This window comes from Oncorhynchus nerka, linkage group LG26 (assembly GCF_034236695.1).
Source record: "Oncorhynchus nerka isolate Pitt River linkage group LG26, Oner_Uvic_2.0, whole genome shotgun sequence".
In the NCBI taxonomy this organism is placed as follows: Eukaryota; Metazoa; Chordata; class Actinopteri; order Salmoniformes; family Salmonidae; genus Oncorhynchus; species Oncorhynchus nerka.
This window is the reverse complement of record NC_088421.1, coordinates 3,824,896-3,895,624: the sequence shown is the minus strand read 5'-3', so window position 1 is coordinate 3,895,624 and position 70,729 is coordinate 3,824,896. Positions and strand designations below refer to the sequence as shown.

At 40.3% G+C, this 70,729-nt stretch overlaps 7 protein-coding genes across 7 annotated transcripts; 5 read left to right on the top strand and 2 right to left on the bottom strand.

Moving 5' to 3' along the window:
- Positions 1–763: 763 nt before the first annotated feature.
- Positions 764–3,112, top strand: LOC135564632 (ferritin, middle subunit). Its single transcript, XM_065010000.1, has 4 exons — positions 764–1,602; positions 1,983–2,129; positions 2,352–2,477; positions 2,869–3,112. The coding sequence occupies exons 1-4, from the start codon at positions 1,501–1,503 to the stop codon at positions 3,022–3,024; spliced, it is 531 nt and encodes a 176-aa protein (XP_064866072.1). The 5' UTR covers positions 764–1,500; the 3' UTR covers positions 3,025–3,112.
- Positions 3,113–13,759: 10,647 nt separating this feature from the next.
- LOC135564976 (ferritin, middle subunit-like) lies at positions 13,760–16,568 on the top strand. Its single transcript, XM_065011053.1, has 4 exons — positions 13,760–13,861; positions 14,192–14,305; positions 14,542–14,667; positions 16,074–16,568. The coding sequence occupies exons 1-4, from the start codon at positions 13,760–13,762 to the stop codon at positions 16,227–16,229; spliced, it is 498 nt and encodes a 165-aa protein (XP_064867125.1). The 3' UTR covers positions 16,230–16,568.
- A 10,397-nt stretch (positions 16,569–26,965) lies between these two features.
- Positions 26,966–29,131, top strand: LOC115115363 (ferritin, middle subunit-like). Its single transcript, XM_065009997.1, has 4 exons — positions 26,966–27,273; positions 27,608–27,754; positions 27,981–28,106; positions 28,568–29,131. Exons 1-4 carry the CDS (start codon positions 27,172–27,174, stop codon positions 28,721–28,723), a joined length of 531 nt encoding a protein of 176 aa, XP_064866069.1. The 5' UTR covers positions 26,966–27,171; the 3' UTR covers positions 28,724–29,131.
- A 4,249-nt stretch (positions 29,132–33,380) lies between these two features.
- On the top strand, positions 33,381–35,381 carry LOC115123565 (ferritin, middle subunit-like). The gene is made up of 4 exons (XM_065009998.1): positions 33,381–33,704; positions 34,078–34,224; positions 34,452–34,577; positions 35,043–35,381. The coding sequence occupies exons 1-4, from the start codon at positions 33,603–33,605 to the stop codon at positions 35,196–35,198; spliced, it is 531 nt and encodes a 176-aa protein (XP_064866070.1). The 5' UTR covers positions 33,381–33,602; the 3' UTR covers positions 35,199–35,381.
- Positions 35,382–41,933: 6,552 nt separating this feature from the next.
- Positions 41,934–43,972, top strand: LOC115121534 (ferritin, middle subunit-like). The gene is made up of 4 exons (XM_065009996.1): positions 41,934–42,269; positions 42,669–42,815; positions 43,052–43,177; positions 43,640–43,972. The coding sequence occupies exons 1-4, from the start codon at positions 42,168–42,170 to the stop codon at positions 43,793–43,795; spliced, it is 531 nt and encodes a 176-aa protein (XP_064866068.1). The 5' UTR covers positions 41,934–42,167; the 3' UTR covers positions 43,796–43,972.
- Positions 43,973–46,882: 2,910 nt separating this feature from the next.
- On the bottom strand, positions 46,883–48,884 carry LOC135564631 (ferritin, middle subunit-like). Its single transcript, XM_065009995.1, has 4 exons — positions 48,556–48,884; positions 48,036–48,182; positions 47,686–47,811; positions 46,883–47,221 (listed from the first exon to the last, which is right to left on the bottom strand). Exons 1-4 carry the CDS (start codon positions 48,655–48,657, stop codon positions 47,066–47,068), a joined length of 531 nt encoding a protein of 176 aa, XP_064866067.1. The 5' UTR covers positions 48,658–48,884; the 3' UTR covers positions 46,883–47,065.
- Positions 48,885–53,420: 4,536 nt separating this feature from the next.
- LOC135564630 (ferritin, middle subunit-like) lies at positions 53,421–55,313 on the bottom strand. Its single transcript, XM_065009994.1, has 4 exons — positions 55,005–55,313; positions 54,496–54,642; positions 54,139–54,264; positions 53,421–53,674 (listed from the first exon to the last, which is right to left on the bottom strand). The coding sequence occupies exons 1-4, from the start codon at positions 55,104–55,106 to the stop codon at positions 53,519–53,521; spliced, it is 531 nt and encodes a 176-aa protein (XP_064866066.1). The 5' UTR covers positions 55,107–55,313; the 3' UTR covers positions 53,421–53,518.
- Between the last annotated feature and the right edge of the window lie 15,416 nt (positions 55,314–70,729).

Genomic DNA, 70,729 nt, shown 5'->3' with positions numbered 1-70,729 from the left:
CAATGACTATACCGCTTAGCTAAGCCTGATGTATTAATAGCCAACTAAATATGTGTTTGGTAGCTAGCTAACATAACGGTACATACTGCTGCAATGATATGCTACGCGTTTCGTAAGGATAGCGTAGCAAAGAAACTTAACTTATTTGTCATAATTAGTTATAGCACTGAAATTGTATCCGCTCTCGTCTCACTTCGGGACACCATATTTTCTGCAATTTTCTTAAAATGTTATGAGGCCACGCCTGTTGTCTGAAGAATTGCATTATGGGCCCTGAAAGCACGGAAATAATGTCCACTGCTTGAAAACTTCGTATTTTGGCTAATCTGGCATACTAACTATATCCATACTATGACCAGTAAACATACTATATACTATATACACTTATATACACTTACTATATACACTATATACACTTACATCACAAGTAGTATGGTTAGATGTATGTAGCTACTGATTTTGTGTAGTTATTTCTAGGCTATTGTAATCAACTTTGATATACCATTTGACAACAACAATATGTCATTTGAAACCGAAAGGTGTATCATCAAATAGCCTTTCTACAAAAGCCAGCCTTTCTTTCTCTGTCCACTACTGTATTCCCATACCTCATACTGAAAATTGAATTTATGTTTTTTTTTAAATGTGATAAACCCTAAGTTTTTCTTTTGACTGCATTCTGGAAAAGGTCAATAATTAAGCTTCATGTGTTATTGAAACATGTGCTCTTAGAGAATGAAACAGAAGTTTACAGACCTGTGTCTCAAAGTTCAATTCCTTATATATCCTAAATCAAATATAGACACAGACTATTTCTCAATTAGCCTAACATTAGAATGGATTTTCCAAGTCTTCCAATTGTATTCTAAGGATATAACAAACACACACATTTTTCAACAATAACCGCTGTTGTTAGACCTGCACTGTAGCATTGCTTTTGGCTGATACTACTGCTTTAGATGTGGATGCATGTGGCATTCCGGAAACTTTGAGAAAGAATATGTTTAGTTGTGCGTGTTGTTCATACGAATACCTGCCCTCTCATTGGCTAGAATGGTCCCACCTGATCTTGCCTGTCTTCATTCGTTGAGCACATGTATTTCCATTGTTAGAGTGGTCACTCGGCTCTCTTGTCAATATAAAAAGTAATCTTTGCTTTAGGGGATGTGTATGAGTGGGCTCGTCTTTAAATGACACGCCTAGTTCCTGTTGAAATTCTAAAGTTGATTGGCTACGCTCTGTGAGGGTGGATTCCACTGACGCATTCCGTTTGGAACAATAAATAGAGCGAACAAGGCTCCTTCCAGTTCACAAGTCTGAGAAGACGCATGAAGAAGTTCTTGCTTCAACAGTGATTGAACGGAACTCATCTGCCTTCGTCCCGCATCATAGAACATTCCTGGTTGTTGACATAGTACTTACTTGAACTGTAATAGCAAAATAGTCGAATAAACTCTATTTTTGTACCGTTCATTTGGATATTAAAGAAAATCTGCCAAAATGGAGTCTCAGATCCGCCAGAACTATCACCACGATTGCGAAGCTGCCATCAACCGGATGATCAATTTGGAGATGTTTGCCTCCTACACCTACACTTCAATGGTAAGGAGTCTACCAAGATGACCGTTTTGTTGATCTACCTGTTTATTATTATGCCTGCGCCTAAATTCCACTTTTCACATGACTTTTCTGTAGCCAATAACTTCTTTAACTCCGTTAAGTACACATTTGAGTTATACTTGGCTTGGTTATTAATTGCCTCCAGGTAGGTATAACATCCAAATGAAGCCGAGAATCTATCCTACCTTGGACAGAGCGCGTAACAACTCCTTGACAGGTTAATTGTCAGGTTACCAAGTAGACTACAGACTAGATTTATTCATGCCTATATCATCAAGTTTAGTTGCCACAACACGAACAGAATGCCGAGTCATGTTTGGCATTTTTTTCTTCTAACCACACTGTTTTGTTTATCCACCCAGGCTTTCTATTTCTCCCGTGACGATGTGGCTCTGCCTGGCTTCGCGCATTTCTTCAAGGAGAACAGCGACGAGGAGCGGGAGCACGCCGACAAGCTACTCTCCTTCCAGAACAAGAGAGGTGGACGCATTTTACTCCAGGACATCAAGGTGAAACTTTGAGCATAGGAAACACATTTTAGATCGTAGATAAATGTTTTTACTCCATGGAGGAAAGTGTCTCCAGCGTTAAGTTGAGATCCTGTAGTCCTGAACATACTGCCTCTAACCACTGAACTGAAACTGTGAGGGATGTAACTCTGTTCACTTTATCCTGACCTCAATGTCTGCTAGTAGTCCTCAACACTTCTGTGTTCACTCTGTCCTGTGTAGAAGCCAGAACGTGATGAGTGGGGCAATGGGCTGGAGGCCATGCAGTGTGCTCTGCAGCTGGAGAAGAATGTGAACCAGGCCCTGCTGGACCTGCACAAGATTGCCTCTGACAAGGTTGACCCCCATGTAAGTTATGGTTAAACCACATGTATGTATCACATAAAATACAGGTACTGTCCCAGGAGACCTGTGTGACCTCCTGCTTTGCAAGTACACGATAGTCCAGATGCATACTAATGCATAAGGGGCGGCAGGTTGCCTCGCGGTTAGAGCGTTGCTCCAGTAACCAAAAGGTTGCTGGATCGAATCATCTAGCTGACGAGCTAAAATTCTGTTCTGCCCCTGAACAAGGTAGTTAACCCACTGTTCCACGTTAGGATGTTCTTGTAAATTTGTTTTTAACTGACTTGCTTAGTTATATCTGCACTTATGCCATTACCACCAGGCTCTTGTGTGTTACTGTATCTGCAATGGTCTGTAGTCATTCTCTTGTCTGACCTGTGTTTTCCCTCTTTAGCTGTGTGACTTTCTGGAGACCCATTACCTGAATGAGCAGGTGGAGGCCATTAAGAAGCTGGGAGACCACATCACCAACCTCACCAAGATGGATGCTGTCAAAAACAAGATGGCAGAGTACCTGTTTGACAAGCACACCCTGGGAGGCCAGAGCTAAACCACTTCCATCCCCAGGCTATGTTCTCCAGCCTCAGACCAGGACTCCTGGCTTCTTTGATAGATCCTACTTGCTTTACATTTATAGGGAGGGGAGTGTTAAACTGGTGCAGTGCAACACAGCTATAACATTGAGGTGTTTCTGTTGACAACACTACTGTATTTTGGAGGCAAGGCATCTTGTAAAACAATTAAAAAGATCACAAATGTTTTTGTTGCTTATTTCTAAGTGTTGACCTGTAGTAATGATTCAGTCTATTCAGGTTCTTTGCTCTGTCTTACTGAGCATCTTCATACCAGTGATAAATACGGACAATTGTAGACCTACTAGTGGCTGAGGGTCATAACAATAGAAGTTTAATAAAGCATGTTACGTCTGACCACAGAGGGTGTCCTTTACCGCATCTTGTAGTAGTGCCATGTCAATGAAGGACCCAACTGTCAACTCTAGGTCCATAGGAGTGAAATGGGTACCTACAGTTGTTGTAGACCTTCACTCTGCATATCCCAAGTTTATAAAATGGCCCACAGGTTAATCAAACCCTTGCGTCCTGCTGGGTAAATCCGTTAGCCAGCTGTTATGGTGTATTTCTCTAATAATAACGTTCAGCTCTTACTGACACACTCCATCTTCACTAATTTTGTTAATTTCAGTTGGTAATGCACACTAGTTCCCCTACAGCAAACTCTGAACTGACTACTCAATAGTAAATCTACAAGCATCTCGTTCATCATACGGGTCTTATTGGAGCTGTCACATGGTTGCAAAGATACTGATAATTTACCAAAATTACTGAAGTCTAACCTTTTGGTAATTAACAGGCAAGTGTAACTTTAATACTTTACACTGAGAAAATATTGCTACATATGTTGGTGTCCAAATAGTAACAGTTTCTAGTGGGTAGACCATTTGGTCAAAGGGGAAAATGGCTTAATGAGAACGGTGTCAAATCAACAATGGCATTTTTGAAAACTGCAACTATTCTCTTTTCACAACTGCCACCAACATTTACAACAAAGAAGTATTGACATGGTAAAATAATTGAGTACATTTAATAAAATATGGTGATAGTGTTAACGGAGTTGGCTGATATTTAGGGTAATGTTTTGCAGGTAAGTCTATTTCAAAATCTATTTTACCTGTGCCAAGGCCACACAGAGGGCCAGAGATTTGTGATAACCTGACACTCCCAAAAAAAGCCACTAGATGGCATCTGATTAAATAGCATATTCCTTAATTGACCAATATTGGTATTAGTTATGGATCCCATTTAGCTGTTTTCAAGGCAGCATTTACTCTAAATTGGGTCCAGCAAAATAAAGGCAGTTCGATACATTACAAAACAGATTTCAGGCCTCTACCACACAAAATCCATTGTGTCTATATTGCATATGTTATAGTGTCTGTGCCGATGTGTCTCTTCTCAGTCCCTGCTGTCCCATAAGTTGTATTTTGATCTATTTTTAAAGTCTTATTTTACTGCTTGCATGAGCTACTTGATGTGGAATAGTAGACATGTCATGGCTCTATGTGGTACTGTGCACCTCCCATAGTCTGTTCTGGATGTGGGGACTGTGAAGAGACCTGGTGGCATGTCTTGTGGGGTATGCATTGGTGTCTGAGTTGTGTGCTAGTAGTTTAAACTGACAGCTCGGTGCATTCAACATGTCAATACTTCTCACAAATACAAGTAGTGATGAAGTAAATCTCTCCTCTACTTTGAGCCATGAGAGATTGACATGCATAATATTGTTAGCTCTCTGTGTACATTTCTGGGCCAATTGTAATTTTCCTAAGTCCTTTTTTGTGGCACCTGACCACACGACTGGACAGTAGTCCAGGTGCGAAAAAACAAGGGCCTGTAGAACCTACCCTGTTGATAGTGTTAAGGCAGAGCAGTGCTTTATTATGGACAGACCTATCCCCATCTTAGCTACCGTTGTATCAATATGTTTTGACCATGACAAAAGTTTAGTCTCAACTTGTTACATTTCCACATTATTCATTACAAGATTTAGTTGAGGTTTAGGGTTTAGTGCACATATGTCAGAGTCAAGGCCCGCGGGCCACATCCGGCCCGCAAGAAGGTTTTTTACGGCCCCTGGGATGATCTTGATTTATTATTAGAACCGGCCCGCAGCAAGCCGGCAGCCCGCAGATCTTTTACACGCACCAATACTACATTTCCCACAATGCAAAGGTGACGCACCGAGCAGTAGGCTGCTTCATTTCAATATTTATTGGCACAGCAGTCGTCAGCATCACAGTAAAATTAACTTTCAGATACCCATCAAAAATGGCAAAACGGAAGGTGGATACTGAGAACCGGGGGTTTCAAACAAGGTGGGAGTCGGAGTATATGTTCACGAAGGTAGCTGGAAAACCTGTGTGTCTTCTGTGTGGAGAAAGTGTGGCGGTACTGAAAGAGTATAATCTGAGACGACATTATGAAACGAAACACGCGGACAAAAACAAGAATATGGACATGGAACAAAGGCTACAAAAGGCAGAGGAATTAAAACGAGGCCTCAAATCTCGACAGGCTCTGTTCAAAAAAGCCAAATCACAAGGCCAGGCTGCTGTCAAGGCCAGTTTTATTTTGGCAGAAGAGATCGCTAAATCAGCCCGGCCATTTACGGAGGGGGATTTCATCAAAAACTGCATGATTAAAGTTTGTGGTTTGCCCAGAAAAAAGGCAACTCTTTTTAAATGTGAGTCTGAGCAGAAACACCATTGCCGAGAGAGTAGACCAGTTGTCCATCAATCTAAAAGAGCAGCTTGTGAAAAAGGGAAAAGATTTTGTTGCATATTCCTTGGCTGTGGATGAGAGCACCGACATTTCTGACATTGCCCAGTTGTCAATTTTCATCCGCGGAGTGGACTCCAACCTAAGCGTGACAGAGGAGTTTTTGGCTTTACGTCCTATGCATGGCACAACTACGGGGCATGATTTGTATGAAGAGGTGTCAAGATGTGTAAATGAGATGGAGCTGCCTTGGGAAAAACTCGTGGGTTTGACAACCGGACGGAGCACCTGCGATGTGTGGACACAGGAGCGGACTGGTGGCGAAGATACGGGAAAAGATGCAAGAGGAAAACGCGACAGGTGAGCTGACAGCTTATCATTGTATCATACACCAGGAAGCGTTGTGCGGTAAAGCCTTGAAAATGGAGCATGTAATGAGCATCATCACGCGCACAGTTAACTTTATCAGAGCCAAAGGTTTGAATCACCGCCAGTTCAAGGCATTTCTGACGGAGTTAGAAACGGAGCATGGTGATTTGCCTTATCACACAGAGGTGCGATGGCTAAGCCAGGGAAAGGTGCTTCAAAGATGTTTCGAGCTTCGTGAGGAGATTTGTCTGTTCTTGGACAGCAAGGGAAAGACACAACACAACTCCGAGACGAAATGTTTCTGTGTGAAATGGCTTTTCTGTGTGACATTACGAGTCATCTGAATGCAATAAACTTGCAGCTGCAGGGTCGGGATCGTGTCATCTCTGATATGTACAGTACAGTGAAGGCATTTAAAACCAAACTGACTCTGTGGGAGACGCAGATGCGGAAAGAAAATTTGAGCCACTTTCCCAGCTGCCAGACCATGAAAGAGAAGCTCTCTACCAGTGCGTTCCCGAGCACACAGTTGGCTGATAAAATAGGTATGCTTGCCGCTGACTTTCGACGCCGATTTGCTGACTTTGAAGCACAAAAAGCAGGTTGGAACTGCTCGGTAACCCATTTGCTGTTGACGTGGAAAGCTCACCACCAAACCTCCAAATGGAGTTGATTGACCTCCAATGCAATGATGCACTGAGGGCAAAATATGCGGCAGTGGGTGCTGCGGAGTTCGCCCGTTCCTCCCCGGCACAATGCCCCAGCTGCGCATCCAGGCTGCTCAAACGTTGTCTATGTTTGGCAGCACATACCTGTGTGAACAACTGTTTTCTTTGATGAACCTGAACAAAACATCACACAGAAGTCGACTTACTGCTGAACACCTCCACTCAATTCTGAGGATTTCTTCAGCTCAGAGCCTTACCCCGAACATTGATGAACTTGTGGAAAAGATGGGACACCACCAAGTATCACCCTCAACCTCAAACAAGTGAACATTACTGTGCAATCACATATTTAGAGTTTTTACTCAGTTCAAGTTTAAAAGTTAAAATTTAATATTTGTTTTCACTGCATGTTACTTCTCCTTAAACAAAGTGTTGTTTTTGATTAATAGATTTTTGCACTTTATTTTTTTGTATTTCAATCCAATTATATTTTAAAAATATTTCAGTTGAGTGGATGATAGAAAATTGCTATTATTGTTTTTCTTTGAAGTAAATTTAGCCCACTTTTGCTAAAATAGAAAATATAGTCTACTGATGGTGCCTTGAATACCGGTTTCTTTCATTTAATGTTCATGTTATGGGGATATTTATATAAAGGAAATTTGTCTTTTGTGTCTGTTGAAAATTAAAGATTACTGACAGAGCCATAAGAAAATATTGCTTTATTTATCTGATCATATTGTAATATATTTGTTAGGTTTTCAGTAGGTTCAATTAGGTTCACTAGACTATATGCGTCATTTAAAAAAATTTCAATGAACATTCGAACAGTCCGGCCCTCGTCTTGTAGCTGATTTTTTTATTTGGCCCTCCGTCCATTTGACTTTGACACCCCTGGTTTAGTGTTTTAGTTCATCAACATACATAGACACACAGGCTTCACTCAATGCCAGTGGCAAGTCATTAGTAAAGATTGAAAAAGTAAGGGACCTAGACAGCTGCTCTGGGGAATGCCTGACTCTACCTAGATTATGTTGGAGGCTTCCATTAAAGAACACCCTCTGTGTTCTGTTAGACCAGATCCAGATCCACAATATAGCAGGGGACGTAAAGCCATAACACATACACTTTTTACAGCAGCAGATTATGATCAATATTGTGAAAAGATGAAGTGTTTTATTTTATGTTTCTGTATTTTTAATCTTTATTTAACTAGGCAAGTCAGTTAAGAACAAATTCTTATTGACAATGACGGACTACCCCGGACGACGATGTGCCAATTGTGCGCCGGCTGGATGTAATACAGCCTGGACTTGAATCAGGGACTGTAGTGACACCTATTGTACTGAGATGCAGTGCCTTAGACTGCTGCGCCACTCGGGAGCCCTAACAAAACATCTCCCACAATCTTTTATTTATCAATTTCTCTCAGCCAATCATCAGTAATTTGTGTAAGTGCGTACATGTTGAATGCCCTTCCCTGTAAGCGTACTGAAAATATGTTGTTAATTAATTTACTGTGAAATAGCATTGTATCTGGTCAATCACCATTTTTTTCAAAAGTTTACTAAGGGTTGGTAACAGCCTGATTGGTCAGCTGTTTGAGCCAGTAAAGGGTGCTTTGCTATTCTTGGGTAATGGAATGACTTTTGCTTCCCTTCAGGGCTGAGGGTGCACACTTTCCTGTAGGCTTAGGTTGAAGAGAGGGCAAATAGGAGTTGCAATATCGTCCGTCCGCTGTCAGCCTCAGTCATTTTCCATCCAAGTTGTCAGACCCAGGTGGCTTGTCATTGATGACAGACCATTTTTTCACCTCTTCCACACTCACTTTATGGAATTCTAAATAACAATGCTTGTCTTTTATAATTTGGTCAGTTATGCACGGATGTGTAAGTTCAGAATTAGTTGTTGGCATGTCATACCCAAGTTTTCCAATCTTGCCAATGAAAAAAGCATTAATGTAATTGGCAATATCAGTGGGTTTTGTGGTGAATGAGCCATCTGATTCAATGAATGATGGAGCCCAAGTTTGTCTTTTTGTCCAACATTTCATTTAAGGTACTTCAAAGCTTTTTTGCTATCATTTTTCATATAATTTATCTTTGTTTCATAGTACATTTTCTCCTTCTCCTTTTTGTTCACTTTAGTCACATGATTTCTGAATTTATTGTACAGTATGTTTGCCAGTCAGCTGTGCAGCCAGGCTTATTTGCCATTCCCTTTGCCTCATCCTTCTCAACCATACCATTTTCCAATTCCTCATCAATCCATGGGGATTTAACCTTTTATTTTTGCAGTCATATTCTTAATGGCTGCATGCTTATTAATAACTGGAATAAGTCCTTTCATAAATGCGTCAAGTGCAGCATCTGGTTGCTCCTCATTACACACCACAGAACAGCAAATATTCTTTACATCTTCAACATAGGAATCACTACCTTTGCGACCCTAAGCTGTCAGTTTTGACTGAGACTGTAAAAGCATGCTTTAAACCATGTACATTTGTTGATTGCTAGGCGTACAAATACCATTATTTCTTGGTACATTTGAAACGAGGTCTTGTTAGGCTTCAACCGGACTAGATTGTGAACAACTCTTGGCAGAATGTGTTGCTTTACTACCGTGAAGGTGATCAGCACAATATTGTTTGAACTGCAACACCCCAAACGATTCGTTCTCGAGTTTGTTCAGCAGAGGCTGTTTATGTTTTGGTTCTACAAAGCTGTGACCATCATAACATTCAATAATCAATTAATTGCATTCAATATAGTTTTCTTCTCTATGCTGCCTGCAGAATGATCTATTTTGCCTATGCCCATATGACAGACAGTTGTTGGTCGGAGCGCATCACCAAAGGATCGCATATTAATCGTGCTGGATAATTCATTGCGGCCAGCAGGTCTAAACTAATATCTTAAATCTTAAATGAGTCACTCAGAAGAAAAAAAAATCATGAGTTCAGAAGTCTTGAGTCAGTAAAAAGTTGTTCAAAAATAATTATTTGTTCTTGAACTGCACCTCATTAGCCAGAGGTGACACCGCAGGTGCCAAGGTGGTGTGGCAAAATGTGTATGTGTCTTTTCTGGGGCCTAGAGTGTTTCCTGATCTCATGACCTGGTCAGGTATGGGTCCAGGGTCCTCTTCGTAGGCCATGACAAAATATTATTGTTTTAGATAGCTTCCCTTTTCATCTGTGCTATCACTATAGGACTGGGGGTTTTCTTGTCAGGTTATGTGGATTGGAAACACTCCTGACCTAAGGTGGATCAAACTCTTTCAAACTACCACAAACCTTGCTCTTACTCATTCTAAATCTGATACCAAAAGAGACAGAGACAACAACTTCAATGGAGAACATACTCTGTAGTTCAATGAACTACTATAGCAGGGATGAGTGTTATGCAAAAGAAAAGAAACAATGTCTTTAAGTATATATTTCCCTCTATGCACAATGTTAAGCAATGGACAGACAGGTTTAAATTTTATGACATAAAACCTATTATTTTTTCATCTGATTACAGTGCTCTTCTAAAATGATTCTTTCTAGAAGATTTATGTAAGGCAGAGTTACAATTAAGACAGTAGACCTTGTAATAACTTTTTTTGAATGCTCAAGTCATGAAAGCCCGAACCTATTGTTGTCCTGGTCTCCATCTGGTCCACCAGAGGTTTGTTCAGTGGGGCTCACTATAGGAACTGATTGCCTGTAAAATCCATATATACATTCATTAAATCAACTACTTTCAACATTTTCATTGAAAATAATATCCCCCTTTTCATGAGGCAGATTTGATTGAATATCATTCATTTTATTCCACTCTATTCTAACCAAACTTGCTTTACCAGTTCATGTCAGTAGGTGTCACTATGCACAAACTAGTGGAAAAAGACTGATGCCATGAGATCTGCCTGTCTCTGTGTATGTGAAAGTTCAGGTTGTGTTAGCTAGAATCCATCAATTCATTCTTTCTGCATTAGCCATCCATGTGTTATGGGTGAACAAATGTGTTTTTTAGGTTTTTTATTTTAAAGACAGTGAAATTTGCACCACAAACATTTATAAATAACCACCAGAATTGAAAATAAAATAATATGCCAACAAACATTACTGGACTAACAAACTGGCTAACAAACCTGTTCAAGAACTTCAGTATCCCTTGGCTTTGGGTAGCAGCATGAGATCGTTTCATCTTTATCCTGTGCCAAACACATTTATTCAGTGAGTCTATTGATAAAAGTCACCTTGTCCGAGAGAGATTTACATGTTTATCAAAACCTCACGCCAAGATAAGCCTATACGAAACACAGCCCTTATTTGAAGTGTTTCTAAAATCCTCTATGGGAAAGATGATTGGTGGAAAAATGATCGGAACCATCACCCTGTTTGACGGCTAGGTTTTATAGGTATTATGACACCTCTACTATTAACACATAGAAAGAGTCAGTGAAGCTAGTTGTCTCGCTTCCGGTTCCGCTGACATGCATTGAAACATGGCTTTATTTTGCAAAATATTTATGAATTAACAGACTTGTCTTCAAATCATTTTCAATATCACATGTAGTAACCAAAAAAGTGTTAAACAAATCAAAATATATTTGAGATTTGAGATTCTTCAAAGTAGCCATGCTTTGCCTTGATGACAACTTTGCACACTCTTGGCATTCTCTCAACCAGCTTCACCTGGAAGCCCAACCACCTTCACCCCCCCATTGTGCCTAAGCCCTACGACCATGCATCAGAACTACCTGGCCTGAAGACTCCCCAGTCCACCTGCTGTTGTTCTGCCTGCAGCTATGGAACCCTGACCTGTTCACCAGACATGCTACCTTATCCCGGGACCTGTCGTTTCATTTCTCCTCTGTCTCCATCGACCTCTCAACCTTTGAATGCTCAGCTATGAAAAGCCAACTGACATTTACTCCTGAAGTACTGACCTGTTGCATCCTCTATAACCACTGTGATTATTATTTGACCCTGCTGGTCACCTATGAACGTCTGAACATCTCGAAGAACGATCTGGCCTTAATGGTCATATACAGTGCATTCAGAAAGTATTCAGACCCATTCACTTTTTCCACATTTTGTGACGTTAAAGCCTTGTTCTAAAACTGATTTATATATTTTTCCCCTCATCAGTCTACAGACAATACCCCATAATGACAGCAAAAACAGGCTTTCAGACATTTTTTAAAATCTCTATTATGAAAAAAAAAATCTGTAAATGTCACATTTACATAAGTATTCAGACCCTTTACTCAGAACTTTGTTGAAGAATTTGACTTTTTAATAAACAAAGGTTTTTTTTTTAATAAAAAAATAACAGACCGAGATGAAGCCGTCAAGGCGAGATCTTTTACTTTGCCCAAAATCTTTCCGCCTGAGATAATCCCGCTTTATTTTCTAATTACTTGAGGATTTTGATTGAATAGAAGTTTCGTAATTTTTAAGCTTTTACAAATGTACTGATATATGTGGATGCACGTGGCATTTCGGAAACTTTTAGTGTTGCTCACACTCGTACCTGCCCTCTCATTAGCTAGAATGGTCCCCACCTGTTCCTGTCTTCAATCATTGAGCACATGCATTTCCATTGTGGTCACTCGGCTCTCTTGTCAATATAATACATTATCTTTGCTTCAGTGTATGAGTGGGATAGTCATTTATATATATATATATATATATATATATATATATATATATATATATATATATATTTATTTATTTATTAATTATTATGAGCACAACGATACAAAAAAATATACAAAGAAGAGTACATAAACCTAACAGACAGGGGCATTACATATCAAGATTCCTTTTCAATTAGTTAAACACTTTTTATTTAATGTTTTTACTTCACCTTTATTTAACCAGGTAGGCCAGTTGAGAACAAGTTCTCATTTACAATTGTGACCTGGCCAAGATAAAGCAAAGCAGTGCGACACAAACAATAACACAGAGTTACACATGGAATAAACAAACGTACAGTCAATAACGCAATATAATATATATATATATATATATATATATATATATATATATATATACAGTGTGTGCAAATGAGGTAAGATTAGGGAGGTAGGGCAATACATTGGCCATAGTGGCGAAGTGATTACAATTTAGCAATAAAACACTGGAGTGATAGATGTGCAGAAGAAGAATGTGGAAGTAGAGATACTGGGGTGCAAAGGAGCAAAAAAATAAGTAACAATATGGGGATGAGGTAGTTGGATGGGCTACTTACAAATGGGCTATGTACAGGTTCAATGATCTGTGACCTGCTCTGACAGTTGGTGTTTAAAGATAGTGAGGGAGATATGAGTCTCTTATATTGCTTTTTTGTTTTTACATTTACTGATCTTTTCAAAATAATATTTAAATTATATCTTAAATAATGTGAAGAGGGGTTTGTTCTTTGCCCACTCCATTTTAAGGATAAAGAATCTTCCATGAAAGATAAACAAATGAACAATGAAAGTTAAATCAGGGTCCATATCATTTGGATCAAAATAAAACGTAATATCAGAGTCTCTCAGATTAACATTAATAGTCTTCTCTCTCCAACGATGTGATTAGCAAGAATTCATGAGAACACACAATGTTACATTCACTCCTGAGGAATGGGATCGTCATCAAATGATCCGCATAGTTCCTGTTGAAATTCTAAAGGTGATTGGCTACGCTTTGTGAGGGTGGATTTCACTGATGCATTCGGTTTGGAACAATAAATAGAGCGAACAAGACTCCTTCCAGTTCACAAGTCTGAGAAGACGCATGAAGAAGTTCTTGGTTAACAGTGATTGAACGGAACTCCTCTGCCTTCGTCCCACATTATAGAAGATTCCGGACTGATAACATAACACTTAGTTGAACTATAATAGCAAGAAACTCGAATAAACCCTATTTTTCTTTTTTTTGTACGGTTCATTTAGATATTAAAGATAATCTGCCAAAATGGAGTCTCAGATCCGCCAGAACTATCACCACGATTGCGAAGCTGCCATCAACCGGATGATCAATTTGGAGATGTTTGCCTCCTACACCTACACTTCAATGGTAAGGAGTCTACCAAGATGACCGTTTAGTTGATCTACCTGTTTATTATTATGCCTGCGCCTAAATTCCAATAACCTCAACTCCGTTAAGTACATATTTGAGTTATACTTGGCTTGGCTATTAATTGCCTCCAGGTAGGTATAACATCCAAATGAAGCCGGGAATCTATCCTACCTTGGACAGAGCGCGTAACAACTCCATGACAGACTACAGACTAGACTTATTCATGCCTATATCATCAAGCTTAGTTGCCACAACATGAACAGAATGCCGAGTCATGTTTGGCATTTTTTTTCTTCTAACTACATTGTTTTGTGTTTATCCACCCAGGCTTTCTATTTCTCCCGTGACGATGTGGCTCTGCCTGAGGAGCGGGAGCACGCCGACAAGCTACTCTCCTTCCAGAACAAGAGAGGTGGACGCATTTTACTCCAGGACATCAAGGTGAGCCCTTGAGCATAGGAAACACATTTTAGATTGTAGACTGATAGAAAATGTTTTTACTCCATGGAGGAAAGTGTCTCCAGTGTTAAATTGATCTAGAGAACCTGGAATAGTCCTAAACATACTGCCTCTAACCACTGAACTGAGTGTGAGGGGTGTAATTCTGTTCACATTATCCTTACCTTAATATCTGCTGGTAGTCCTGAACACGTCTGTGTTCACTCTGTCCTGTGTAGAAGCCAGAACGTGATGAGTGGGGCAATGGGCTGGAGGCCATGCAGTGTGCTCTGCAGCTGGAGAAGAATGTGAACCAGGCCCTGCTGGACCTGCACAAGATTGCCTCTGACAAGGTTGACCCCCATGTAAGTTATGGTGGAACTGCACATCACATGTATGTATCACATAGAATACAGGTACTGTCCCAGGAGATGATAACTAATGACACAGGATTGTGTGACCTGCTGCTTTGCAACTACACGATAGTCCAGATGCATACTATGCACACAATGCAGCTAATTTTTTCCCCCCTTCTGATGACCAGGTGGCGAATCGCATCTCTGCATGTCTGGCAGACATATCAGTGTGGATGACGGATCACCACCTCAAGCTGAACCTCGGCAAGACGGAGCTGCTCTTCCTCCCGGGGAAGGACTGCCCGTTCCATGATATCGCCACGGTTGACAACTCCATTGTGTCCTCCTCCCAGAGCGCTAAGAACCTTGGCGTGATCCTGGACAACACCCTGTCGTTCTCAACTAACATCAAGGCGGTGGCCCGTTCTTGTAGGTTCATGCTCTACAACATCCGCAGAGTACGACCCTGCCTCACACAGGAAGCGGCGCAGGTCCTAATCCAGGCACTTGTCATCTCCCGTCTGGATTACTGCAACTCGCTGTTGGCTGGGCTCCCTGCCTGTGCCATTAAACCCCTACAACTCATCCAGAACGCCGCAGCCCGTCTGGTGTTCAACCTTCCCAAGTTCTCTCACGTCACCCCGCTCCTTCGCTCTCTCCACTGGCTTCCAGTTGAAGCTCGCATCCGCTACAAGACCATGGTGCTTGCCAACGGAGCTGTGAGGGAACGGCACCTCAGTACCTCCAGGCTCTGATCAGGCCCTACACCCAAACAAGGGCACTGCGTTCATCCACCTCTGGCCTGCTCGCCTCCCTACCACTGAGGAAGTACAGTTCCCGCGCAGCCCAGTCAAAACTGTTCGCTGCTCTGGCCCCCAATGGTGGAACAAACTCCCTCACGACGCCAGGACAGCGGAGTCAATCACCACCTTCCGGAGACACCTGAAACCCCACCTCTTTCAGGAATACCTAGGATAGGATAAAGTAATCCTTCTCACCCCCCCTTGAAAGATTTAGATGCACTATTGTAAAGTGGCTGTTCCACTGGATGTCTTAAGGTGAACGCACCAATTTGTAAGTCGCTCTGGATAAGAGCGTCTGCTAAATGACTTAAATGTAAATGTAAATGTAATGCATAAGGGGCGGCAGGTTGCCTAGCGGTTAGAGCGTTGGTCCAGTAACCAAAAGGTTGCTGGATCGAATCCTCTAGCTGACAAGCTAAAAATCTGTTCTGCCCCTTAACAAGGTAGTTAACCCACTGTTCCATGTTAGGATGTTCTTGTAAATAATTGGTTTTTAACTGACTTGCCTAGTTATATCTGCACGTATTCCATTACCACCAGGCTCTTGTGTGTTACTGTATCTACAATGGTCTGTAATCATTCTCTTGTCTGACCTGTGTTTTCCCTCTTTAGCTGTGTGACTTCCTGGAGACCCATTACCTGAATGAGCAGGTGGAGGCCATTAAGAAGCTGGGAGACCACATCACCAACCTCACCAAGATGGATGCTGTCAAAAACAAGATGGCAGAGTACCTGTTTGACAAGCACACCCTGGGAGGCCAGAGCTAAACCACTTCCATCCCCAGGCTACGTTCTCCAGCCTCAGACCAGGACTCCTGGCTTCTCTGATAGATCCTACTGGCTTTACATTTATAGGGAGGGGAGTGTTAAACTGGTGCAGTGCAACAAAGCTGTAACATTGAGGTGTTTCTGTTGACAACACTATTGTATTTTGGAGGAAAGGCATCTTGTAAAACAATTAAAAAGATCACAAATGTTTTTGATTATTTCTGTGTTGACCTGTAGTAATGATGTGTCAGTCTATTCAGGTTCTTTGCTCTGTCTTACTGAGGATCTTCATACCAGTGATAAATACTGACAATTGTAGACCTACTAGTGGCTGAGGGTCTTAACGTGATGGGGATACATGATCCCCTTTGGGATCACCCCCATCCCCCCCCCTGAGCTGTAATGTGGCGCAGGGAACGCAAGAAATAATCCTAAAATATTTAACCTCCACAGAATCGCTTGAAAATGGCTCAAATTAAAGATAAAGAAGTTATTTATCTACCCAGCAAGTCAGATTTCTAAAATGTTTTACGGCGAAAACATAGCACATATTTATATCCAACCACCACTGCATACATACCTCATTAGCTTAGCCAAGTAGGAAAATATATGCAATCAACAAACGCAGGATTAAAAGAAAAATCATTTCACTAACCTTTTGAAATCTTCATCAGATGACAGTAATATAACATGTTACACAGTACATTCATTTTTTTTTCAATAATATGCAATATATATCCATAAATCTCTGTTTACAATTATGCATCGTTCAAAAAATGCTACTGCAATGTCAGAGAAATAAAATAGCTCCGGCAGATAACGTCAGCTAACAAGGAATACATCATAAACTTTGACTAAATATGCATGTTTTACATATGTATGGCAAGATAAACTTCTTCTAAATGCAATCGCTATGTTACAATTATTTTTAACGTTACATTTGGCGTTCACTAGGCTATAATAGAGAGTCGGCGCTCCCATTTAGCATACTGACTCCTCTATCTTGGAGTCGATAGAAACCCAAAATGAAGACATAAATATTCCCTTACCATGGCTGTTCTTCCTTCAGAAGACCTGGAAGGGTTAATACTCACCAAGTTAGCGTTCAGTTTTCAAGTCTGTGTCTTTCCGTTCTCAAACTAGACACTTTTCGGTCGAAATGTATGCAAATTTCAAGTGGATGCGCACCAAAACGTCGAAGTAAACTTGTCAAACTATGTTTATAATTAAGCCTTAACATGTTATAAAGGTCTACAGCAATCGTGAGGGCGAACAGAGAAACACACGTTGTTCAGTCCATCCTGAGGGAAAGAGAGAAATTTCCCAGCTCCCATTGGTGAAACTTTTTTTTGCGTCACCGGGACGTTTGGGCACGCTGAACGTCTCGTGAGCGTGCGCGATTCTCACAGTTACACGCCTCATCGAAAGCAGGCTTCACGCTGAAGACGTAGAAACGGTTTCCATGGTTATAACTGCTTGGGAAGTGTGTATACGATGACGTTGAAGTGGTGGCAACTTTTTCATTACAAGAGAGACTTTGGGAGAATGCATGCCCTGAGACTTCTGCTTTACATAGAGACAAAATTTAAACGGTTTTATAAGCTTTAGAGTGTTTCCTATTCGATAATAATTTTTATATGCATATATTAGCAACTTTTGACAAAAATTTATCATGGTTTATATGGGTGCCGAATTCCTCCAGAAGGGGCAGTATTCAGGGCTAGCCCCAACAGGTTTTAACAATAGAAGTTTAATAAAGCATGTTACGTCTGACCACAGAGGGTGTCCTTTACCGCATCTTGTAGTAGTGCCATGTCAATGAAGGACCCAACTGTCAACTCTAGGTCCATAGGAGTGAAATGAGTAACTACAGTTGCTGTAGACCTTCACTCTGCGTATATCCCAAGTTTATAAAATGGCCCACAAGTCAATCAAACCCTTGCGTCCTGCTGGGTAAATCCGTTAGCCAGCTGTTATGGTGTCGTTATCTAATAACAATAGGCTCTTACTGACACACAGAATCTTCACTAATTTTGTTAATTTCAGTTGGTAATGCACACTGGTTCCCCTACAGCAAACTCTGAACTGAATACTCAATAGTAAATCTACAAGCCTCTCGTTCACCATACGGGGCTTATTGGAGCTGTCACATGGTTGCAAAGATACTGATAATTTACCAAATTTACTGAAGTCTACCATTTTGGTAATTAACAGGCAAGTTAACAGGCAAGCGTAACTTTAATACTTTACACTGAGAATATATTGCTACATATTTTGGTGTCCAACTAGTAACTGAGTTTCTAGTGGGTAGACCATTTGGTTAAAGGGGAAAATGGCCTAATGAGAACAGTGTCAAATCAACAATGGCATTTTTGAAAACTGCAACTATTCTCTTTTCACAACTGCCACCAACATTTACAACCAAGAAGTATTGACATGGTAAAATAATTGAGTACATTTAAATAAAATATGGTGATGGTGTTCACTGAGTTGGTTTATATTTAGGGTAATGTTTTGCAGCTAAGTCATTCTATTTCAAAATCTAATTTACCTGTGCCAAGGCCACACCGAGGGCCAGAGATTTGTGATAACCTGACACTCCCAAAAAAAAGCCACTAATGGCACCTGATTAAATAGCATATTCCTTAATTGACCAACATTGGTATTAGTTATGGATCCCATTTAGCTGTTGTCAAGGCAGCATTTACTCTAAATGGGGTCCAGTAAAATAAAGGCAGTTCTATACATTACAAAACAGATTTCACACCACATTAACATTTACATTTTACATTTAAGTCATTTAGCAGACGCTCTTATCCAGAGCGACTAACAAATTGGTGCATTCACCTTATGACATCCAGTGGAGCAGCCACTTTACAATAGTGCATCTAAATCTTTTAAGGGGGGGGGGGTGAGAAGGATTACTTTATCCTATCCTAGGTATTCCTAAGGGTTTACCCTCAGGCCACTACCACACAAAATCCATGTGTGTGTGTCTATATTGCATATGTTATCGTGTCTGTGCCGATGTGTCTCTTCTCAGTCCCTGCTGTCCCATAAGTTGTATTTTTATCTGTTTTTAAAGTCTTATTTTACTGCTTGCATGATCTACTTGATGTGGAATAGTAGACATGTCATGGCTCTATATGGTATTGTGCACCTCCCATAGTCTGTTCTGGATGTGGGGACTGTGAAGAGACCTGGTGGCATGTCTTGTGGGGTATACATTGGTGTCTCAGTTGTGTGCTAGTAGTTTAAACTGACAGCTCGGTGAATTCAACATGTCAATACTTCTCACAAATACAAGTAGGGATGAAGTAAATCTCTCTCTACTTTGAGCCATGAGAGATTGACATGCATAATATTGTTAGCTCTCTGTGTACATTTAAGGGTGAGCCGTGCAGGCCAGTTCTGGGCCAATTGTAATTTTCCTAAGTCCTTTTTTGTGGCACCTGACCACACGACTGGACAGTAGTCCAGGTGCGACAAACAAGGGCCTGTAGAACCTACCTTGTTGATAGTGTTAAGAAGGCAGAGCAGTGCTTTATTATGGACAGATCTATCCCCATCTTAGCTAGTGTTGTATCAATATGTTTTTACCATTTCAGAAGTTTATTCTCAACTTGTTACATTTCCACATTATCCATTACAAGATTTATTTGAGGTTCAGGGTTTAGTGTTTTTATTTTATGTCCCAAATACAATGCCTTTAGTTTTTGAAATTCATGTATTTAGGACTAACTATTGAGTGTGAAAACCCAAGGGGTTTGGTGGTGATTTTCTAAACTGTTAGTTAGACCTACAGTTTAAAGTAATATTGAAAAATATTGTTACTTGAGTTGTGATTGGGGTACATTGGCCAAATGATCAGGAAAGTTTTTGGTGTATTTCCCCTCCAACATTCATCAGAAACAACCATATTACAGCTATTTGTTTAAAATGCCTTAGTAAGTTACATAGTATGTTACTACTGTTCTCTCCTTCTTCCCTTTTTGTCCTAGACTCAGGACGTTTTCGCCCTCATCACCGCTCAAGTCTGTTTCCACAGTCATGAGACCTAGTCTCCTTCCACCATTGTCACGGTGATAGTGGGGTACTCCATAGACACCAATGTGATAGCGGTCTGCATAGTCCTTGACATCCATTGAAACAGAACCATTGAGGGAGTGAACATCTTGCGTCTTCTTCCGTCTCTGTTTGGGTCTCCAGAATGCTGAGTCACAATGACAAGGCAGAAATACAGCCAGGGCAGAGCCTGAGTCAGTCCATACTGTAGTACAACCAACGGGAGGTTATGACAGGAGAAAGAGTGGGAAGGAGGGAGAGAAATAGGAATAGAGGGGGAGGGGGAAAGAGTACAGACTAAAAACGCTGTGTCACCCTTCAGAAGAGTTCTGTAACATTTAATCATTTATAGTATTACTATCACTTCTGTTTATAACTTTAACTTAAGAACATTCTTAGTTAGTACGATTAATTTGTAATGCTAAGAGATGGATAAAAATGTACAGGGTGGGTACCTGGAGGAAAAAAGGGGAGGGTCATGCTTTTTCAATTTCAGTCAAGAGGAGGGTTTACTATTTTTTTAATCTAGTGCAGGGGAGGGTCATGTCATTTGAAATTCTCTGCTGGGCGTGAAATATGAAGTGTGCCTATATGTTATTTAGCGTGGTCTCAATCAAATGATTCATAGCCTATAGGCTGCAGGCTCGAGGCGAAGTGCATCCTCAGAGAAGCACAGAGCAAAGTTATATTTCTAAGATAGCTGCTGGGATAGCGTAAATAAAACTAGACTGCTTTACACACTGCAACGGATATTCCAACCCCTGAGGCCTGCTCTGCCCTTGCTGATCAAAACCTTCTTTTTTGGGGGCAAAGGTTAACAAAATGGGAGAAAGCAAGTATTTTGTAGTTGAATTCATCATTGTCCAGTATATAAGAATTTATCACTATGTTACCAAAAATGTTCCAGACTATTATTCTTTCCCTTCAATAAAATGCATTCAAAACTACTTTATGCACATTTCTGCTAATTTCTTAGGCAATACAAGTGCTATCTCTTGCAAAAATGTGTTAACATATACACAGTTCCTTTAGCAACAATATTAATAATAACCTCTACTTTAGTAAAGAAAACAATTATGACAGCTATGTTGTAATAAAACGAGTGGTGTCCACTGAATAATTGCAGTCTTTCTGCATTGTGAAGAGGGAAAATATAGATATTCACAAAGTTTGTGATGCATGACAGGTTGTTTCTTAATGCAAAATATATTTGGTATTTAAAATTGAATTAAGCTGCTTTATTTTAGGGGTTTAGTGAAGGCAGGGCATTTTTTACCCTTAGGACTACGGGAGTATACAGAATGTTAAGAATACACAAGAGTTAAGTATATTTAAAACCAAATTCTTTTAGACATTTACTCAAGTGGGATTTTACTGGGTGAGTTTCACTTTTACTTGAGTCATTTTCTATTACGGTATCTCTACCTTTACTAATATTCTGCCTAGTTTTTAAACCTCCATTCTAGCATACACGACACACACATCTTTCTATACGCTTTTCTTTGGCTTTCTAATCAAAGTATATGATTGAATGTTTCTTTAAGCCTGCAGCTTGTAACTTGAAATGAGACATATAATCAGACCAAAACATGATAAAAACAAATGTCACTGACAGATAGCTAATGAAACACTAGCCTCATGAGCAGGCAAATGGACAGTTACAGTAGCAGGCCAGGCTAGTCAAACTAACATTGGCTAGCTTTAAAAAAAAAAAGGCTAAATGGTGAACGGAGTTACCTCTTCATGGGACAATTTGTATTGCATGCTGCACTTTTCAAGTGCATTCAAAAACAGATGTTTATCTTATTTCCGTCTTTGGGAGTTCATCAAACACATACAGCAAACAGTTTGAGTTTTCAGACCTCACCTGAGGCTGTGTTTACATCCTAGATAGAAGCAGTGTTAAACTGTACTTTTATGAGAAAATGTGCAAGAATTGAAGGTGCCAACAAATGTTATAGTTATTATAAGAATGTTTAACTGTCATATACAAAAAAATCTGCTCCCCCCTCGATCATTTTTTCAGCTTCCACCCACAACCTATAGTTGCATATTTGCATATTTGAATTAATACTTGAGAGAGTAGCCCCCCATTCACATTCTATTCCATATTCTGAGCCATAGGCCTATCCAAGCCTTTACACTTAATGTAGTTGGTCCAAAGTTGGCATCATGACACTCACTTTAATTGGATTGATCATGTATTTCTATCCCAGTTCACTTTCACTTCAACAAAGTAATCAGCCTCTCTGTTTTCAGCTAGACTAACACACTACTTGTTTAATTTGATTCATTATAGAATCTTCAGCTTATTAGGACTGGACATGATTTCCTTTACAACCATGTGTGTGTGTGTGTGTATACTTTTTAATGAATTGATACTGCAATTAAATTGTGTAATCAAGTCAGCAGTTAATTGAGTATTAGACATTAGACATTTTGTGACATATTCTGGTCTAGTGGTAATGCTGCTGACTCTGGACCACACATGGCCCTTTGCTGCATGGATTCAAACCCTGTCTACACTTTCATATCTGTATTCCTCTACCTTTCTGTCACACCCTCTCATTCATAACTTGATATCTCAATAAAGAAAGAGAAAATACTAATATCATTTCGAGACCATGTACTACCCAAACATGATGAAGGGAACATAAATAGAATAATGGGTTTTGACATTGGTGGGGACTTTCTGAACTGTTATAGTTAGACAAACAGTTTAAAGTAATACAGAAAAATATTGGTATTTGCGTTCCGATTGACTAAATTGACAACATTTTCAGGAAAGTTGTTGTATTTTCCCTTCAATTCACCAGAAACAACCATTCACAGCTATTTGTTTAAAAATGCCTTAGTAAGTTACACAGTACATGTAAGGTGCATATAGTATATAGTACATATCGTATATGTTCCTGCTGTTCTCTCCTTCTTCCCTTTTTCCTGTTCTTCAAATCTGGTATCAACCGGTCTTCGCCCATTCATCACCCCTCATGTCTGTTTCTGCAGTCACAAAGTGGCGCCTCCGTCCACCATTGTCACTGATAACAGAACAGAACTACCTCGAGATGGTGGATAAATGAAGATAGTTCACACCGGCCGTTTACCACTGTCTGCTTAAGGAGGTGGCTCCTTAAGGAGACAACAATGCAATAGTGGTCTGCTTAGTTAACTGACTTCCATTGGGGGAAAAGAAGGAGTGGGCTGTCTTGCTTCCTCTTCCATCTCTGCTTGAGACTCCAGAATGCTGTGTCACAATGACAAGGCAGAAATACAGCCAGGCAAGAGCCTGAGTCAGTCCATATTGTAGTAGAACCAACATGAGGTTATGACAGGAATAAGAAGTGGCGCAAATTTCACTGGGGACAGGGGGGACATGCATTTTTGTCCCCTCCCCAGTTTTATCATTGGAATGTGATACAAAACGAGGCAACGGTGTGCTTTTGGACCGTGCGGATCTCACCGAGCAGTCGGGGAAGGCTGTTTGCAGTGTTTATTCAACCCATCCAAAATATTCATATATATATGTCCCCCCACAACTAAAACCAATGTTGCGCCCTGGTAAAAATAGTGGGAGGGAGCAATAGGGAGAGGGGGAGGGGGAAAGATTACAGACTAAAAACACTGTTTAACCCTTCAGAACTTCAATAGAAATAGTTATGTAATGGTTAACCATTGACAGTATAACTTACTGTTTATAACTTTGTGCGGCTGGTCACATGATGGACCCGGTCATGACTTTAACAACTTAACACAGGTTCTCGGGGTTGAACATTACAGAAGAGATTTGCATAGAGAAATTAAGACAATTATTTGACTATTTCAATTTTAATCCTGTTTGCTCTTCTGCTAAAATATGGTCACTTAGAACAACCTGGAAGAGTAGACGTAACATAGTAAAAGTATATTCGGGAATACTCCAATTAGTATGATATGTTTTGTATGGTATGTATTAATTTGTGGATGTCCATCATCAAATTGGTATTATAATAAACTAATGGTAATTCGTACAATATGTTACGAATCGACATTTTTATAATATGTTACGATTTGCTAAACATATGATATGTTACGAATTCCAATTTTAGCTCAGTGGCTAGGTGCTAACATTAGCTAGGTGGCTAAAGTTAGTTAGGCTAGGGGTTAAGGGTTAAGGTTACTTTAGGGCTAAGATAAGGTTAGGAGTTAGGTTAAAGGGTGAACCTAGATAGTAGCTATGACAAACTGATAGATAGAGCCTGTTTTGGCTTACATTTGAGAAAAAAGGGGGCCCTGTTCTAAAACAATTGGAGTAGAGGCACTACCTTACATACTAGGCCAGGAAAGATCAGGGGCTGGGTGGCTGCTGGGGGGAGGAGCTTCCCCATCCATGTAATGTTATTCAATGTGATCTAAAAGGCAAAACTGATCCTAACCTGGCATTCTTGTTCTGAGAGGTTTGATGCAAACTGCCCATAACATGCTGTATACTACATACTTAATGAGTACATACTGCATACTATATATATATATATATACTATTAGTTCACAGGGCTCCCGAATGGCGCAGCGGTCTAAGGCACTGCATCTCAGTGCAAACAGCGTCACTATAGTACTGCTGTAATTGAGGTATGATTGGGCCGTGTCGTCCGGGTGTTGCTGGAGTAGGCCGTCATTGAAAATAAGAATTTGTTCTTAAATGACTTGCCTAGTTAAATAAAGGTTACATTTGAATATACTGTAAAAGAACTGTAAACCTTTAGTTGAGCGTACTAGCGCTTCGACTGTCTACCGGAAGCTGATGCTGTTGCTATGCAACCTCTTGTTAGCTTGTTAGCATAACTAATTACTAGCTAGACATCATACGGTTTCGGATGTGTCTGTAAATTCAATCTGGAGTGCCAGACTACGCTCTGGGCCTTCTTAAATTCAGAGCGTTGTCAGATTGTCCGTTCGTACATTCAGAGCCCACACTGGACGCTCTGGCCGAGCAGTAGGGATCTGATCCAGGCGTTCTGACCTCACAACGGCAGTCAAGCACCCAAAGCTAACTGGTTAGCGTAGCTAAAGAATTGTAACGTAATTTATTTGAACATTTTTAACATCGCTGAATATTTTCTTAACATTTGTCATAATTAGTTAAAGCAATGAAATTGTATCGGCTCTCTCCTGACTTCGGCTGCATATTTTCCGCCATTTTCTTAAAATCTGAAAATGTTTTGTGGCCATGCCTGTTTTCTGAAGAATTGCATTGTGGGCCCTGAAAGCACGGAAATAATGTCCACTGCTTGTATACTTTGTATTTTGGCGGGAACTTTTGGCATACTAACTATATCCATACTATGACCAATAACCATACTACATACTCCACTTCCATCACAAATAGTATGGTTAGTGCGGTTCGTATGAGTTATCGAACACAGCTCTAGTTCTTATGAATACCAATGACGTTTCAACTACATGGCTGTATTGAGCAATAACTCAGCACCCTGAAAGCACCCTGTCAACAGTTGAGGAAGATCAGGTCATGTGAGCTGAAGTTGTTAGGAAGGTTACTTTATTACCGTCGTCTTTTATTTTCATTAGATGTAAAAAGTTTTCCACTTCACAGTTTTAGCTTAATAACCTATGTATGGTTAGATGTATGTAGCTACTGATTTTGTGTAGTTATTTCTAGCCTAATGTAATTAACTGACATACCATTTGTCAACCTCAATATGTAATTTGAAACCGAAAGGTGTATCTTCAAATACCATTTCTACAAAAACCAGCCTTTCTTTCTCTGTCCACTACTATATTCCCATACCTCATATTGAAAATTGAGCTGATATAAAAAGTGTGATAAACCCTACAGTTTTTCCTTTGGCTCTATTCTGGAAAAGGTAAACAATTAAGCTAGGTATGCTATTGAAACATATGCTCTTAGAGAATGAAACAGAAGTTTACAGAACTGCGTCTCAAAGTTCAATTCCTTTTATATCCTAAATCAAACGTAGACGTAGACTATTTCTAAATTAGCCTAATATTAGAATTATTTCTATTTTCTTCTAAGGATATAACACACACACATTTTTCAACAATAACTTCTGAAGTTAAACCTGCACTATAGCATTGCTTAAGCTTTTAGCTGATATAGCTGATATATTTTAGCTGCTATAGTTGTTTCCAATAGAATGTTACTTTGTAATAAACAACGTTTTTTTATTTATATAAAAGTCCGAGATGAAGAGGACAAGGCGATAGCATTTACTCTGCCCAAAATCTTTCCGCGTGAGATTAGCCCGTTTTCTTTGAAATTACTTGAGGATTATGATCGAATAGAAGTGTCGTAATGTTTAAGCTTTTACAAATGTACTGATATATGTGGATGTATGTGGTATTCCGGAAACTTTGAGAAAAATGAAGTATATTTGTGCGTGGTGTTCACACACGTACCTGCCCTCTCATTGGCTAGAATGGTCCCACCTGATCTACCTGTCTTCAATCGTTGAGCACATGTATTTCCATTGATAGAGTGGTCACTCGGCTCTCTTGTCAATATAATAAATAATCTTTGCTTTAGGTCATGTGTATGAGTGGGCTCGTCTTTAAATGACCCGCCTAGTTCCTGTTGACATTCTAAAGGTGATTGGCTACGCTCTGTGAGGGTGGATTTCACTGACGCATTCCGTTTGGAACAATAAATAGAGCGAACAAGGCTCCTTCCAGTTCACAAGTCTGAGAAGACGCATGAAGAAGTTCTTGCTTCAACAGTGATTGAACGGAACTCCTCTGCCTTCGTCCCGCATTATAGAACATTCCGGATTAATGACATAGCACTTACTTGAACTGTAATAGCAAAATAGTCGAAGAAACTCTATTTTTGTACCGTTCATTTAGATATTAAAGAAAATCTGCCGAAATGGAGTCTCAGATACGCCAGAACTATCACCACGATTGCGAAGCTGCTATCAACCGGATGATCAACTTGGAGATGTTTGCCTCCTACACCTACACTTCAATGGTAAGGAGTTTACCAAGGTGACCGTTTTGTTTTACTTGTCTTTATTCCTGGGCCTAAATGCCTTTTTCACATTTTTTATTCTGTTGGCCTAGATAATTAATAGCCAAGAAATTCAGTGAAGTGCAAATTAATTTTTTTCAAATGAAGCCGGGAATCTCTTTGACAGAGCGCGTAACAACTCCTTGACAGGTTAATCGGTAGGTTACCAAGTAGACTACAGACTAGACTGATTCATGCCTTTGTCATCAAGTTTAGTTGCAACAACAAGAACATAATGCCGAGTCACGTTTGGCATGTTTTTCTTCTAACCACACACGTTTGTTTGTCTACCCAGGCTTTCTATTTCTCCCGTGACGATGTGGCTCTGCCTGGCTTCTCGCATTTCTTCAAGGAGAACAGCAACGAGGAGCGGGAGCACGCCGACAAGCTACTCTCCTTCCAGAACAAGAGAGGTGGACGCATTTTACTCCAGGACATCAAGGTGAGCGCCTGAGCATCAAACACATTTAGATTGTAGACTGATGAATGTCTTTACCACTTGTACACACTCTCCTCCATGGAGTAAGTTGATCTAGAGAACCTGGAGTGCTGAACATACTGCCTCTAACCACTGAACTGAAAGTGTAAGGGGTGTAACTAAACTTTATCCTAACCTTAACATCTGCTAGTAGTCCTCAACACTTCTGTGTTCACTCTGTCCTGTGTAGAAGCCAGAACGTGATGAGTGGGGCAATGGGCTGGAGGCCATGCAGTGTGCTCTGCAGCTGGAGAAGAATGTGAACCAGGCCCTGCTGGACCTGCACAAGATTGCCTCTGACAAGGTTGACCCCCATGTAAGTTATGGTGGAACCGCACATCACATGTATGTATCACATAAATACAGGTACTGTCCCAGGAGATGATCAGGTTGTTGTAGCTGTGATAACTAATGACACGGGATTGTTTGACCTGCTTCTTCACATGCGCACAATAGTCCACAGATGCACACAATGCAGCTAATGCATAAGGGGTGGCAGGTTGTGTAGTTAGAGCTTTGGGCCAGTAACAAAGGTTGCTGGGTTGAATCCCAGAGCTGACGAGGTAAAAAGGTGTTCTGCCCCTGAACAAGGCAGTTAACCTATTGTTCCACATTAGGATGCCATTGTAAATAGGTGTTTGTTAACGGACTTGTCTAGTTAATAAATAGACACCACATTCTCTACACTTATGCCATTACCACCAGGCTCTTGTGTATTACTGTAGTTACAATAGTCTGTATTCATTCTCTTGTCTGACCTGTGTTTTCCCTCTTTAGCTGTGTGACTTCCTGGAGACTCATTACCTGAATGAGCAGGTGGAGGCCATTAAGAAGCTGGGTGACCACATCACCAACCTCACCAAGATGGATGTTGTCAAAAACAAGATGGCAGAGTACCTGTTTGACAAGCACACCCTGGGAGGCCAGAGCTAAACCAATTCCAACACTGCTGTGACATTGATGTTTCTGTTCACAACACTACTGTATTGGAGGCAAGGCTTCTTGTAAAACGATAAAAAAATATCACATAAGTTTGTTGCTGTTTTCTAAGTGTTGACCTGTAGTAATGGATGTTGTATCAGTCTATTGAGGTGCTGAGAAGTGGTCTGTGGTCACCACCTGCAGAACCACTCCTTTATTGGGGGTGTCTTGCTAATTGCCGATAATTTCCACCTATTGTCTTTTCAATTTGCACAACAGCATGTGAAATTTGTTAATCAGTGGTGCTTCCTAATTGGACAGTTTGATTTCACAGAAGTGTGATTGACTTGGAGTTACACTGTGTTGTTTAAGTGTTCCCTTTATTCTTTTGAGCAGTGTATATAAAATAATGGGTTTTGACATTGGTGGTGACTTTCTGAACTGTTATACTTAGACCAACAATTTAAAGTAATACAGAAAAATATTGCTATTTGAGTTCTGATTGACTAAATTGATATTTTCTAGAAATGTGTTGTATTTTCCCTTAATTTCACCAAAAACAACCATTCACAGCTATTTGTTTTAAAATGCCTTAGTAAGTTACAAAGTATATGTAAATTGCATAGTATAGTGTTTGTTCCTGCTGTTCTCTCCTTCCCTTTTTCCTTTTCTTCAAATCTGGTATCAGTCGGTCTTCGCCCATTCATCACCCCTCGTCTGTTTCTGCAGTCACAAAACTCCGCCTCCTTCCACCATTGTCACTGAGAACAGAACTACCTCGAGACCAACGATGGTTGATAAAAGAGTTAACTCAGGACGTTTACCACTGTCTGATTTAGGAGGTGGCTCCTTAAGCAGACATCAATGCGTGCGATCAGTGCGATGACTTCCTATGGGGGGGGGTGGAGTGGGCTGTCTCGCTTCCTCTTCCTTCTCTGCTTGAGACTCCAGAATGCTGAGTCACAATGACAAGGCAGAAATACAGCCAGGGCAGAGCCTGAGTCATTCCATACTGTAGTAGAATCAACAGGAGGTTATGACAGGAATAAGCAGGGGTTCTAATTTACCTGGTAATTTCACTGGTGACATGTATTTTTGTCCCCTCCCCAGTTTTATCATTGGAATGTGATACAAAACGAGGCAACGGTGTGCTTTAGAACCATGCGGATGCCTCAGAGCAGTCGGGTAGGCTGTTTGCTGTGTTTATTCGACCCCAAAAATATATAAATATATGTCCCCTCCACATCTAAAACCAATGTTGCGCCCCTGGTAAAAATAGTGGGAGGGAGCAATTGGGAGAGAGGGGAAGGGGGAAAGAGTACAGACAAAACACTGTCACCCTTCAGAACTTAAATAGAAAGAGTTATGTAATGGTTAGTCATTTACAGTATTACTTACTGTTTATAACTTTGTGCAGCTGGTCCCATGATGGACCCTGTCATGACTTTAACAACTTAACACAGGTTCTCGGTTTTGAACATTACAGAAAATAATTGCATTAAAAAAATGAAGACAATTCTATGTCATTTTTAATGCTATGTTTGCCCTTCTGCTAAAATATGGTCACTTAGAACAATCTGGACTCAGGGGTAGACGTAACATAGTAAAAGTACATTCAGGATACTGCCATTAGTATGATATGTTTTGTATGGTATGTATTAATTTGTGGATGTCCATCCTTTTCATATTATATTTTACTAATTGCAATTTTTACAATATGTTACTATTTGCTAAACATATGATATCTTACGAATTCCAATTTGTTGAGGCTAACGTTAGCTCGGTGGCTAGGTGCTAGCGTTAGCTAGGTGGCTGAAATTAGCTAGGCTAGGGGTTAAGGGTTAAGGTTAGGTCTAAGGTTAAGGTTAGGAGTTAGGTTAAAGGGCAACCTTTGTGATGCTAGACGTTCGCGATCACCCTAAATTATCCTTTAAGCATGACACATCATTTAGTCAACAGGTGATGTCCCTTTTCGCAAAAAAAAAGGAATGCCAAGTATGTCACAGCCCTTTTTGTAACACCAGTTTAAGCATAAGTCTACTGTCACTCCCAACACTCTGAAGAAGCTTTGTCTCATTGCCTCCAAAACTTTGTTTGCACTCATAATGAAAACATTACACTATAAACTGAGGTTCAGTCTAAAACAGTTGATCAAAGTAACAGAAAGCAGGGCACATACTTCAAGGATTATCTATGTTGAAGACCCTTACCCACATTTGAAGCAGCTTCATAACTTTTCAACAAACAATGAACCTAGATAGTAGCTATGACAAACTGATAGATAGAGCCTGTTTTGGCTTACATTTTAGGAGAAAGGGGTCCTGTCCTCAAAAAATTGGAGTAGAGGCACTACCTTACATACTAGGCCAGGAAAGATCAGGGGCTGGGTGGCTGCTGGGGGGGAGGAGCTTCCCCATCAATGTAATGTTATTCAATGTGATCTAAAAGGCTAAACTGATCCTAAATCGGCACTCTTACTCTGAGAGGCTTGATGCATACTGCCCCAGAAGACCTAAGTAGTGTTCGATTACCCATTCTAAAATACTGTACACTACATAATATATACTATTAGTTCATAGGGCTCCCGAGTGGCGCAGTGGTCTAGGGCTCCCGAGTGGAGCAGTGGTCTAGGGCTCCCGAGTGACGCAGCGGTCTGAGGCACCGCATCCCAGTGCAAGCGGCATCACTTTAGTACCTGGTTTGAATCCAGGCTGTATCACATCTGGCTGTGATTGGCCCAGCGTCGTCCGGGTTTGGCTGGAGTAGGCCAAATTTGTTCTTAACTGACTTGCCTAGTTAAAAAAAGGTTACATATGAGTATACTGTAAAAGAACTGTAAACTTCTTGTTGAGCTTACTAGTGCTTCGCCTGTCTACCGCAAGCTGATGGTCTTGCTAGCATAACAAATTACTAGCCAGACATCGTACGATTTCGGGTGTGTTTGTAAATTAAATCTGGAGTGGCAGAGCACGCTCTCGGCGTTCGTAAATTCAGAACGCACAATGACTATACCACTTAGCTAATCCTAATGTATTAATAGCCAACTAACTTTACGCTAACATACTGGTACATACTGCTGTAATGATATGCTATGCGGTTCGTAAGGATGGCGTAGCTAAAAAATTGTCAGCCAACATCAGACAACGTGTAACGTAACTTATTGACTTTACACCTCTCAACATTTTCTTAACTCTTGTCATAATTAGTCAAAACAAGTAAATTCATCCACTCTCGTAATAAACAAAGTAACATTTTTTAAACAGATTAAGATGAGGTCGAGGCAAGAGCATTTACTCCACCCACAATCAGTCCGCGTGAGATAAAACCGTTTTGTGTGGAGGTATATAACAGTGTCAAATTACTTGCAGATTTTGATCATATAGATGTTTCGTAATGTTTAAGCTTTAACAAATGTACTAATATATGCGGATGCACGTGGCATTCCGGCAACTTTGAGAAAAATTGTCTAGTTCTGCGTGTTGTTCACACCCGTGCCTTCCCTCTCATTGGCTAGAATGGTTCCACCTGATCTTGCCTGTCTCCAATTGTTGAGCACATGTATTTCCATTGTTAGATGGGTCACTCGGCTCTCTTGTCAATATAATACATATGTTTGCTTTAGGTGATGTGAATGAGTGGGGTCATCATTTATTTATATATATATATATTTTTTTTAATGTATTATTATGAACACAACAATACATAATATATACAAAGAAGAGTACATAAACCTAACAGACAGGGGTATTACATATCAAGATTCCTTTTCAATTTGTTAAACATTTTTTTTAAATTATTTTTACTTCACCTTTATTTAATCAGGTAGGCCAGTTGAGAACAAGTTCTCATTTACAACTGCGACCTGGCCAAGATAAAGCAAAGCAGTGCGACACAAACAATAACACAGAGTTACACATGGAATAAACAAACGTACAGTCAATAACACAATAAAAAAACATCTATATATAGTGTGTGCAAATGAGGTAAGATTAGGGAGGTAGGGCAATAAATTGGCCATAGTGGTGAAGTGATTACAATTTAGCAATTGAACACTGGAGTGATAGATGTGCAGAAGATGAATGTGCAAGTAAAGATACTGGGGTGCAAAGGAGCTAAAAAATAAGTAACAATATGGGGATGAGGTAGTTGGATGGGCTACTTACAGATGGGCTTTGATTTGATTTTGATTTGGCTATGTACAGGTGCAATGATATGTGACCTGCTCTGACAGCTGATGTTTAAAGTTAGTGAGGGAGATATGAGTCTCTTTATGGTGAATATAGATTTTTTTGTTTTTACATTTACTGATAATTTCAAAATAATATTTAAATTCTATCTTAAATAATGTGAAGAGGGGTTTGTTCTCTGCCCACTTCATTTCATGGATAAAGAATCTTCCATTAAAGATAAACAAATGAACAATGAAAGTTAAATCAGGGTCCATATCAAAAAGACTGGTTTAACAACAACATTATTTGGATTAAACAATTATTGAACAATGATGGTCAACCATACGATTATCAAGAATTCATGAGAACACACAATGTTACATTCACTCCTGAGGAATGGCATCTTCATCAAATGATCCGCATAGTTCCTGTTGAATTTCTAAAGGTGATTGGCTACGCTCTGTGAGGGTGGATTTCACTGACGCGTAATGTTTGGAACAATAAATAGAGCGAACAAGGCCCCTTCCAGTTCACAAGTCTGAGAAGACGCATGAAGAAGTTCTTGCTTCAACAGTGATTGAACGGAACTCCTCTGCCTTCGTCCCGCATTATAGAACATTCTGGATTGATAACATAACACTTACCTGAACTATAATAGCAAAATAGTCGAATAAACCCTATTTTTGTACCGTTACTTTAGATATTAAAGAAAATCTGCCAAAATGGAGTCTCAGATCCGCCAGAACTATCACCACGATTGCGAAGCTGCCATCAACCGGATGATCAACTTGGAGATGTTTGCGTCCTACACCTACACTTCAATGGTGTGTCTACCAAGATGCCCGTTTTGTTGAGCTACCTGTTATTATGCCTGGGCCTAAATTCCACTTTTCACCTGACTTTTCTGTAGCCAATAACCTCAACTTCGTTAAGTACATATTTGAGTTTTACTTGGCAAGGCTATTAAGACCCTCCAGGTTGGTAAAGCATTCAAGTGAAGCCGGGAATCTATCCTACCTTGGTCAGCGCGCGTAACAACTCCTTGACAGGTTAAATGTCAGGTTACCAAGTAGACTACAGACTGGACCTATTCATGCCTATATCATCAAGTTTAGTTGCCACAACAAGAACATAACGCCCAGTCACGTTCGGCGCTTTTTTCTTCTTTTAACCACACTGTTTTGTTTGTCGACCCAGGCTTTCTATTTCTCCCGTGACGATGTGGCTCTGCCTGGCTTCGCGCATTTCTTCAAGGAGAACAGCGACGAGGAGCGAGAGCACGCCTACAAACTACTCTCTTTCCAGAACAAGAGAGGTGGACGCATTTTACTCCAGGACATCAAGGTGAGCGCCTGAGCATCAAACACATTTAGATTGTAGACTGATTAATGTCTTTACTCCATGGAGTGTCCAGTGTTCAGTTGATCGAGAGAACCTGGAGTAGTCCTAAACATACTGCCTCTAACCACTGAACTGAAACCGTGTGAGGGATGTAACTCCGTTCACTTTATCCAAACCTTAACGTTTGCTAGTAGTCCCTAACCCTCCTGTGTTCACTCTGGCCTGTGTAGAAGCCAGAACGTGATGAGTGGGGCAATGGGCTGGAGGCCATGCAGTGTGCTCTGCAGCTGGAGAAGAATGTGAACCAGACCCTGCTGGACCTGCACAAGATTGCCTCTGACAAGGTTGACCCCCATGTAAGTTATGGTGGAACCACACCACATGTATGTATCACATAGAATACAGATACTGTCCCAGGAGATGATCAGGTTGTTGTAGCTCTGATAACTAATGACACAGGATTGTATGACCTGCTTCTTCACACGCACACAATAGTCCACAGATTCACACAATGCAGCTAATGCATAAGGGGCGGCAGGTTGTCTAGTGGTTAGAGCTTTGGGCCAGTAACAAAGGTTGCTGGGTTGAATCCCAGAGCTGACAAGGTAAAAATCTGTTCTGCCCCTGAACAAGGCAGTTAACCTATTGTTCCACATTAGGATGCCATTGTAAATAAGTGTTTGTTAACGGACTAGTCTAGTTAAAAAATAGACACCTCATTATCTACACTTATGCCATTACCACCAGGCTCTTGTGTGTTACTGTAGTTAGTTACAATAGTCTATTCATTCTCTTGTCTGACCTGTGTTTTCCCTCTTTAGCTGTGTGACTTCCTGGAGACTCATTACCTGAATGAGCAGGTGGAGGCCATTAAGAAGCTGGGTGACCACATCACCAACCTCACCAAGATGGATGCTGTCAAAAACAAGATGGCAGAGTACCTGTTTGACAAGCACACCCTGGGAGGCCAGAGCTAAACCACTTCCATCCCCAGGCTACGGCCTCCAGCCTCAGACCAGGACTCCTGGCTTTGCTTTTTATAGGGATGGGAGTGTTAAACTGGTGAATTGCAACACTGCTGTGACATTGATGTTTCTGTTCACAACACTACTGTATTTGAGGCAAGGCTTCTTGTAAAACAATAAAAAAATATCACTGAATTTTGTTGCTGTTTTTTAAGTGTTGACCTGTAGTAATGGATGTTGTATCAGTCTATTGAGGTGCTTTGCTCTTTTACTGAGCGTCTTCATACCAGTGATAAATACTGACTATTGTAGACCTACTGACTGAGGGTCATAACAATAGTTTAACATGAGTTTTATAAAGGATGTTACCTCTGACCACAGGGTGTCCTTTACTGTATCTTGTAATAGTGCCATGTCAATAAAGGACCCAGTTGTCAACTCTAATTCCGTAGGAGTGAAATTGTTACCTACAATTGATGTAGTCCTTTACTCTGCATCACAAATTTATTAGACAGCATAGAGGTCAATCAAAACAGTTAGCCAGCTGTTATGCAACATTTCTCTGAAGTTCGGCTCTGACAAATCGTCACTCGTGTTTATTTCAGTTGGTAATGCCCAATAGTTCCACTACAGCAGATTATGAACTGAATACTTAAAAAGGAATGATTCTACAAGCCTCTCGTTCTTAAGGGGCTTTTTGGAGCTGTCATATGGTTGCAACGCTACTGTTACTTTACATAAGTTACTGAACGCTGTCATTGTGGTAATTAACCTGCAAGCCAAACTTTAATACTTGAACTGAAAAATATTGTTTTCAAGCTACATTAAAGGAGTTTCTGGTGGCTAGACCACTTGGTTAAAGGGGAAGATGTTCTAATCAGCAATGGAATTTTCAATTACTCTTCAACTTTATTCTTTATACAACCAATTATTGACATAGTAAAATTGAGTACATTTGTATGGTATCTTGGTTTATATTGAGGGTAAAGTTTCGCAGCTTTGTCATTCTATTTGAAAAAAGATTTTACACAAAGCCACAGAGGGCCAGATATTTGTAATCTGATGTACCCAAAAAGGCCACTAGATGGCATATTCCTTCATTTCCCAACATTTGTATTTATGGATCCCTATTAGCTGCTGTCAAGGCAGCAGTTACTCTTCATGGGGTCTGGCAAAATAAAGGCAGTTCTATACAATAAAACTAACCTTACATTAAACAGATTTCACAAAACATTAAGGGTTCCCACTCAGGCCACTACTCCACATATCTACTACACAAAATCCATGTGTGTATCTATAGTGAATATGTAATTGTGTTATGGTTTTAAATATGACTTTACTACTTGCATGAGTTACTTGATGTGGAATAGCAGCCATGTCATGGCTCTCTGTAGTACTGTGCACCTCCCATAGTCTGTCCTGGACTTGGGAACTGTGAAGAGACCTGGCGGTATGTCTTGTAGCTCTCTGTGTACATTTAAGGGTGAGCCGTGCAGGCCAGTTCTGGGCCAATTGTAATTTTCCTAAGTCCTTTTTTGTGGCACCTGACCACATGACTGGACAGTAGTCCAGGTGCGACAAAACAAGGGCCTGTAGAACCTACCTTGTTGATAGCGTTGTTAAGAAGGCAGAGCAGTGCTTTATTATGGACAGATCTATCCCCATCTTAGCTAGTGTTGTATCAATATGTTTTTACCATTTCAGAAGTTTATTCTCAACTTGTTACATTTCCACATTATCCATTACAAGATTTAGTTGAGGTTCAGGGTTTAGTGTTTTTATTTCATGTCCCAAATACAATGCCTTTAGTTTTTGAAATTCATGTATTTAGGACTAACTTATTTCTTGCCACCCATTCTGAAAATGACTGCAGCTCTTAAGTGTTGCAGTGATTTCGCCTGCTATGGTAACTGATGTGTGTAGTGTTGAGTCAGAGACACACAGGCTTCACTCAGCACCAGTGCAAGTCATGAGTAAAGATTGAAAAAGTAAGGGGCCTAGACAGCTGCTCTGGGGAATGCCTGACTCTTCCTAAATTATGTTGGAGAGCATTCCATTTAAGAACAACCTCTGTGTTCTGTTAGACAGGTAGCTCTAGATCCACAATATATTAGGGGATGTAAAGCCATAACACTTACGTTTTTTCCAGCAGCAGATTATGATCAATGATGTCAAAAGCTGCAGAGAAGTGCTTTATTTATTTAACTAGGCTAACTAAGTCGGTTAAGAACAAATTCTTATTTACAATGACGGCCTTACAAAAAGCAAAAGGCCTTTCACGACAAGAGAGACAACACTACATAAAAAGAGACCAAAGACAACATCATAGCATGGTAAGCAGTAACAGGAGTCCGTTGTAACAGATAGACCTACATTATTCAGTGTATATACATCCTTGGCTGAGTACCAGTGGAAAGTTTGAGACAGTCAAGTCAGCAATAGTCTATGTTGCTAGCAACAAGATAATGTTTTGAGTTTATGATCTTGCTCACTGGTTCTCAAACCTAGTCCTGGGGATCCAAACAAGTGCACATTTTTGTTTTTGCCCTAGCACTACACAGCTGATTCAAATTATCAACTCATCAAAAGGCTTTGATGATTTGAATCAGCTGTGTAGTGCTTGGGGAAAAAACTAAAATGTGCACCCATTTGGGTCCCCAGGACCGGGTTTGAGAACCACTGACATAGCTAATGATTAGCACACTGGGGTAAATGTAGATGGGCAACCCCATGCAACCCCATAATATAGGTTGTCATGCTTATTGCTAAATAACACACCTGCCTGATAATTTGGACCGATATGGTATTTGGCATTTGTTTTTAGTAATTGCAGCTTAAGGTGGCAATACCAGTTATTACTTTGTTACACAGGGGAATTAGGTGTTGCGTAACTTGGTTAATTAAATAAATAAAATAAGTATCATTTTTTTTGTTATTTGTAAAATCATGTTCCCTTTATCTTATATTAGGTTTTGGGTGAAGATCTGATAACCTTCAGTTTCAAAAATAGAGAACATCAGAAAGGGGGAAACACTTTTGTACGGCACTGTATATATACATTGAGTGTATAAAACATTAAGAACAACTTCCTAATATTAAGTTGCAAACTCCCCTTTTTCCCTCAGAACAACCTCAATTTGTTGGGGCAAAAACTCGTTCTACAGGGTGTCGAAAGCATTTGCAAGGGATGCTGGTTCATGTTGACTACAATGCTTCCCACAGTTGTGTTAAATTGGCTGTATGTCCCTATGTGAGGTGGATCATTCTTGATACACACAGGAAACGATTGAGTGTGAAAAACCCAAGGGGTTTGGTGGTGATTTTCTAAACTGTTAGGTAGACCTACAGTTTAAAGTAATATTGAAAAATATTGTTACTTGAGATGTGATTGGGGTACATTGGCCAAATGATCAGGAATGTTTTTGGTGTATTTCCCTTCCAACATTCATCAGAAACAACCATTTTACAGCTATTTGTTTAAAATGCCTTAGTAAGTTACAGAGTATGTTACTGCTGTTCTCTACTTCTTCCCTTTTTTTCTAGTCTCAGGACGTTTTCGCCCTCATCACCGCTCAAGTCTGTTTCCACAGTCATGAGACCTAGTCTCCTTCCACCATTGTCACGGTGATAGTGGGGTACTCCATAGACACCAATGCGATAGCGGTCTGCATAGTCCTTGACATTGTTAGCAATTGGATATGTAGATGGGTGAGCCGGTCAAGGATCGATTCAGACTAAGTGGTAAATTTTATGACAAGTAAACAGTTTATTCAGAGTGAAAATATGTATTACAACGTAATTACGGCTCTTCCGTTAGTTCGTGTGGAACGGCAGGCAGAGAGAGCGTAAACGGTCAGCACAGCTCTTATATACGTCACAGAAAGTAGGTTGACCCTAGGAAGATCGGATCTCCGGATTGGTTCAGCTGGTTGTAGTCTGTAGTCTTCCGCCATTGGCTCAGTTGTCTGTCCATCATCGTAGGATCTTCTTCGGGCACACAGTGTTCGGTTAAAAAAGGGAGATTATGTGTGTAATGTGGGAGCTATCCTGTAGGGGACCCCACAGGCTTTACTGTGAGTTGTAGCCATGTAATTAGCAGTAAGTTAGTCACCTGCATACGAAATAGCAATTCCTTACAACATCCATTGAAACAGAACCATTGAGGGAGTGAACATCTTGCGTCTTCCGTCTCTGTTTGGGTCTCCAGAATGCTGAGTCACAATGACAAGGCAGAAATACAGCCAGGGCAGAGCCTGAGTCAGTCCATACTGTAGTACAACCAACGGGAGGTTATGACAGGAGAAAGAGTGGGAAGGAGGGAGAGAAATAGGAATAGAGGGGGAGGGGGAAAGAGTACAGACTAAAAACGCTGTGTCACCCTTCAGATGAGTTCTGTAACGGTTAATCATTTATAGTATTACTATCACTTCTGTTTATAACTTTAACTTAAGAACATTCTTAGTACGATTAATTTGTAATGCTAAGAGATGGATAAAAATGTACAGGGTGGGTACCTGGAGGAAAAAAGGGGAGGGTCATGCTTTTTCAATTTCAGTCAAGAGGGTTTACTATTTTTTAAATCTAGTGCAGGGGAGGGTCTTGTAATTTGAAATTCTCTGTTGGGGGTGAAATATTAAGTGTGCCTATAGGTTTTTTAGCGTGGTCTCAATCAAATGATTCATAGCCTATAGGCTACAAAGTGCATCCTCAGAGAAGCACATAGCTGCTGGGATAGCGTAAATAAAACTAGACTGCATTTCACACTGCAACGGATATTCCAACCCTGAGGCCTTCTCTGCCCTTGCTGATCAAAACCTTTTTTGCTGCCTAACCAATGCTGTGCTGTGTAGGCCTACAGTGACAGTTCAGGAGGAGAGTCAAATAATTCCTCAGAAATAAATTTTTGATTAAGGCCTTGTCCAAAAACGCAATATCTTGCGCGTAGACTAGCCTATAGCCTATGTTCTGTTCAGTTTGAGAAGGAGAGCATTTGAGGACCAGAGGTCAACTATGATAGCTTGCTACTACTAGAATTGATTTGAAGAAAAACAATATGTTTCTTGCCCATGATGTATTTATACAAGTTATTGACATCACAATAAGCCAGATTTTAGTTACTTACATTGTGGTGCTGAAACTTGAAGCAGCAGTCAGGGCACAATCAATTGGAAATGGACAGCTGATGGTGCAGAACATTGGCAAATTGGAATATGAATAATTCATTTAAACCGTCTTCCTTTAATTAGACTTTACTAACAACAAGAGGGCTTTGTGTTGGAGCCTATTTCTTCCTTTCTGTTGAAGAAATAAGAGGTAGCTCTACCTGTTTGACAGACAGAATTAGGTTATTGGCTGCTATATCCATAGATTTGTTGTTCAATTCCTCCACCCACCATGCACTCTTTAAATAGCCTCCCTCCAAGTCAGTGAAGGACTGTTAAGTTAAAACCAGTACTGGAATTGAGGGGGTATGAGAGGGTATGACATAGGCCTGCCTTTTATTGAAGAAAATGTCAAAAAGAAAATGGCTACCATAAAACAGATCCGATTACATACAGTGATCTATAACATCACTTTGGTCCGTTATGCTTTACGCAAAAAACAACTTGAAAATACCCTGGAAAGACATGACTTCGATCCATATGGTTATGTCATTGTTTAGTTTCTTTGACATTCAGAGTCTGAGCTACAATCTCCTATAGTGGAGGAGGCAAACAATGTAATTTGCTTTTGAAGTAATCTAATTCTGTACCTTTAGATTGATTAAGCTATTTACTTTCTGTACAACAGATGTTTAAACCCAGACAGTTTTTAGGGAAACCCTTGTGACCTTCTGTTGTTAAAGAAGAGTAGAAGTCTGTTAAATCTTACATTTTGTCTGCGCCGGTAGGCCTACTGTCTGGTGTGGAAAGGTAGACCTAACTTTTGAAAGAAAGTACCATAGTCAGATTCCTAACAGGGACCGTTTCGTTGCAAACAAGACACACTGATTTGGCATTGGAGAAATATGATCACTTGTAGGGTGAACCCCCCCACACACACACAAAAAAATGTATCTGAATGCCAGCAAAGCACTAAACAATACATTAATTGCACTATAACGGTGCCCAAAATGTTAGGGCCTACATAAAGCTGTTCCAACAGCAGGCTCAACACCTTACTCCTGCTACACCTGGCAGCAATACAGTTCATTCAGCCTCAATTATTGCCTTTATAAAAAACAGATAGCTGGTATGGCTGACTTGCCAAATCAGATGTTTCTACTGACAATTGAGAATCACAAATGATGGCATAAGGGGACGACGAGCGGTTAAGAGGCAATGCGTAATTTCGATGAAGGCATTAATGTGTGACGATGCTTCGTGGGTGGCTGTTGTTGATGTGTGTAGAGGGTCCCTGGTGAGGGGACGGTCTAAGGTTATACTGTTACATTGATGCTGTTGACCCGGATCACTGGTTGCTACGGAAAAGTACGGAAATAAAGTATATTTGTGCGTGGTGTTCACACACGTACCTGCCCTCTCATTGGCTGGAATGGTCCCACCAGATCTTGCCTGTCTTCATTCGATGAGCACATGTATTTCCATTGATAGAGTGGTCACTCGGCTCTCTTGTCAATATAATAAATAATCTTTGCTTTAGGTCATGTGTATGAGTGGGCTCGTCTTTAAATGACCCGCCTAGTTCTTGTTGAAATTCTAAAGGTGATTGGCTACGCTCTGTGAGGGTGGATTTCACTGACGCATTCGGTTTGAACAATAAATAGAGCGAACAAGTTTCCGTAAGGTTCACAAGTCTGAGAAGACGCATGAAGAAGTTCTTGCTTCAACAGTGATTGAACGGAACTCCTCTGCCTTCGTCCCGCATTATAGAACATTCTGGATTGATACCATAGTACTTACTTGAACTATAATAGCAAAATAGTTTTAAGAAACTCTATTTTTGTACTTTTCATTTTGATATAAAAGAAAATCTGCCAAGATGGAGTCTCAGATCCGCCAGAACTATCACCACGATTGCGAAGCTGCCATCAACCGGATGATCAACTTGGAGATGTTTGCCTCCTACACCTACACCTCAATGGTAAGGAGTCTACCAAGATGACCGTGTTGTTGATCTACCTGTGTATTATTTTTATGCCTGGTCCTAAATGGCTTTTTTTCACTTGATTTTTCTTTATGTCTATACAATTTAATAGCAAATAACCTGAACTCCGTGAAGTACATATTTGAGTTTTACTTGGCAAGGCTATTAAGACCCTCCAGTTAGATATAGCATTCAAATGAAGTTGGGAATCTAACCTACCTCTGTCAGAGCGCGTAACAACTCATTGACAGGTTAAATGTCACGTTACCAAGTAGAGAACGGACTAGACTAGACTGATTCAACCCTATATCATCAAGCTTTGTTGCCAGAACAAGAACAGAATGCTGTCATATTTTTTTTGTTTTTGTAACTTCAATATTTTGTTTATCCACCCAGGCTTTCTATTTCTCCCGTGACGATGTGGCTCTGCGTGGCTTCGCGCATTTCTTCAAGGAGAACAGCGACGAGGAGCGGGAGCACGCCGAGAAGCTACTCTCCTTCCAGAACAAGAGAGGTGGACGCATTTTACTCCAGGACATCAAGGTGAGCGCCTGAGCATCAAACACATTTAGATTGTAGACTGATAGAGAATGTCTTTACTCCATGGAGGAAAGTGTCTACAGAGTTAAATTGATCGAGAGAACCTGGATTAGTCCTAAACATACTGCCTCTAACCACTGAACTGAAACTGTGAGGGGTGTTAACTATGTTCACTTTATCCTGACCTTAACGTCTGCTAGTAGTCCTTAACACTTCTGTGTTCACTCTGTCCTGTGTAGAAGCCAGAACGTGATGAGTGGGGCAATGGGCTGGAGGCCATGCAGTGTGCTCTGCAGCTGGAGAAGAATGTGAACCAGGCCCTGCTGGACCTGCACAAGATTGCCTCTGACAAGGTTGACCCCCATGTAAGTTGTGGTGGAACTGCACATCACATGTATGTATCACATAGAATACAGGTACTGTCCCAGGAGATGATCAGGTTGTTGTAGCTCTGATAACTAATGACACGGGATTGTTTGACCTGCTTCTTCACACGCGCACAATAGTCGCCAGATTCACACAATGCAGCTAATGCATAAGGGGCGGCAGGTTGTGTAGTTAGAGCTTTGGGCCAGTAACAAAGGTTGCTGGGTTGAATCCCAGAGCTGACAAGGTAAAAATGTGTTCTGCCCCAGAACAAGGCAGTTAACCTATTGTTCCACATTAGGATGCCATTGTAAAGAAGTGTTTGTTAACGGACTTGTCTAGTTAATAAATGGACACCACATTCTCTACACTTATGCCATTACCACCAGGCTCTTGTGTGTTACTGTAGTTACAATAGTCTGTAGTCATTCTCTTGTCTGACCTGTGTTTTCCCTCTTTAGCTGTGTGACTTCCTGGAGACCCATTACCTGAATGAGCAGGTGGAGGCCATTAAGAAGCTGGGTGACCTCATCACCAACCTCACCAAGATGGATGCTGTCAAAAACAAGATGGCAGAGTACCTGTTTGACAAGCACACCCTGGGAGGCCAGAGCTAAACCACTTCCAGGCTACGGCCTCCAGCCTCAGACCAGGACTCCTGGCTTTGCTTTTTATAGGGATTGGAGAGTGTTAAACTGGTGAATTGACACTGCTGTGACATTGATGTTTCTGTTCACAACAGTACTGTATTGGAGGCAATGCTTCTTGTAAAACAATAAAAAAATATAACTGAAGTTTGTCTGTTTTCTAACTGTTGACCTGTAGTAATGGATGTTGTATCAGTCTATTGAGGTGCTTTGCTCTTTTACTGAGCATCTTCATACAGTGATAAATACTGATAATTGTAGATCTACTAGTGGCTGAGGGTCATAACAATAGGATAAGTTTAACATGAGTTTCATAAAGGATGTTACCTCGGACAACAGAGGGTGTCCTTTACCGTATCTTGTAATAGTGCCATGTCAATTAAGGACCCAGCTGTCAACTCTAGCGCCGTAGGCGTGAAATTGTTAACTACAATTGATTTAGACCTTTACTCTGTGCACAAGTTTATTAGACAGCCTAGAGGTCAATCAAAACCATTAGCCAGCTGTTATGGCACATTTCTCTAGTGACGAAGTTCAGCTCTGACTGACAAATTGTCACTCACTGTTTATTTAAATTAGTAATGCCCAATAGTTCCCCTACAGCAAATTATGAACTGAATAATCAAAAAAGGAATGATTCTACAAGCCTCTCATTCCGAAGGGGCTTATTGGAGCTGTCATATGGTTGCAACGCTACTGTTACTTTACATAAGTTACTGAACGCTGTCATTTTGGTAATTAACAGGCAAATCAAACTTTAATACTTGAACTGAGAAATATTGTTTTCAATATAAAGTAAAGGAGTTTCTGGTGACTAGACACTTGGTTAAAGGGGAAGATCGTCTAATCAGCAATGGAATTTTCAATTACCCTTCAACTTTATTCTTTATACAACCAATTATTGACTTGGTAAAATTGAGTACATTTGTATGGTATTGGATATCTTGGGTTATATTTAGGGTAAAGTTTCGCAGCTTTGTCATTCTATTTGAAAACATATTTTACACAAAGCCACAAAGAGGGCCAGAGATTTGTAATCTGATGTACCCAAAAAGGCCACTAGATGGCATCTGATTAAATAGCATATTCCTTAATTTCCCAACATTTGTATTTATGGATCCCTAATAGCTGCTGTCAAGGCAGCAGTTACTCTTCATGGGGTCTGGCAAAATAAAGGCAGTTCTATACATTAAAACTAACCTTACATTAAACAGATTTCACAAAACATTAAAGGTTCCCACTCAGGCCACTACCAGATATCTACAGTGAATATATAATTGTGTTTTTATGGTTTTAAATATGACTTTACTGCTTGCATGAGTTACTTGATGTGGAATAGCAGCCAAGTCATGGCTCTCTGTAGTACTATGCACCTCCCATAGTATGTCCTGGACTTGGGTACTGGGTGGCAAGAAATAAGTAAGTTTTTGAAATTCATGTATTTAGGACTAACGGCATTGTATTTGGGACATGAAATAAAAACACTAAACCCTGAACCTCAACTAAATCTTGTAATGGATAATGTGGAAATGTAACAAGTTGAGAATAAACTTCTGAAATGGTAAAAACATATTGATACAACACTAGCTAAGATGGGGATAGATCTGTCCATAATAAAGCACTGCTCTGCCTTCTTAACAACGCTATCAACAAGGTAGGTTCTACAGGCCCTTGTTTTGTCGCACCTGGACTACTGTCCAGTCATGTGGTCAGGTGCCACAAAAAAGGACTTAGGAAAATTACAATTGGCCCAGAACTGGCCTGCACGGCTCACCCTTAAATGTACACAGAGAGCTACAAGACATACCGCCAGGTCTCTTCACAGTTCCCAAGTCCAGGACAGACTATGGGAGGTGCACAGTACTACAGAGAGCCATGACATGGCTGCTATTCCACATCAAGTAACTCATGCAAGTAGTAAAGTCATATTTAAAACCATAACACAATTACATATTCACTATAGATACACACATGGATTTTGTGTAGTAGATATGTGGAGTAGTGGCCTGAGTGGGAACCCTTAATGTTTTGTGAAATCTGTTTAAGGTTAGTTTTATTGTATAGAACTGCCTTTATTTTGCCAGACCCCATGAAGAGTAACTGCTGCCTTGACAGCAGCTAATAGGGATCCATAAATACAAATGTTGGGAAATGAAGGAATATGCCATCTAGTGGCCTTTTTGGGTACATCAGATTACAAATATCTGGCCCTCTGTGGCTTTGTGTAAAATCTTTTTTCAAATAGAATGACAAAGCTGCGAAACTTTACCCTCAATATAAACCAAGATACCATACAAATGTACTCAATTTTACTATGTCAATAATTGGTTTTATAAAGAATAAAGTTGAAGAGTAATTGAAAATTCCATTGCTGATTAGAACATCTTCCCCTTTAACCAAGTGGTCTAGCCACCAGAAACTCCTTTAATGTAGCTTGAAAACAATATTTTTCAGTTCAAGTATTAAAGTTTGGCTTGCAGGTTAATTACCACAATGACAGCGTTCAGTAACTTATGTAAAGTAACAGTAGCGTTGCAACCATATGACAGCTCCAAAAAGCCCCTTAAGAACGAGAGGCTTGTAGAATCATTCCTTTTTAAGTATTCAGTTCATAATCTGCTGTAGTGGAACTATTGGGCATTACCAACTGAAATAAACACGAGTGACGATTTGTCAGAGCCGAACTTCAGAGAAATGTTGCATAACAGCAGGCTAACTGTTTTGATTGACCTCTATGCTGTCTAATAAATTTGTGATGCAGAGTAAAGGACTACATCAATTGTAGGTAACAATTTCACTCCTACGGAATTAGAGTTGACAACTGGGTCCTTTATTGACATGGCACTATTACAAGATACAGTAAAGGACACCCTGTGGTCAGAGGTAACATCCTTTATAAAACTCATGTTAAACTATTGTTATGACCCTCAGTCAGTAGGTCTACAATAGTCAGTATTTATCACTGGTATGAAGACGCTCAGTAAAAGAGCAAAGCACCTCAATAGACTGATACAACATCCATTACTACAGGTCAACACTTAAAAAACAGCAACAAAATTCAGTGATATTTTTTTATTGTTTTACAAGAAGCCTTGCCTCAAATACAGTAGTGTTGTGAACAGAAACATCAACGTCACAGCAGTGTTGCAATTCACCAGTTTAACACTCCCATCCCTATAAAAAGCAAAGCCAGGAGTCCTGGTCTGAGGCTGGAGGCCGTAGCCTGGGGATGGAAGTGGTTTAGCTCTGGCCTCCCAGGGTGTGCTTGTCAAACAGGTACTCTGCCATCTTGTTTTTGACAGCATCCATCTTGGTGAGGTTGGTGATGTGGTCACCCAGCTTCTTAATGGCCTCCACCTGCTCATTCAGGTAATGAGTCTCCAGGAAGTCACACAGCTAAAGAGGGAAAACACAGGTCAGACAAGAGAATGAATAGACTATTGTAACTAACTACAGTAACACACAAGAGCCTGGTGGTAATGGCATAAGTGTAGATAATGAGGTGTCTATTTTTTAACTAGACTAGTCCGTTAACAAACACTTATTTACAATGGCATCCTAATGTGGAACAATAGGTTAACTGCCTTGTTCAGGGGCAGAACAGATTTTTACCTTGTCAGCTCTGGGATTCAACCCAGCAACCTTTGTTACTGGCCCAAAGCTCTAACCACTAGACAACCTGCCGCCCTTATGCATTAGCTGCATTGTGTGAATCTGTGGACTATTGTGTGCGTGTGAAGAAGCAGGTCATACAATCCTGTGTCATTAGTTATCAGAGCTACAACAACCTGATCATCTCCTGGGACAGTATCTGTATTCTATGTGATACATACATGTGGTGTGGTTCCACCATAACTTACATGGGGGTCAACCTTGTCAGAGGCAATCTTGTGCAGGTCCAACAGGGTCTGGTTCACATTCTTCTCCAGCTGCAGAGCACACTGCATGGCCTCCAGCCCATTGCCCCACTCATCACGTTCTGGCTTCTACACAGGCCAGAGTGAACACAGGAGGGTTAGGGACTACTAGCAAACGTTAAGGTTTGGATAAAGTGAACGGAGTTACATCCCTCACACGGTTTCAGTTCAGTGGTTAGAGGCAGTATGTTTAGGACTACTCCAGGTTCTCTCGATCAACTGAACACTGGACACTCCATGGAGTAAAGACAATCAGTCTACAATCTAAATGTGTTTGATGCTCAGGCGCTCACCTTGATGTCCTGGAGTAAAATGCGTCCACCTCTCTTGTTCTGGAAAGAGAGTAGTTTGTAGGCGTGCTCTCGCTCCTCGTCGCTGTTCTCCTTGAAGAAATGCGCGAAGCCAGGCAGAGCCACATCGTCACGGGAGAAATAGAAAGCCTGGGTCGACAAACAAAACAGTGTGGTTAAAAGAAGAAAAAAGCGCCGAACGTGACTGGGCGTTATGTTCTTGTTGTGGCAACTAAACTTGATGATATAGGCATGAATAGGTCCAGTCTGTAGTCTACTTGGTAACCTGACATTTAACCTGTCAAGGAGTTGTTACGCGCGCTGACCAAGGTAGGATAGATTCCCGGCTTCACTTGAATGCTTTACCAACCTGGAGGGTCTTAATAGCCTTGCCAAGTAAAACTCAAATATGTACTTAACGGAGTTGAGGTTATTGGCTACAGAAAAGTCAGGTGAAAAGTGGAATTTAGGCCCAGGCATAATAACAGGTAGCTCAACAAAACGGGCATCTTGGTAGACTCACCATTGAAGTGTAGGTGTAGGACGCAAACATCTCCAAGTTGATCATCCGGTTGATGGCAGCTTCGCAATCGTGGTGATAGTTCTGGCGGATCTGAGACTCCATTTTGGCAGATTTTCTTTAATATCTAAAGTAACGGTACAAAAATAGGGTTTATTCGACTATTTTGCTATTATAGTTCAGGTAAGTGTTATGTTATCAATCCAGAATGTTCTATAATGCGGGACGAAGGCAGAGGAGTTCCGTTCAATCACTGTTGAAGCAAGAACTTCTTCATGCGTCTTCTCAGACTTGTGAACTGGAAGGGGCCTTGTTCGCTCTATTTATTGTTCCAAACATTACGCGTCAGTGAAATCCACCCTCACAGAGCGTAGCCAATCACCTTTAGAAATTCAACAGGAACTATGCGGATCATTTGATGAAGATGCCATTCCTCAGGAGTGAATGTAACATTGTGTGTTCTCATGAATTCTTGATAATCGTATGGTTGACCATCATTGTTCAATAATTGTTTAATCCAAATAATGTTGTTGTTAAACCAGTCTTTTTGATATGGACCCTGATTTAACTTTCATTGTTCATTTGTTTATCTTTAATGGAAGATTCTTTATCCATGAAATGAAGTGGGCAGAGAACAAACCCCTCTTCACATTATTTAAGATAGAATTTAAATATTATTTTGAAATTATCAGTAAATGTAAAAACAAAAAAATCTATATTCACCATAAAGAGACTCATATCTCCCTCACTAACTTTAAACATCAGCTGTCAGAGCAGGTCACATATCATTGCACCTGTACATAGCCAAATCAAAATCAAATCAAAGCCCATCTGTAAGTAGCCCATCCAACTACCTCATCCCCATATTGTTACTTATTTTTTAGCTCCTTTGCACCCCAGTATCTTTACTTGCACATTCATCTTCTGCACATCTATCACTCCAGTGTTCAATTGCTAAATTGTAATCACTTCGCCACTACGGCCAATTTATTGCCCTACCTCCCTAATCTTACCTCATTTGCACACACTATATATATAGATGTTTTTTTATTGTGTTATTGACTGTACGTTTGTTTATTCCATGTGTAACTCTGTGTTATTGTTTGTGTCGCACTGCTTTGCTTTATCTTGGCCAGGTCGCAGTTGTAAATGAGAACTTGTTCTCAACTGGCCTACCTGATTAAATAAAGGTGAAGTAAAAATAATTTAAAAAAAAAAGTTTAACAAATTGAAAAGGAATATTGATATGTAATGCCCCTGTCTGTTAGGTTTATGTACTCTTCTTTGTATATATTATGTATTGTTGTGTTCATAATAATACATTAAAAATATATATATATATATATAAATAAATGATGACCCCACTCATTCACATCACCTAAAGCAAACATATGTATTATATTGACAAGAGAGCCGAGTGACCCATCTAACAATGGAAATACATGTGCTCAACAATTGGAGACAGGCAAGATCAGGTGGAACCATTCTAGCCAATGAGAGGGAAGGCACGGGTGTGAACAACACGCAGAACTAGACAATTTTTCTCAAAGTTGCCGGAATGCCACGTGCATCCGCATATATTAGTACATTTGTTAAAGCTTAAACATTACGAAACATCTATATGATCAAAATCTGCAAGTAATTTGACACTGTTATATACCTCCACACAAAACGGTTTTATCTCACGCGGACAGATTGTGGGTGGAGTAAATGCACTTGCCTCGACCTCATCTTAATCGGTTTAAAAAATGTTACTTTGTTTATTACGAGAGTGGATGAATTTACTTGTTTTGACTAATTATGACAAGAGTTAAGAAAATGTTGAGAGGTGTAAAGTCAATAAGTTACGTTACACGTTGTCTGATGTTGGCTGACAATTTTTTAGCTACGCCATCCTTACGAACCGCATAGCATATCATTACAGCAGTATGTACCAGTATGTTAGCGTAAAGTTAGTTGGCTATTAATACATTAGGATTAGCTAAGTGGTATAGTCATTGTGCGTTCTGAATTTACGAACGCCGAGAGCGTGCTCTGCCACTCCAGATTTAATTTACAAACACACCCGAAATCGTACGATGTCTGGCTAGTCATTTGTTATGCTAGCAAGACCATCAGCTTGCGGTAGACAGGCGAAGCACTAGTAAGCTCAACAAGAAGTTTACAGTTCTTTTACAGTATACTCATATGTAACCTTTTTTTAACTAGGCAAGTCAGTTAAGAACAAATTTGGCCTACTCCAGCCAAACCCGGACGACGCTGGGCCAATCACAGCCAGATGTGATACAGCCTGGATTCAAACCAGGTACTAAAGTGATGCCGCTTGCACTGGGATGCGGTGCCTCAGACCGCTGCGTCACTCGGGAGCCCTAGACCACTGCTCCACTCGGGAGCCCTAGACCACTGCGCCACTCGGGAGCCCTATGAACTAATAGTATATATTATGTAGTGTACAGTATTTTAGAATGGGTAATCGAACACTACTTAGGTCTTCTGGGGCAGTATGCATCAAGCCTCTCAGAGTAAGAGTGCCGATTTAGGATCAGTTTAGCCTTTTAGATCACATTGAATAACATTACATTGATGGGGAAGCTCCTCCCCCCCAGCAGCCACCCAGCCCCTGATCTTTCCTGGCCTAGTATGTAAGGTAGTGCCTCTACTCCAATTTTTTGAGGACAGGACCCCCTTTCTCCTAAAATGTAAGCCAAAACAGGCTCTATCTATCAGTTTGTCATAGCTACTATCTAGGTGCAGTGTTTGATGAACAATTATGAAGCTGCTTCAAATGGGGGTAAGGGTCTTCAACATAGATAATCCTTGAAGTATGTGACCTGCTTTCTGTTACTTTGATCAACTGTTTTAGACTGAACCTCAGTTTATAGTGTAATGTTTTCATTATGAGTGCAAACAAAGTTTTGGAGGCAATGAGACAAAGCTTCTTCAGAGTGTTGGGAGTGACAGTAGACTTATGCTTAAACTGGTGTTACAAAAAGGGCTGTGACATACTTGGCATTCCTTTTTTTTTGCGAAAAGGGACATCACCTGTTGACTAAATGATGTGTCATGCTTAAAGGATAATTTAGGGTGATCGCGAACGTCTAGCATCACAAAGGTTGCCCTTTAACCTAACTCCTAACCTTAACCTTAGACCTAACCTTAATCCTTAACCCCTAGCCTAGCTAATTTCAGCCACCTAGCTAACGCTAGCACCTAGCCACCGAGCTAACGTTAGCCTCAACAAATTGGAATTCGTAAGATATCATATGTTTAGCAAATAGTAACATATTGTAAAAATTGCAATTAGTAAAATATAATATGAAAAGGATGATGGACATCCACAAATTAATACATACCATACAAAACATATCATACTAATGGCAGTATCCTGAATGTACTTTTACTATGTTACGTCTACCCCTGAGTCCAGATTGTTCTAAGTGACCATATTTTAGCAGAAGGGCAAACATAGCATTAAAAATGAAAATGACATAGAATTGTCTTCATTTTTTCTGTAATGTTCAAAACTGAGAACCTGTGTTATGTTGTTAAAGTCATGACAGGGTCCATCATGTGACCAGCTGCACAAAGTTATAAACAGTAAGTAATACTGTAAATGATTAACCATTACATAACTCTTTCTATTTAAGTTCTGAAGGGTGACAGTGTTTTTAGTCTGTACTCTTTCCCCCTTCCCCTCTCTCCCAATTGCTCCCTCCCACTATTTTTACCAGGGGCGCAACATTGGTTTTAGATGTGGAGGGGACATATATATTTATATATTTTTTGGGTCGAATAAACACAGCAAACAGCCTACCCGACTGCTCTGAGGCATCCGCATGGTTCTAAAGCACACCGTTGCCTCGTTTTGTATCACATTCCAATGATAAAACTGGGGAGGGGACAAAAATACATGTCACCAGTGAAATTACCAGGTAAATTAGAACCCCTGCTTATTCCTGTCATAACCTCCTGTTGATTCTACTACAGTATGGAATGACTCAGGCTCTGCCCTGGCTGTATTTCTGCCTTGTCATTGCGACTCAGCATTCTGGAGTCTCAAGCAGAGAAGGAAGAGGAAGCGAGACAGCCCACTCCACCTCCACCCCCCCCATAGGAATCGCATTGATGTCTGCTTAAGGAGCCACCTCCTAAATCAGACAGTGGTAAACGTCCTGAGTTAACTCTTCATTTATCAACCATCGTTGGTCTCGAGGTAGTTCTGTTCTCAGTGACAATGGTGGAAGGAGGCGGAGTTTTGTGACTGCAGAAACAGACATGAGGGGTGATGAATGGGCGAAGACCGACTGATACCAGATTTGAAGAAAAGGAAAGGAGAGAACAGCAGGAACAAACACTATGCAATTTACATATACTTTGTAACTTACTAAGGCATTTTAAAACAAATAGCTGTGAATGGTTGTTTTTGGTGAAATTAAGGGAAAATACAACACATTTCTAGAAAATATCAATTTAGTCAATCAGAACTCAAATAGCAATATTTTTCTGTATTACTTTAAATTGTTGGTCTAAGTATAACAGTTCAGAAAGTCACCACCAATGTCAAAACCCATTATTTTATATACACTGCTCAAAAGAATAAAGGGAACACTTAAACAACAGTGTAACTCCAAGTCAATCACACTTCTGTGAAATCAAACTGTCCAATTAGGAAGCACCACTGATTGACAAATTTCACATGCTGTTGTGCAAATTGAAAAGACAATAGGTGGAAATTATCGGCAATTAGCAAGACACCCCCAATAAAGGAGTGGTTCTGCAGGTGGTGACCACAGACCACTTCTCAGCACCTCAATAGACTGATACAACATCCATTACTACAGGTCAACACTTAGAAAACAGCAACAAACTTATGTGATATTTTTTTATCGTTTTACAAGAAGCCTTGCCTCCAATACAGTAGTGTTGTGAACAGAAACATCAATGTCACAGCAGTGTTGGAATTGGTTTAGCTCTGGCCTCCCAGGGTGTGCTTGTCAAACAGGTACTCTGCCATCTTGTTTTTGACAACATCCATCTTGGTGAGGTTGGTGATGTGGTCACCCAGCTTCTTAATGGCCTCCACCTGCTCATTCAGGTAATGGGTCTCCAGGAAGTCACACAGCTAAAGAGGGAAAACACAGGTCAGACAAGAGAATGAATACAGACTATTGTAACTAACTCCAGTAACACACAAGAGCCTGGTGGTAATGGCATAAGTGTAGAGAATGTGGTGTCTATTTATTAACTAGACAAGTCCGTTTAACAAAAACCTATTTACAATGGCATCCTAATGTGGAACAATAGGTTAACTGCCTTGTTCAGGGGCAGAACACCTTTTTACCTTGTCAGCTCTGGGATTCAACCCAGCAACCTTTGTTACTGGCCCAAAGCTCTAACTACACAACCTGCCACCCCTTATGCATTAGCTGCATTGTGTGCATCTGGACTATTGTGCGCATGTGAAGAAGCAGGTCAAACAATCCCGTGTCATTAGTTATCACAGCTACAACAACCTGATCATCTCCTGGGACAGTACCTGTATTTATGTGATACATACATGTGATGTGCGGTTCCACCATAACTTACATGGGGGTCAACCTTGTCAGAGGCAATCTTGTGCAGGTCCAGCAGGGCCTGGTTCACATTCTTCTCCAGCTGCAGAGCACACTGCATGGCCTCCAGCCCATTGCCCCACTCATCACGTTCTGGCTTCTACACAGGACAGAGTGAACACAGAAGTGTTGAGGACTACTAGCAGATGTTAAGGTTAGGATAAAGTGAACATAGTTAACACCCCTCACACTTTCAGTTCAGTGGTTAGAGGCAGTATGTTTAGCACTCCAGGTTCTCTCCATCAACTTACTCCATGGAGAAACTGTCCTACAAGTGGTAAAGACATTCATCAGTCTACAATCTAAATGTGTTTGATGCTCAGGCGCTCACCTTGATGTCCTGGAGTAAAATGCGTCCACCTCTCTTGTTCTGGAAGGAGAGTAGCTTGTCGGCGTGCTCCCGCTCCTCGTTGCTGTTCTCCTTGAAGAAATGCGAGAAGCCAGGCAGAGCCACATCGTCACGGGAGAAATAGAAAGCCTGGGTGACAAACAAAACGTTGTAGTTAGAAGAAAAAAATGCCAAACGTGACAGCATTCTGTTCTTGTTGTGGCAACTAAAACCTTTGACAAAGGCATGAATCAATCTAGTCTAGTCCGTTCTACTTGGTAACCTACCGATTAACCTGTCAAGAGTTGTTACGCGCTCTGTCAAAGAGATTCCCAACTTCATTTGAAAAAAAGGGTCTTAATAGCCTTGCCAAGTCTAAATTGCACTTCACTGAATTTCTTGGCTATTAATTATCTAGGCCAACAGAATAAAAATGTGAAAAACGACATTTAGGCCCAGGAAAAAATAAAGACAAGTAAAACAAAACACGGTCACCTTGGTAAACTCCTTACCATTGAAGTGTAGGTGTAGGAGGCAAACATCTCCAAGTTGATCATCCGGTTGATAGCAGCTTCGCAGTCGTGGTGATAGTTCTGGCGTATCTGAGACTCCATTTCGGCAGATTTTCTTTAATATCTAAATGAACGGTACAAAAATAGAGTTTCTTCGACTATTTTGCTATTACAGTTCAAGTAAGTGCTATGTCAACAACCCAGAATGTTCTATGATGCGGGACGAAGGCAGATGAGTTCCGTTCAATCACTGTTGAAGCAAGAACTTCTTCATGCGACTTCTCAGACTTGTGAACTGGAAGGAGCCTTGTTCGCTCTATTTATTGTTCCAAACGGTATGCGTCAGTGAAATCCACCCTCACAAAGCGTAGCCAATCACCTTTAGAATTTCAACAGGAACTAGGCGGGTCATTTAAAGACGAGCCCACTCATACACATGACCAGAGCAAAGATTATTTATTATATTGACAAGAGAGCCGAGTGACCACTCTATCAATGGAAATACATGTGCTCAACGAATGAAGACAGGCAAGATCAGGTGGGACCATTCCAGCCAATGAGAGGGCAGGTACGTGTGTGAACACCACGCACAAATATACTTCATTTTTCTCAAAGTTTCCGGAATAACACATGCATCCACATATATCAGTACATTTGTAAAAGCTTAAACGTTACGAAACTTCTATTCGATCATAATCCTAAAGTAATTTGACCGAAAGATTTTGGGCAGAGTAAATGCTCTAGCCTTGACCCCTTCATCTCGGACTGTTATATATATTTTTTTACTTTGTTTATTACAAAGAAACATTCTATTGGAAACAACTAAAGCAGTAGTATCAGCCAAAAGCAATGCTACATTGCAGGTCTAACTAAAGCGGTTATTGTTGAAAAATGTGTGTGTGTTATATCCTTAGAAGAAAATAGAAAGAATTCTAATATTAGGCTAATTTAGAAATAGTCTACGTCTACGTTTGATTTAGGATATAAAAGGAATTGAACTTTGAGACGCAGTTCTGTAAACTTCTGTTTCATTCTCTAAGAGCATATGTTTCAATAGCATACCTAGCTTAATTGTTTACCTTTTCCAGAATAGAGCCAAAAGAAAAACTGTATGGTTTATCACACTTTTTATATCAGCTCAATTTTCAATATGAGGTATGGGAATATAGTAGTGGACAGAGAAAGAAAGGCTGGCTTTTGTAGAAATGGTATTTGAAGATGCACCTTTCGGTTTCAAATAACATATTGAGGTTGACAAATGGTATGTCAGTTGATTACATTAGCCTAGAAATAACTACACAAAATCAGTAGCTACATACATCTAACCATACATAGGTTATTAAGCTAAAACTGTGAAGTGGAAAACTTTTCACAGCCAATGAAAATCAAAGACGACAGTAATAAAGTAACCTTCCTAACAACTTCAGTTCACATGACCTGATCTTCCACAACTGTTGACAGGGTGCTTTCAGGGTGCTGGTTATTGCTCAATACAGCCATGTAGTTGAAACGTCATTGGTATTCATTAGAACTAGAGCTGTGTTCGATAACTCATACTAACCGCACTAACCATACTATTTGTGATGTAAGTGGAGTATGTAGTATGGTTATTGGTCATAGTATGGATATAGTTAGTATGCCAAAAGTTCCCGGATGTCATACTAAATTAGCCAAAATACAAAGTATACAAGCAGTGGACATTATTTCCGTGCTTTCAGGGCCCACAATGCAATTCTTCAGAAAACGGGCATATCCACAAAACATTTTCAGATTTTAAGAAAATGAAGGAAAATATGCAGCCGAAGTCAGGCGAGAGCCGATACAATTTCATTGCTTTAACTAATTATGACAAATGTTAAGAAAATGTTCAGCGATGTGAGGAATTTTCAAATAAGTTACGTTACAATTCTTTAGCTACGCTATCCTTATGAACCGCATAGCATATCATTGCAGTAGTATGTACCGTTATGTTAGCTAGCTACCTAACATACATTTAGTTGGCTATTAAGACATCAGGCTTAACTAAGTGGAATAGTCATTGTGCGTTCTCAATGGACATTGTTAATTCACTCTGGCTATCTACTCCGATTGCAGAGCAATTCAATTAAAAGAGTAATTCAATTGTTGCCAGCACCACAGTTACAGTCACCAATGCTCTGGATGACATGAAAACAGCCTAACCAGCTCTACTAGGGCGAGTAAAATGGGCAGAGTGAGAGTTCTCTCATTTGTGTCTGGAAGTAGCTAGCAAGCTAGCCAAAGTTAACCAGTTAGCTTTGGGTGCTGTTAATTCACTCTGGTTATCTTAGAGTGCAATTCAATTAAAAGCAATTGTTGCAACAATGCTTGGATGACATGAAAACAGCCTAACCAGCGTTGTGAGGTCAGAACGCCTGGATCAGATCCCTACTGCTCGGCCAGAGCGTCCAGTGTGGGCTCTGAATGTACGAACGGACAATCTGACAACGCTCTGAATTTAAGAAGGCCCAGAGCGTAGTCTGGCACTCCAGATTGAATTTACAGACACATCCGAAACCGTATGATGTCTAGCTAGTAATTAGTTATGCTAACAAGCTAACAAGAGGTTGCATAGCAACAGCATCAGCTTCCGGTAGACAGTCGAAGCGCTAGTACGCTCAACTAAAGGTTTACAGTTCTTTTACAGTATATTCAAATGTAACCTTTATTTAACTAGGCAAGTCATTTAAGAACAAATTCTTATTTTCAATGACGGCCTACTCCAGCAACACCCGGACGACACTGGGCCCAATCATACCTCAATTACAGCAGTACTATAGTGACGCTGTTTGCACTGAGATGCAGTGCCTTAGACCGCTGCGCCATTCGGGAGCCCTGTGAACTAATAGTATATATATATATATAGTATGCAGTATGTACTCATTAAGTATGTAGTATACAGCATGTTATGGGCAGTTTGCATCAAACCTCTCAGAACAAGAGTGCCGGGTTAGGATCAGTTTTGCCTTTTAGATCACATTGAATAACATTACATGGATGGGGAAGCTCCTCCCCCCAGCAGCCACCCAGCCCCTGATCTTTCCTGGCCTAGTATGTAAGGTAGTGCCTCTACTCCAATTGTTTTAGAACAGGGCCCCCTTTTTTCTCAAATGTAAGCCAAAACAGGCTCTATCTATCAGTTTGTCATAGCTACTATCTAGGTTCACCCTTTAACCTAACTCCTAACCTTATCTTAGCCCTAAAGTAACCTTAACCCTTAACCCCTAGCCTAACTAACTTTAGCCACCTAGCTAATGTTAGCACCTAGCCACTGAGCTAAAATTGGAATTCGTAACATATCATATGTTTAGCAAATCGTAACATATTATAAAAATGGCGATTTGTAACATAGTGTACGAATTACCATTCGTTTATTATAATACCAATTTGATGATGGACATCCACAAATAAATACATACCATACAAAACATATCATACTAATTGGAGTATTCCCGAATATACTTTCACTATGTTACGTCTACTCTTCCAGGTTGTTCTAAGTGACCATATTTTAGCAGAAGAGCAAACAGGATTAAAATTGAAATAGTCAAATAATTGTCTTAATTTCTCTATGTAAATCTCTTCTGTAATGTTCAACCCCGAGAACCTGTGTTAAGTTGTTAAAGTCATGACCGGGTCCATCATGTGACCAGCCGCACAAAGTTATAAACAGTAAGTTATACTGTCAATGGTTAACCATTACATAACTATTTCTATTGAAGTTCTGAAGGGTTAAACAGTGTTTTTAGTCTGTAATCTTTCCCCCCTCCCCTCTCTCCCTATTGCTCCCTCCCACTATTTTTACCAGGGGCGCAACATTGGTTTTAGTTGTGGGGGGGACATATATATATGAATATTTTGGATGGGTTGAATAAACACTGCAAACAGCCTTCCCCGACTGCTCGGTGAGATCCGCACGGTCCAAAAGCACACCGTTGCCTCGTTTTGTATCACATTCCAATGATAAAACTGGGGAGGGGACAAAAATGCATGTCCCCCCTGTCCCCAGTGAAATTTGCGCCACTTCTTATTCCTGTCATAACCTCATGTTGGTTCTACTACAATATGGACTGACTCAGGCTCTTGCCTGGCTGTATTTCTGCCTTGTCATTGTGACACAGCATTCTGGAGTCTCAAGCAGAGATGGAAGAGGAAGCAAGACAGCCCACTCCTTCTTTTCCCCCAATGGAAGTCAGTTAACTAAGCAGACCACTATTGCATTGTTGTCTCCTTAAGGAGCCACCTCCTTAAGCAGACAGTGTAAACGGCCGGTGTGAACTATCTTCATTTATCCACCATCTCGAGGTAGTTCTGTTCTGTTATCAGTGACAATGGTGGACGGAGGCGCCACTTGTGACTGCAGAAACAGACATGAGGGGTGATGAATGGGCGAAGACCGGTTGATACCAGATTTGAAGAAAGGAAAAAGGGAAGAAGGAGAGAAACAGCAGGAACATATACGATATGTACTATATACTATATGCACCTTACATGTACTGTGTAACTTACTAAGGCATTTTTAAACAAATAGCTGTGAATGGTTGTTTCTGGTGAATTGAAGGGAAAATACAACAACTTTCCTGAAAATGTTGTCAATTTAGTCAATCGGAACGCAAATACCAATATTTTTCTGTATTACTTTAAACTGTTTGTCTAACTATAACAGTTCAGAAAGTCCCCACCAATGTCAAAACCCATTATTCTATTTATGTTCCCTTCATCATGTTTGGGTAGTACATGGTCTCGAAATGATATTAGTATTTTCTCTTTCTTTATTGAGATATCAAGTTATGAATGAGAGGGGTGTGACAGAAAGGTAGAGGAATACAGATATGAAAGTGTAGACAGGGTTTGAATCCATGCAGCAAAGGGCCATGTGTGGTCCAGAGTCAGCAGCATTACCACTAGACCAGAATATGTCACAAAATGTCTAATGTCTAATACTCAATTAACTGCTGACTTGATTACACAATTTAATTGCAGTATCAATTTATTAAAAAGTATACACACACACACACACATGGTTGTAAAGGAAATCATGTCCAGTCCTAATAAGCTGAAGATTCTATAATGAATCAAATTAAACAAGTAGTGTGTTAGTCTAGCTGAAAACAGAGAGGCTGATTACTTTGTTGTAGTGAAAGTGAACTGGGATAGAAATACATGATCAATCCAATTAAAGTGAGTGTCATGATGCCAACTTTGGACCAACTACATTAAGTGTAAAGGCTTGGATAGGCCTATGGCTCAGAATATGGAATAGAATGTGAATGGGGGCTACTCTCTCAAGTATTAATTCAAATATGCAACTATAGGTTGTGGGTGGAAGCTGAAAAAATTATCGAGGGGGGAGCAGATTTTTTTGTATATGACAGTTAAACATTCTTATAATAACTATAACATTTGTTGGCACCTTCAATTCTTGCACATTTTCTCATAATAGTATAGTTTAACACTGCTTCTATCTAGGATGTAAACACAGCCTCAGGTGAGGTCTGAAAACTCAAACTGTTTTCTGTATGTGTTTGATGAACTCCCAAAGACAGAAATAAGATAAACATCTGTTTTTGAGTGCACTTGAAAAGTGCAGCATGCAATACAAATTGTCCCATGAAGAGGTAACTCCGTTCACCATTTAGACTTTTTTTTTAAAGCTAGCCAATGTTAGTTTGACTAGCCTGGCCTGCCTACTAGCCTACTGTAACTGTCCATTTGCCTGCTCATGAGGCTAGTGTTTCATTAGCTGTCTGTCAGTGACATTTATTTTTATCATGTTTTGGTCTGATTACATGTCTCTTTTCAAGTAAGAAGCTGCAGGCTTAAAGAAACATTCAATCATATACTTTGATTAGAAAGCCAAAGAAAAGCGTATAGAAAGATGTGTGTGTCATGTATGCTAGAATGGAGGTTTAAAAACTAGGCAGAATATTAGTAAAGGTAGAGATACCGTAATAGAAAATGACTCAAGTAAAAGTGAAACTCACCCAGTAAAATCCCACTTGAGTAAATGTCTAAAAGAATTTGGTTTTAAATATACTTAACTCTTGTGTATTCTTAACATTCTGTATACTCCCGTAGTCCTAAGGGTAAAATGCCCTGCCTTCACTAAACCCCTAAAATAAAGCAGCTTAATTCAATTTTAAATACCAAATATATTTTGCATTAAGAAACAACCTGTCATGCATCACAAACTTTGTGAATATCTATATTTTCCCTCTTCACAATGCAGAAAGACTGCAATTATTCAGTGGACACCACTGTTTTATTACAACATAGCTGTCATAATTGTTTTCTTTACTAAAGTAGAGGTTATTATTAATATTGTTGCTAAAGGAACTGTGTATATGTTAACACATTTTTGCAAGAGATAGCACTTGTATTGCCTAAGAAATTAGCAGAAATGTGCATAAAGTAGTTTTGAATGCATTTTATTGAAGGGAAAGAATAATAGTCTGGAACATTTTTGGTAACATAGTGATAAATTCTTATATACTGGACAATGATGAATTCAACTACAAAATACTTGCTTTCTCCCATTTTGTTAACCTTTGCCCCCAAAAAAGAAGGTTTTGATCAGCAAGGGCAGAGCAGGCCTCAGGGTTGGAATATCCGTTGCAGTGTGTAAAGCAGTCTAGTTTTATTTACGCTATCCCAGCAGCTATCTTAGAAATATAACTTTGCTCTGTGCTTCTCTGAGGATGCACTTCGTAGCCTGCAGCCTATAGGCTATGAATCATTTGATTGAGACCACGCTAAATAACATATAGGCACACTTCATATTTCACGCCCAGCAGAGAATTTCAAATGACATGACCCTCCCCTGCACTAGATTAAAAAAATAGTAAACCCTCCTCTTGACTGAAATTGAAAAAGCATGACCCTCCCCTTTTTTCCTCCAGGTACCCACCCTGTACATTTTTATCCATCTCTTAGCATTACAAATTAATCGTACTAACTAAGAATGTTCTTAAGTTAAAGTTATAAACAGAAGTGATAGTAATACTATAAATGATTAAATGTTACAGAACTCTTCTGAAGGGTGACACAGCGTTTTTAGTCTGTACTCTTTCCCCCTCCCCCTCTATTCCTATTTCTCTCCCTCCTTCCCACTCTTTCTCCTGTCATAACCTCCCGTTGGTTGTACTACAGTATGGACTGACTCAGGCTCTGCCCTGGCTGTATTTCTGCCTTGTCATTGTGACTCAGCATTCTGGAGACCCAAACAGAGACGGAAGAAGACGCAAGATGTTCACTCCCTCAATGGTTCTGTTTCAATGGATGTCAAGGACTATGCAGACCGCTATCACATTGGTGTCTATGGAGTACCCCACTATCACCGTGACAATGGTGGAAGGAGACTAGGTCTCATGACTGTGGAAACAGACTTGAGCGGTGATGAGGGCGAAAACGTCCTGAGTCTAGGACAAAAAGGGAAGAAGGAGAGAACAGTAGTAACATACTATGTAACTTACTAAGGCATTTTAAACAAATAGCTGTAATATGGTTGTTTCTGATGAATGTTGGAGGGGAAATACACCAAAAACTTTCCTGATCATTTGGCCAATGTACCCCAATCACAACTCAAGTAACAATATTTTTCAATATTACTTTAAACTGTAGGTCTAACTAACAGTTTAGAAAATCACCACCAAACCCCTTGGGTTTTCACTCAATAGTTAGTCCTAAATACATGAATTTCAAAAACTAAAGGCATTGTATTTGGGACATAAAATAAAAACACTAAACCCTGAACCTCAAATAAATCTTGTAATGGATAATGTGGAAATGTAACAAGTTGAGAATAAACTTCTGAAATGGTAAAAACATATTGATACAACACTAGCTAAGATGGGGATAGATCTGTCCATAATAAAGCACTGCTCTGCCTTCTTAACACTATCAACAAGGTAGGTTCTACAGGCCCTTGTTTGTCGCACCTGGACTACTGTCCAGTCGTGTGGTCAGGTGCCACAAAAAAGGACTTAGGAAAATTACAATTGGCCCAGAACTGGCCTGCACGGCTCACCCTTAAATGTACACAGAGAGCTAACAATATTATGCATGTCAATCTCTCATGGCTCAAAGTAGAGGAGAGATTTACTTCATCCCTACTTGTATTTGTGAGAAGTATTGACATGTTGAATTCACCGAGCTGTCAGTTTAAACTACTAGCACACAACTGAGACACCAATGTATACCCCACAAGACATGCCACCAGGTCTCTTCACAGTCCCCACATCCAGAACAGACTATGGGAGGTGCACAATACCATATAGAGCCATGACATGTCTACTATTCCACATCAAGTAGATCATGCAAGCAGTAAAATAAGACTTTAAAAACAGATAAAAATACAACTTATGGGACAGCAGGGACTGAGAAGAGACACATCGGCACAGACACGATAACATATGCAATATAGACACACACACATGGATTTTGTGTGGTAGTGGCCTGAGGGTAAACCCTTAGGAATACCTAGGATAGGATAAAGTAATCCTTCTCACCCCCTTAAAAGATTTAGATGCACTATTGTAAAGTGGCTGCTCCACTGGATGTCATAAGGTGAATGCACCAATTTGTTAGTCGCTCTGGATAAGAGCGTCTGCTAAATGACTTAAATGTAAAATGTAAATGTTAATGTGGTGTGAAATCTGTTTTGTAATGTATAGAACTGCCTTTATTTTACTGGACCCCATTTAGAGTAAATGCTGCCTTGACAACAGCTAAATGGGATCCATAACTAATACCAATGTTGGTCAATTAAGGAATATGCTATTTAATCAGGTGCCATTAGTGGCTTTTTTGGGAGTGTCAGGTTATCACAAATCTCTGGCCCTCGGTGTGGCCTTGGCACAGGTAAATTAGATTTTGAAATAGAATGACTTAGCTGCAAAACATTACCCTAAATATAAACCAACTCAGTGAACACCATCACCATATTTTATTTAAATGTACTCAATTATTTTACCATGTCAATACTTCTTGGTTGTAAATGTTGGTGGCAGTTGTGAAAAGAGAATAGTTGCAGTTTTCAAAAATGCCATTGTTGATTTGACACTGTTCTCATTAGGCCATTTTCCCCTTTAACCAAATGGTCTACCCACTAGAAACTCAGTTACTAGTTGGACACCAAAATATGTAGCAATATATTCTCAGTGTAAAGTATTAAAGTTACGCTTGCCTGTTAACTTGCCTGTTAATTACCAAAATGGTAGACTTCAGTAAATTTGGTAAATTATCAGTATCTTTGCAACCATGTGACAGCTCCAATAAGCCCCGTATGGTGAACGAGAGGCTTGTAGATTTACTATTGAGTATTCAGTTCAGAGTTTGCTGTAGGGGAACCAGTGTGCATTACCAACTGAAATTAACAAAATTAGTGAAGATTCTGTGTGTCAGTAAGAGCCTATTGTTATTAGATAACGACACCATAACAGCTGGCTAACGGATTTACCCAGCAGGACGCAAGGGTTTGATTGACTTGTGGGCCATTTTATAAACTTGGGATATACGCAGAGTGAAGGTCTACAGCAACTGTAGTTACTCATTTCACTCCTATGGACCTAGAGTTGACAGTTGGGTCCTTCATTGACATGGCACTACTACAAGATGCGGTAAAGGACACCCTCTGTGGTCAGACGTAACATGCTTTATTAAACTTCTATTGTTAAAACCTGTTGGGGCTAGCCCTGAATACTGCCCCTTCTGGAGGAATTCGGCACCCATATAAACCATGATAAATTTTTGTCAAAAGTTGCTAATATATGCATATAAAAATTATTATCGAATAGGAAACACTCTAAAGCTTATAAAACCGTTTAAATTTTGTCTCTATGTAAAGCAGAAGTCTCAGGGCATGCATTCTCCCAAAGTCTCTCTTGTAATGAAAAAAGTTGCCACCACTTCAACGTCATCGTATACACACTTCCCAAGCAGTTATAACCATGGAAACCGTTTCTACGTCTTCAGCGTGAAGCCTGCTTTCGATGAGGCGTGTAACTGTGAGAATCGCACGCTCACGAGACGTTCAGCGTGCCCAAACGTCCCGGTGACGCAAAAAAAAAGTTTCACCAATGGGAGCTGGGAAATTTCTCTCTCTTTCCCTCAGGATGGACTGAACAACGTGTGTTTCTCTGTTCGCCCTCACGATTGCTGTAGACCTTTATAACATGTTAAGGCTTAATTATAAACATAGTTTGACAAGTTTACTTCGACGTTTTGGTGCGCATCCACTTGAAATTTGCATACATTTCGACCGAAAAGTGTCTAGTTTGAGAACGGAAAGACACAGACTTGAAAACTGAACGCTAACTTGGTGAGTATTAACCCTTCCAGGTCTTCTGAAGGAAGAACAGCCATGGTAAGGGAATATTTATGTCTTCATTTTGGGTTTCTGTCGACTCCAAGATAGAGGAGTCAGTATGCTAAATGGGAGCGCCGACTCTCTATTATAGCCTAGTGAACGCCAAATGTAACGTTAAAAATAATTGTAACATAGCGATTGCATTTAGAAGAAGTTTATCTTGCCATACATATGTAAAACATGCATATTTAGTCAAAGTTTATGATGTGTATTCCTTGTTAGCTGACGTTATCTGCCGGAGCTATTTTATTTCTCCTGACATTGCAGTAGCATTTTTTGAACGATGCATAATTGTAAACAGAGATTTATGGATATATATTGCATATTATTGAAAAAAATGAATGTACTGTGTAACATGTTATATTACTGTCATCTGATGAAGATTTCAAAAGGTTAGTGAAATGATTTTTCTTTTAATCCTGCGTTTGTTGATTGCATATATTTTCCTACTTGGCTAAGCTAATGAGGTATGTATGCAGTGGTGGTTGGATATAAATATGTGCTATGTTTTCGCCGTAAAACATTTTAGAAATCTGACTTGCTGGGTAGATAAATAACTTCTTTATCTTTAATTTGAGCCATTTTTCAAGCGATTCTGTGGAGGTTAAATATTTTTAGGATTATTTCTTGCGTTCCCTGCGCCACATTACAGCTCAGGGGGGATGGGGGGTGATCCCAAAGGGGATCATGTATCCCCATCACGTTAAGACCCTCAGCCACTAGTAGGTCTACAATTGTCAGTATTTATCACTGGTATGAAGATCCTCAGTAAGACAGAGCAAAGAACCTGAATAGACTGACACATCATTACTACAGGTCAACACAGAAATAATCAAAAACATTTGTGATCTTTTTAATTGTTTTACAAGATGCCTTTCCTCCAAAATACAATAGTGTTGTCAACAGAAACACCTCAATGTTACAGCTTTGTTGCACTGCACCAGTTTAACACTCCCCTCCCTATAAATGTAAAGCCAGTAGGATCTATCAGAGAAGCCAGGAGTCCTGGTCTGAGGCTGGAGAACGTAGCCTGGGGATGGAAGTGGTTTAGCTCTGGCCTCCCAGGGTGTGCTTGTCAAACAGGTACTCTGCCATCTTGTTTTTGACAGCATCCATCTTGGTGAGGTTGGTGATGTGGTCTCCCAGCTTCTTAATGGCCTCCACCTGCTCATTCAGGTAATGGGTCTCCAGGAAGTCACACAGCTAAAGAGGGAAAACACAGGTCAGACAAGAGAATGATTACAGACCATTGTAGATACAGTAACACACAAGAGCCTGGTGGTAATGGAATACGTGCAGATATAACTAGGCAAGTCAGTTAAAACCAATTATTTACAAGAACATCCTAACATGGAACAGTGGGTTAACTACCTTGTTAAGGGGCAGAACAGATTTTTAGCTTGTCAGCTAGAGGATTCGATCCAGCAACCTTTTGGTTACTGGACCAACGCTCTAACCGCTAGGCAACCTGCCGCCCCTTATGCATTACATTTACATTTACATTTAAGTCATTTAGCAGACGCTCTTATCCAGAGCGACTTACAAATTGGTGCGTTCACCTTAAGACATCCAGTGGAACAGCCACTTTACAATAGTGCATCTAAATCTTTCAAGGGGGGGGAGAAGGATTACTTTATCCTATCCTAGGTATTCCTGAAAGAGGTGGGGTTTCAGGTGTCTCCGGAAGGTGGTGATTGACTCCGCTGTCCTGGCGTCGTGAGGGAGTTTGTTCCACCATTGGGGGCCAGAGCAGCGAACAGTTTTGACTGGGCTGCGCGGGAACTGTACTTCCTCAGTGGTAGGGAGGCGAGCAGGCCAGAGGTGGATGAACGCAGTGCCCTTGTTTGGGTGTAGGGCCTGATCAGAGCCTGGAGGTACTGAGGTGCCGTTCCCCTCACAGCTCCGTTGGCAAGCACCATGGTCTTGTAGCGGATGCGAGCTTCAACTGGAAGCCAGTGGAGAGAGCGAAGGAGCGAGGGTGACGTGAGAGAACTTGGGAAGGTTGAACACCAGACGGCTGCGGCGTTCCTGGATGAGTTGTAGGGTTTAATGGCACAGGCAGGGAGCCCAGCCAACAGCGAGTTGCAGTAATCCAGACGGAGATGACAAGTGCCTGGATTAGGACCTGCGCCGCTTCCTGTGTGAGGCAGGGGCGTACTCTGGGATGTTGTAGAGCATGAACCTACAAGAACGGGCCACCGCCTTGATGTTAGTTGAGAACGACAGGGTGTTGTCCAGAAGGATCACGCCAAGGTTCTAGCGCTCTGGGAGGAGGACACAATGGAGTTGTCAACCGTGGCGATATCATGGAACGGGCAGTCCTTCCCGGGAGGAAGAGCAGCTCCGTCTTGCCGAGGTTCAGCTTGAGGTGGTGATCCGTCATCCACACTGATATGTCTGCCAGACATGCAGAGATGCGGTCGCCACCTGGTCATCCAGAAGGGGGAAAAATTAGCTGCATTGTGTGCATAGTATGCATCTGGACTATCGTGTAGTTGCAAAGCAGCAGGTCACACAATCCTGTGTCATTAGTTATCATCTCCTGGGACAGTACCTGTATTCTATGTGATACATACATGTGATGTGCAGTTCCACCATAACTTACATGGGGGTCAACCTTGTCAGAGGCAATCTTGTGCAGGTCCAGCAGGGCCTGGTTCACATTCTTCTCCAGCTGCAGAGCACACTGCATGGCCTCCAGCCCCATGCCCACTCATCACGTTCTGGCTTCTACACAGGACAGAGTGAACACAGACGTGTTCAGGACTACCAGCAGATATTAAGGTAAGGATAATGTGAACAGAATTACACCCCTCACTCAGTTCAGTGGTTAGAGGCAGATATGTTTAGGACTATTCCAGGTTCTCTAGATCAATTTAACACTGAGACACTTTCCTCCATGGAGTAAAACATTTTCTATCAGTCTACAATCTAAAAATGTGTTTCCTATGCTCAAGGGCTCACCTTGATGTCCTGGAGTAAAATGCGTCCACCTCTCTTGTTCTGAAGGAGAGTAGCTTGTCCGCGTGCTCTCAGCTCCTCAGGCAGAGCCACATCGTCACGGAGAAATAGAAAGCCTGGGTGGATAAACACAAAACAATGTAGTTAGAAGAAAAAAAAAATGCCAAACATGACTCGGCATTCTGTTCATGTTGTGGCAACTAAGTTTCTTGATGATATAGGCATGAATAAGTCTAGTCTGTAGTCTGTCATGGAGTTGTTACGCGCTCTGTCCAAGGTAGGATAGATTCGGCTTCATTTGGATGTTATACCTACCTGGAGGCAATTAATAGCCAAGCCAAGTATAACTCAAATATGTACTTAACGGAGTTGAGGTTATTGGAATTTAGGCGCAGGCATAATAATAAACAGGTAGATCAACTAACGGTCATCTTGGTAGACTCCTTACCATTGAAGTGTAGGTGTAGGAGGCAAACATCTCCAAATTGATCATCCGGTTGATGGCAGCCATGTCGTGGTGATAGTTTACTGGCGGATCTGAGACTCCATTTGGCAGATTATCTTTAATATCTAAATGAACCGTACAAAAAGAAAAAATAGGGTTTATTCGAGTTTCTTGCTATTATAGTTCAACTAAGTGTTATGTTATCAGTCCGGAATATTTCTATAATGTGGGACGAAGGCAGAGGAGTTCCGTTCAATCACTGTTAACCAAGAACTTCTTCATGCGTCTTTCTCAGACTTGTGAACTGGAAGGAGTCTTGTTCGCTCTATTTATTGTTCCAAACCGAATGCATCAGTGAAATCCACCCTCACAAAGCGTAGCCAATCACCTTTAGAATTTCAACAGGAACTATGCGGATCATTTGATGACGATCCCATTCCTCAGGGAGTGAATGTAACATTGTGTGTTCTCATGAATTCTTGCTAATCACATCGTTGGAGAGACTATTAATGTTAATCTGAGAGACTCTGATATTACGTTTTATTTTGATCCAAATGATATGGACCCTGATTTAACTTTCATTGTTCATTTGTTTATCTTTCATGGAAGATTCTTTATCCTTAAAATGGAGTGGGCAAAGAACAAGCCCCTCTTCACATTATTTAAGATATAATTTAAATATTATTTTGAAAAGATCCAGTAAATGTAAAAACAAAAAGCAATATAAGAGACTCATATCTCCCTCACTATCTTTAAACACCAACTGTCAGAGCAGGTCACAGATCATTGAACCTGTACATAGCCCATTTGTAAGTAGCCCATCCAACTACCTCATCCCCATATTGTTACTTATTTTTTTGCTCCTTTGCCCCAGTATCTCTACTTCTTCTTCTTCTGCACATCTATCACCCAGTGTTTTATTGCTAAATTGTAATCACTTCTCGCCACTATGGCCAATGTATTGCCCTACCTCCTAATCTTACCTCATTTTGCACACACTGTATATATATATATATATATATATATATATATATATATATATATTATATTGCGTTATTGACTGCACGTTTGTTTATTCCATGTGTAACTCTGTGTTATTGTTTGTGTCGCACTGCTTTGCTTTATCTTGGCCAGGTCACAATTGTAAATGAGAACTTGTTCTCAACTGGCCCACCTGGTTAAATAAAGGTGAAGTAAAAACATTAAATAAAAAGTGTTTAACTAATTGAAAAGGAATCTTGATATGTAATGCCCCTGTCTGTTAGGTTTATGTACTCTTCTTTGTATATTTTTTTGTATCGTTGTGCTCATAATAATTAATAAATAAATAAATATATATATATATATATATATATATATATATATATATATATATATATATATAAAATGACTATCCCACTCATACACTGAAGCAAAGATAATGTATTATATTGACAAGAGAGCCGAGTGACCACAATGGAAATGCATGTGCTCAATGATTGAAGACAGGAACAGGTGGGGACCATTCTAGCTAATGAGAGGGCAGGTACGAGTGTGAGCAACACTAAAAGTTTCCGAAATGCCACGTGCATCCACATATATCAGTACATTTGTAAAAGCTTAAAAATTACGAAACTTCTATTCAATCAAAATCCTCAAGTAATTAGAAAATAAAGCGGGATTATCTCAGGCGGAAAGATTTTGGGCAAAGTAAAAGATCTCGCCTTGACGGCTTCATCTCGGTCTGTTATTTTTTTATTTAAAAAAAACCTTTGTTTATTAAAAAGTCAAATTCTTCAACAAAGTTCTGAGTAAAGGGTCTGAATACTTATGTAAATGTGACATTTACAGATTTTTTTTCATAATAGAGATTTTAAAAAATGTCTGAAAGCCTGTTTTTGCTGTGTCATTATGGGGTATTGTCTGTAGACTGATGAGGGGGAAAAATATATAAAT

Bases quoted from the DNA above. Each gene is read 5' to 3' on its own strand.
- LOC135564632 (XM_065010000.1), top strand. From the start codon at position 1,501: ATGGAGTCTCAGATCCGCCAGAACTATCACCACGATTGCGAAGCTGCC. The intron at 1,603-1,982 runs GTAAGGAGTCTA...TTATCCACCCAG, and splicing joins CCTACACCTACACTTCAATG to GCTTTCTATTTCTCCCGTGA. The intron at 2,478-2,868 runs GTAAGTTATGGT...TTCCCTCTTTAG, and splicing joins CTGACAAGGTTGACCCCCAT to CTGTGTGACTTTCTGGAGAC.
- LOC135564976 (XM_065011053.1), top strand. From the start codon at position 13,760: ATGGAGTCTCAGATCCGCCAGAACTATCACCACGATTGCGAAGCTGCC. The intron at 13,862-14,191 runs GTAAGGAGTCTA...TTATCCACCCAG, and splicing joins CCTACACCTACACTTCAATG to GCTTTCTATTTCTCCCGTGA. The intron at 14,306-14,541 runs GTGAGCCCTTGA...TGTCCTGTGTAG, and splicing joins TTTTACTCCAGGACATCAAG to AAGCCAGAACGTGATGAGTG.
- LOC115115363 (XM_065009997.1), top strand. From the start codon at position 27,172: ATGGAGTCTCAGATACGCCAGAACTATCACCACGATTGCGAAGCTGCT. The intron at 27,755-27,980 runs GTGAGCGCCTGA...TGTCCTGTGTAG, and splicing joins TTTTACTCCAGGACATCAAG to AAGCCAGAACGTGATGAGTG. The intron at 28,107-28,567 runs GTAAGTTATGGT...TTCCCTCTTTAG, and splicing joins CTGACAAGGTTGACCCCCAT to CTGTGTGACTTCCTGGAGAC.
- LOC115123565 (XM_065009998.1), top strand. From the start codon at position 33,603: ATGGAGTCTCAGATCCGCCAGAACTATCACCACGATTGCGAAGCTGCC. The intron at 34,225-34,451 runs GTGAGCGCCTGA...TGGCCTGTGTAG, and splicing joins TTTTACTCCAGGACATCAAG to AAGCCAGAACGTGATGAGTG. The intron at 34,578-35,042 runs GTAAGTTATGGT...TTCCCTCTTTAG, and splicing joins CTGACAAGGTTGACCCCCAT to CTGTGTGACTTCCTGGAGAC.
- LOC115121534 (XM_065009996.1), top strand. From the start codon at position 42,168: ATGGAGTCTCAGATCCGCCAGAACTATCACCACGATTGCGAAGCTGCC. The intron at 42,816-43,051 runs GTGAGCGCCTGA...TGTCCTGTGTAG, and splicing joins TTTTACTCCAGGACATCAAG to AAGCCAGAACGTGATGAGTG. The intron at 43,178-43,639 runs GTAAGTTGTGGT...TTCCCTCTTTAG, and splicing joins CTGACAAGGTTGACCCCCAT to CTGTGTGACTTCCTGGAGAC.
- LOC135564631 (XM_065009995.1), bottom strand. From the start codon at position 48,657: ATGGAGTCTCAGATCCGCCAGAACTATCACCACGATTGCGAAGCTGCC. The intron at 48,183-48,555 runs GTGAGTCTACCA...TTGTCGACCCAG, and splicing joins CCTACACCTACACTTCAATG to GCTTTCTATTTCTCCCGTGA. The intron at 47,812-48,035 runs GTGAGCGCCTGA...TGGCCTGTGTAG, and splicing joins TTTTACTCCAGGACATCAAG to AAGCCAGAACGTGATGAGTG.
- LOC135564630 (XM_065009994.1), bottom strand. From the start codon at position 55,106: ATGGAGTCTCAGATACGCCAGAACTATCACCACGACTGCGAAGCTGCT. The intron at 54,265-54,495 runs GTGAGCGCCTGA...TGTCCTGTGTAG, and splicing joins TTTTACTCCAGGACATCAAG to AAGCCAGAACGTGATGAGTG. The intron at 53,675-54,138 runs GTAAGTTATGGT...TTCCCTCTTTAG, and splicing joins CTGACAAGGTTGACCCCCAT to CTGTGTGACTTCCTGGAGAC.